Source organism: Pituophis catenifer, unplaced genomic scaffold, assembly GCF_029215685.1.
Source record: "Pituophis catenifer annectens isolate HBS135680 unplaced genomic scaffold, rPitCat1.0.hap2 SCAF_2, whole genome shotgun sequence".
In the NCBI taxonomy this organism is placed as follows: domain Eukaryota; kingdom Metazoa; phylum Chordata; class Lepidosauria; order Squamata; family Colubridae; genus Pituophis; species Pituophis catenifer.
Window position 1 is genome coordinate 172532988 of NW_027256882.1, and position 72089 is coordinate 172605076.

General features: G+C 41.2%; 2 protein-coding genes across 2 annotated transcripts in view; both read left to right on the forward strand.

Moving 5' to 3' along the window:
• The first annotated feature begins 890 nt into the window (after positions 1–890).
• CFP (complement factor properdin) lies at positions 891–38839 on the forward strand. The gene is made up of 10 exons (XM_070935071.1): positions 891–969; positions 10235–10385; positions 12091–12257; positions 20538–20708; positions 22168–22365; positions 23004–23177; positions 23980–24174; positions 32657–32768; positions 37783–37922; positions 38651–38839. The coding sequence occupies exons 1-10, from the start codon at positions 891–893 to the stop codon at positions 38653–38655; spliced, it is 1392 nt and encodes a 463-aa protein (XP_070791172.1). The 3' UTR covers positions 38656–38839.
• Positions 38840–70698: 31859 nt separating this feature from the next.
• Positions 70699–72089, forward strand: part of SYN1 (synapsin I) — a 113119-nt gene continuing 111728 nt past the window's right edge. The window contains exon 1 of the mRNA XM_070935073.1: positions 70699–71063. Within this exon, the coding sequence (XP_070791174.1) occupies positions 70699–71063 (365 nt within the window). The remainder of the gene's footprint in view (positions 71064–72089) is intronic.

Consider the following 72089-nt stretch of genomic DNA (forward strand, 5'->3'; position numbering starts at 1 on the left):
CCCACTTCTATATGCCTATTCAGCATTATACTTTTTCTTTTTTTGTAATTTTTTTGGAGAAAAAGATCAAGCTGCACTTTTCTTTCCCAAAATACAAAACATGGACAATATTAAAAATGCTGAGGTAAATGTATTTCCCTTTGTATGTCACTGTAAGACAGTTCATCAGGAGGTTAAATTTCTGTTAGTTGACAAAGTCTAAGCAAGTCAGGAATGTAAAACCTTTCCTGTCCATATTTAAGGGTTGGCGGATTTCTGTCAATGGCAGAGCGGAAGCTTCTGGATGGAAAGTTCAGAAAATACAGTGTGAAATGGGTCAGTGACTTTTATCTTTCTATTGTTAACGGATTCTTCTCTCTGGAAGGAAAAGATGGAAGAAGCAATGGGAAAATACAGAAGGGTCTCACATGGAGGACAATGACATTCTGATGTTCTGTAAAATGTTATGAAGGAGGCGGAATGATGGTATAATTGAGGCCTCCTATGGAAGCCCTGCGTTATGGGGCATCTAAAGATCAGCTAGATTAATTACAGCAGAATTTGGGGTTGATCAGAGTAGAAGTTACATCAGGTGCATCCTTCTCTTGGTGGATTATTTCCTGTTACTGCATTTTAGAATATTGATGATCTTAAATACCGTGCATTCACTGTTTTTCTGTGGACACACACACATCAGAACTCCCTTCCAATATCCCTGCACACTGTCCATTGTCCCTGGCCAGGACTGGCCCTGCCCCTTGCTTACAGAGGCTTCTCAAAAGAGAGATGTTAAAATCTTAGGATGTCCCACCTACCAGGGTGGAGTCACTCACAATCTTGGGACTTCCCCTGTTGTTCATTTAAAAGCCTTTCCGTTTTTCTTATGCTTCTTCCTGGAGTCAAAAGTCATCATGGAGACCCTGTGGCAGAAGAGTATGCAGTTCCTCGTGATAGTATGCTGGCTTTTCGTGAGCCTGGAATCCCCTGCAGGTAAAAGGGGAGAGGGAAGAGAGGTCAGGGAAAGTTTTTTTATGCATGCACCTGTCCCTTTAACATCACAGTAAGAAATTAAGCCCCTTATTAGGACTTATTGGAAAACCCTATTGTTTTCCATCCTTGGGGGAAAGCTTTATATCCATGTACCAACTAAGAGAAGCACAGGAACAAATCCAAGTTTTAAAAAGTGGCAGTCTCAGTGACACTTTGCATTGGTTACTAGTTTTCCGTTGCCACAGCAGAATTGGTGTACTTTAGATTAGTTCCATTGAAGGCAGTTCAGCCAGGGTTTTCTCCTATTCAATTTCTGCCCTGTTAAACAGAGGGGAAAAGAAAGAAAAGAAGAAAAGAAAAGAAAGGAAAAGAGAAAAAGAAAAAAAGAAAGATTTATGGGAATCCTTGGTGCTTGATGTTCTCTGAGCTTGGTTGTTGTCTTAAAGACCTTTCATTACCAAACTAGGTAACATCATCAGTGCTAATGATATTGTGTTGCTTGTTAACTAGTTTGGGTAATGAAACGTCTGCAAGAAAACCACCAAGCTCAGAGAGCACCAAGGACCCCATATTTCAACCCTGAGCTACAAATATCCTCCTTTAAAGATTTGTGTATTTATTTATGTCCCACCTTTATTAAGTTTATATATAACACAGCAAACGTACCTAATATTCCTCCCTCGTCTTATTTTCTCCACAACAATAACCATCCTATGAGGTAGACCGGGCTGAGAGTGCTTGGCCCAAAGTCACCCAGCCAGCTTTTATGGCTAAAGCAGGATTGGAACTCATGTCTCCTGGTTTCTAGCCTGATGCCTTAACACTAAACCAAACTGGCTCTCTATACTGCTCCATTCAAAGTAGAATGCTTTTTGGAGAGTAACTTAAACCTGCAGAAATGAAACGGCTGAAAACTATAGTGCAAAATATTTCCATGGAACTTGAGATATCACCTCCAATGTGTTTCCCACGGATATATTGATTCTTTTTAAGTCTCTTGTTAAGAAATTGGATTAATACCTGGTTTCAGAAATTGGATTAATACCTGACTGCTGTCCAAGCAAAATCAATGCAAAATCTCTTTAGAAGTACTGATAGTTATTTAAATATCTATTTTTGGGGTAAAAAAATCTATAAAACAATCATAACAGTTGTTTTATACTGCTGTATCTGCTCAGGCACCGAAACTGAAATAATAAGACAAATTATTCAAATTATTCTGAATTATTATTTGAAATATCTAGAATTGTAGCCAAACTTTGTAATATAGCAATGGCAGTCAGATTTTCTGTACTTGGATCAATTGCCCAGGGATACTTAACTCATCCATAAATAATATTTTTAACAAACACGTATGTTATGCACTTTTTTTTTGCTTTTTAAATTTTTTTGTGTGTTTGGTCCCTGATCATGTATTTTATGATCATATATTTTATGATCAATATTTTAATAAGCTAAGATAAACATATATGGAAGAGAGTTTAGAGAACATTAAGAAAGGCTTCTGTCTGTGAATGGAAACTCTCTTATATAATGTTTTTTTTTAATATGGTTTTTATTAAAAGATTTTGGAAAAGAGAGGTTAGAAACTAATAGACACTAATGTAAAATAAGAACAAGAAAGGAAAAAGAAATAAAAGAGAAAGCTAAAAAGTGTAAGAAACGGGAAAAGGAAAAGAAAAATAAAAAAGGAAAAGCTACAAGGTTTCTGATTTTGTAGCAGTTATAAATACAATCCTTACCGCTTTCTATAGAGGGACGATTGTATCATATTGTATTTCTGGTTGGTTGGGAAACATTACTGCTTTGGATGGGAAGGCTTTGCAAAGAGTGGTGAGGGGGGCAGAAAAGATTATTGGAAGTTCACTTCCTTCTCTCAGGACATGGCATATAAGCGCTGCTTGACCATTGTGTTGTCCGTAGTGTTGTCAGGGACTGTACACATCCTCTCTGTGATCAGTTTTCATTGTTGCCTTCTGGGATATCTGAGATGCTTTGTGATGCTTTGTGATATCCAAAGCAGAACAACTAGATTCTATAACAGTTTTGTTCCATATAGTATTAACCTTGTTAACTCTCAAGACTCTTTCTTCCACTATGTATTCAAAATGGACTGTGATTTTAGTATAGATTTTGGTGTCATTTTTGTATTACTTGGCATTTGTGGTGGTGTTGCTGTTATTATATTATTATTGTTATCTTGGGATGGTGACATTGCTCGGTAGGTGGCATTTCTTCTTTCAAGAGTGGAGCATTGGAATTTCATTTTAATGTGTTGTGTATACTGGTAAATAGCAATAAACCTTCTTTTTATCTTATCTTAATTGTATATTTACCTCTTACTCTGTGCTTACAAATTACTTTCTTCTTTCTATCCTATTTAATCATTAAAATATAAACCATTAGGTCATTTTTTCCGACATTAAGTATGCTTCCTAATTCCTCACAGTCAATATTCTTTGGCTGATGGGATCCAGAGCATGCCCATCCTACTGACCAAATTGGAGGGGGAGAAACATTTAGGAGATGTTCCCTGAGGGGCCATGAAAGGCTTTAAAGAAGACAACCAGCACCTTGAATTGCAAATCAGAAACACATTGGCAACTAATCCAACTCAAAAAACCATAGTGTTATGTGTGCCAAGTAGGGGTGAAATGCTCCCAGTTTGGAGCATTTACCATCTGATCCGGTAGCTATGGTGGCGAGTTGTTCGGAGAACCAGTAGCAAACATCCCTGCCCCTCCCCCATGCCCAGCTGAGCCAAGCAATCATCAGAGGCTTTTTAAAATTATTTTTAAAAGCATTTTTTCTACAACCTCTTCGGCAGAAAAATGCTTTTAAAAATAAAAAAAAAGCCTCTGATGATCCTGCGACTCAGCTGGGATCGTCAGAGGCTTTTAAAAGAAAAAAAAGCCTCTGTCGATCAGGCAACTCAGCTGGGATCATCAGAGGCTTTTAAAAGCATTTTTTTTTTATACCTCTTTGACTGAAGAGGTGGTAGAAAAAATGATTTTAAAAGTTAAAAAAAAAAAAAGTTGTCCACGCTCACCTAGTCACATTACCCCCCCACCAAGCCTTGCTCACAGAACCGGTAGTAACGAATTTTACATTTCACCACTGGTGCCAAGTATTTACTACCCATACACCTGCATTTTGTCCCAGTTGGAGTTTCCAAATGCTCTTCAAGGGCAGCCCCACATAGAGCATGTTGTAGTAATCTAGACGGCAAATCACGAGGGCATGAGTCACAGCAAAACCAGTAATGGGAACAACTGGCCTGCAACCAAAAGATGTGCAAAAGCCCTCTTAGTCGTGGCTGCTACTTGCTCTTCCAGTAGAAGCTGTGAGTCCAAAAGGACCCTCAGATTGTTCACCAATGCTATGCCATCAAGGAGCAAAGGTGGAAAAACCTGGACACTGGAAGACATAATTACCCTAAACCACACAGTCTTGTTTGGGTTAATCCAAAGCCCATTGTACCCCATCCAGGCCCCATCCAGCCTCCAGACACTGAGACAGGACAGCTGCAGCATCACTCAGGCAGCCTGGGATGGCAATATAAAGTTGACTATGATCAGCATAACGATCTCTTTAAACCATCAACTCACCTCATCCAGCAATCTCATGTAGGTTTTAAATAAGAAAGAGGACTGAGCCCTGCGACACCCCACAAAGTAGGAGCTGTGGTCTGGGCATACCCCTCCCCCATCAACAGCAGCTGGAATTGACACCAGAGGAAAGAGGAAAACTAGCACAACATTGTGTCACTCACCACTTGGTCACCACGCTATAAAAAAGATGTTGAGACTCTAGAAAGAGTGCAGAGAAGAGCAACCAAGACAGTTAGGGGACTGGAGACTAAAATGTATGATGAACGGTTGTTGCAGGAACTGGGCATGGCTAGTCTAGTGAAGAGACGGACCAGGGGAGACATGATAGCAGTGCTCCAATATTTGAGAGGCCGCCACAGAGAGGAGGGGGTCAAACTATTTTCCAAAGTACCAGAAGGCCAGACAAGGAATAATGGATGGAAACTGATCAAGGAGAGATTCAATCTAGAAATAAGGAGAAATTTTCTGACAGAACAATCAACCAATGGAACAGCTTGCCTTCAGAAGTTGTGGGCGCTTCATCACTGGAGGCTTTCAAGAAGAGACTGGACTGCCATCTGTCAAAAATGGTATAAGGTCTGCTTGGGCAGGGGGTTGGACTAGATGACCTACAAAGTCCCTTCCAACTCTGTTAATCTGTTAATCTATTAACATCTGTTAACACTTTTAACCCCAAACTCCCAAAACTGCTTCAGAAGGATACCATGATCAATGGTACTGAAGGCTACTGAGAGGTCAAGAAGAGCAAGGATAGGTGCATTACCTGTATCCTGCTCTCACCAGAGATCTTCCAAAAGCATGATCGATGTTGTCTCAATCCATACCCTGAATCCTGTTTATTTCATTCAAAATAACCTGCATTTTTCTTGACTTTTCTAAATTCACTGCCATGTTATTCAAACTAACCTCTAATAAAAGCTTTACTTTCATTCCAAACCTTTCCTAAATCAGTACAATTTACATAAACTATTTTTGACAAATTCTTTTAATTACTTTTCACAGTCATCCACAATTGCTTCTTTCTATACCAATATTTCATTTAGTCTCCATCTAAAAGAATTAGATTTTCTTACATAAACCAAACTCACAGGATTATGATCTGAAAAACTCTTTGGTAACATCTCTGTTTTTGAAACCTTAGTAGCCAAATCGTTTGATGTCCAAATTATGTTCAAATTATTGAAGAAGATTTACGTCTCTCAGGAAAGTACATATTCTCTCTTAAACTGCCATTTTTCTGCCTTCATATATCAATCAGCTCTAAAATTATCCATCGAATAATAATTTTAAAAAAACTTTTGAAAATTTGCCTAGAGTAACCTTAGTATTTTTCTCAGAATTTTTGTCCAGTTGTGGGAAATTGCTCCACTCCAATTCAAACATTTATATAATGTAAGGTTGAACTGTGGGATTTCATGTTAATTGGAAAGGGTCAGTTCAACATCAGCTAATATAATTGGTAGAAGTCTGGCAATTCACTCTGCTGTGCTCTCAAAATTTATCTATTTTAAAGGTTAGTTAAAGGTTATTTAATCTAATTATATATTGGGTAATTTATTATTTATTATTCCTTGGGTTTACAGTATATGAGGAGCGGCATGATGGCTCAGTGGTTAAAATGCTGGGCTTGTTGGCTGGAAAGCCAGCAGCTCGGGTTTGAGACCGAGTGCCATGTGACGGGGTGAATTCCGTTATTTGCCACAGCTCCTGCTCACCTATTTGTTCGAAAGCAAGCAAATGCGAGTAGATAAATAGGTACCACTTTTATGGGGAGAGTGACCGCAGAGACTTCTTTGGAGGCCTCTGGCTCATGGCTTTGAAATGGAGAGTCCGCACAGACTCCTTTCTTTTCCTTTCCTTACTGAGAGGCACATGACATGGATTTTGTAACTTGCTGACTAACATAGTTACTATGTATTTTAATTTGATTTATTTTCTCTCTTTTAGAATGATTTCCAGATTGATTAGCTTTTAACATTCCTAAACTGATAAACAGGCTGGAGACTAGCTCCAAATAAGAAAAAGTTTGTTAGTACAAATTGGGGTTTATCTCTTTTGTGAACGCCAAACAATCTTTTCCCTTACAATTTACGCCCCTTCTTGAGGCCTGTCAGACCTCATTTTAACAAACGTGTGATATTATGGGATGCAAATATGTAACATGTTTAACTACATCATGGGTATCAAACTCGTCACGTCTTGTTGCTGTCGTGTGACATTTCATGTTGTTTTTCCCATTTGCGGAGCTGGGATGGGTGTGGCCTGTGCGTGACTCATCCGGCCCATGGGCCGCCAGTTTGACACCCCTGTAACTTATGTAACTGATTTCCTATGCAAAGGGGAGGTTACTTTTATCCTATCCAATCAACTTTCCTCTTGCATTTCCTTTGTTGTATTAATTATAAAAAGGAATGTAACATGGGGCTCGAGGTTCTCCTTTTTCATAGGGAGATCCCACTTTAACAGGAGACCCCCCAAAATGCTTTTAAATGATCTTCCAACTCGGTTGCTCATTGGGAAGGTGAACTGAGGCAGAATCTAGGGCCAGATTTGGCTGTCAGTACCACTGGAGCCAACAGAAATTACTCCTGTAAATAAATAGTACAATACATTCTGAAGTTCTTAGGAATATTTATATTTTTAATTCCAGTTTTGGCATATAGCCTTCTGGCAAACAAATCATAAGTAGTTAATGTAAGGATATGATAATGGTAACAATAACAATCCAAACCCAATCTGTTACTTGAACATTATTTGTACAGTAGCAGAAAATCTGATTAACAGGAACTAAAAAGATGAGTGGGTGTGTTGTGTTGACAATGAATTATAAACTTCTGAGAATATAAAAACCTGGTGTAAAAGTATAAACTTCCTGCTTTTGATTCAGAAATATATTTTTCCCCGTGCTGCTTTTTTATTGAATGCAAGCTCTCCTCTTTATTGTCTGTTGTTATCAGGCAACTGTCAACAACATAGAATTAGGATTTATAAATGGCACTCTAGAGCTAGCTTCCATAAATCCCACCATGAGGTCTTTACCATCAGAAATAAAATAAAGAATGATGGCATTTTTATGTTTACTACAGCAGAAGGTTTCATAGATCAATGTCCACTTCCTTAGGCACATGAAATGTTACCCTTGCTCAGCTGGTAAGAGGAAGGGGAACAATAGATACAATGCAGAGGCATGTAAAAAGTGCAGTCGGTGAGCATTCATTAAAATTGAAACATCTTAGCCAGTGGTGGGATTCAAATTTTTCTACTACCGGTTCTGTGGGCGTGGCATGGTGGGCGTGGCATGGCATGGCTTGGTGGGCGTGGCATGGCATGGCTTGGTGGGCGTGGCAGGGGAAGAATACTGTAAAATCTCCATTCCCTCCCCACTTCAGGAGAAGGTTACTGCAAAATCCCTATTTCTTCCAGATCAGCTGGGACTCGGGAGGCAGAGAATAGATGGGGGTGGGGCCAGTCAGAGGTGGTATTTACTGGTTCTCTGAACTTCTCAAAATTTCCACCACCAGTTCTCCAGAACTGGTCAGAACCTGCTGAATACCACCTCTGATAATAGCTATCAAATGACTGATCACTGAAGGAATGAGGGCAACTACGATTCTGTTAAAAAGACCATAATCTGACTCAAGCAGGTAGAGAAGGAAAGATAGAGGACAAGGAGCAGAGCAAAACTGATCCATTTAAAAAGAAAGACCCAAATGGAGTAATTTGGGGTGGTTGAATCTAGCCATCATTTAAATTCTCCAAAGTACTCAGGGGTGCTGCTATCTTAGTAACTTGTGGGAAATTTTAAAAAGTGAGTTCAGCAATTTGAGGGGATGGTGATAATTTGAGGGCAGGGAGCAGTAATGGTAGACCTTCTCTCCAGACGTTGCTCCTAGACCCCTCTTCCAGCTGCTCTTTTTGTTTGGAAAACAGAACTGGTTCTTCCCTTCCAGTACCTCACATGGCAGATTTTCTGCCCTTAGGTCAGCTTTACCATCCCATCTCCAGAATAGACAGAAAATTCAACAGCCAGTCAAGCTGGCTCCCAAATGAGAAGGTTTTTTTATATCATCTTCTGCAACTATATATATTGAGCTGCTATGAGCTGCTGGTACAGTTCTACAGAGGAATTATTGAGTCTGTCATCTGCACCTCTATAACTGTCTGGTTTGGTTCTGCAACCCAACAAGACAGACACAGACTTCAAAAACAATTACTACCAACCTGACTTCCATTGAGGACCTGTATGCTGCTCGAGTCAAAAAGAGGGCTGTGAAAATATTTACAGACCCCTCGCATCTGGACATAAATTCTTTCAACTCCTACCCTCAAAACGATGCTATAGAGCACTGTACACCAAGACAACTAGACACAAGAACAGTTTTTTCCTGAATGCCATCACTCTGCTAAACAAATATTTCCCTCAATACTGTCAAACTATTCACATTAGGCTGCATTACTATTACTATTAGTCTTCTCATCGTTCCTATCACCCATCTCCTCCCACTTATGACCACATGACTGTAACTTTGTTGCTTGTATCCTTACAATTTATATTGATATTGATTGTTTCCTATATGATTTGATTGCTTATTTGTACCCTATGACTATCACTAAGTGTTGTACCTTATGATTCTTGACGAATGTATCTTGTCTTTTTATATACACTGAGAGCATATGCACCAAAGACAAATTTCTTGTGTGTCCAATCACACTTGGCCAATAAAGAATTCTATTCACACTGGCGCGAACCTGTAATCCAGCTACTCCGGAGGCTCCAGGGCTGGCGGATCGCTTGAGCTCAGGAGTTTTGGGCTGCAGTGCGCTATGCCAATTGGGTGTCTGCACTAAGTTCAGCATCAATATGGTGATCCCCAGGGAGCCGAGGGCCACCAGGTTGCCTAAGGAGGGGTGAATCAGCCCAGGTCGGAGACGGAGCAGGTCTATTCTATTCTATTGAATCTACTCCTTCATTCATAACAAACCTGACTTTTCTGTTTGATGAAACAAAATGTGCGGCCTTGGGTTATTTTCCACATTAACAATCTGGATGTCTATGGAGAATTAGATCCAATCTGGGTTAGTCAATGGGACCAGAGATTTAGTCTTCTGAGCTTTCGGACTTGTCCTGGAGCCCTGAGAGAGAAGTTCCCTGAGGAGGATGGACTCTAGCACAAGTCCAAAAGCTCGGAAGAGAAAACCTCTGGTCCCATTGACTAACCCAGATTAGATCCATGCAATATTCGTAGGACATGAATATTTGCCTTCCTTCGCCTATGGAGAGCATTCAGATGGGACTTGTTCCCTTTCATTTTTTATATGTCTTATTTTATTTGTGTCCTAGGTAAATGGCTTTTTAAAAATGCAGACATTTGAACAAAACTGACATTATTGATTTTGAATACCTACTCAACTAAGAGACTAATTGCTATTATGGACAAATAAATGCTCATGTTGAGTATAGTTATGAAAGGTAGAAAATGGAAACGAAACAATCACTTTAAGAAAGAAGCATCTTCTCAGCTTTCTGATTTTTATTTTGCTGTCTTTTCCTTGGTTCTTAAATCTTCCTCTGGACCGTTCTGGTGTGGATAAAAATGTCTACCTCTGGGAAGTGGCTCTCTGATCTCAGAACTAAACTGGGCTTCCTTTTTCAGAGGCTGAGAATATTCTATGCTATAAAACCTTTGATGCAGTCTCAGGGACTTGCAGTAACTTGTTGGGAGGTGGTGTTTCCCAGGAAGACTGCTGCCTAAACCATGAATATGGTTTCCAGCGGACGGAGCATGGGCCCTGCCAGTCCTGTCGGTAAGTGAAACACCAACAGTTCTAATTAACTGCATATTTATCATGTGCTGCACAAGTGGTCCTAAGCTTACTTTCTTCTAACCCTCCAAATATTACCCATTGGTGGAGTGCTGGGCATCTTTCCTTAGGGTTGCTTATCCCATCTCCCCTATAGGAAGAGAGGCTATAGGATAGTCGCATGCACTATGCATACAGCACCATGCAGTTCTCATCTGCTATCTCCAAGCAGGGCTAAATAAGTTCCTGCCTAAACATTCTGAAGCTTCTATTGGTCAGTGACAACAATATTCCACCACATGTCCCATTGACAGAAGTATTTAATTTATGCCCAGGCTTCCTGTTTATACTTGACCCACCACTAAGGACAGGGGTGGGTTCTACTTACCTTTACTACCGGTTTGCATCGTACCTGTGCGCGCATGCGCAGATCACTTATGATGATGTCCAAGTCAGTGGGCGGAGCCTCCCGCCGGTTTTACTACCGGTTCTATAGAACTGGTCCGAACCGGGGGTAACCCACCACTGACTAAGGACAACTTATTTAAGAGCCCTGGTGGCGCAGTGTTAGAATGCAGTATTGCTGGCTAACTCTACCTACAGTCTAGAGTTCAATCTTGACAGAGCTCAAGGTTGACTCAGCCTTCCATTTTTCCAAGGTTGGTAAAATGAGGACCCAGATTGTTGGGGGGCAATATGCTGACAATGTAAACCACCTAGAGTATGCTGTAAAGCACTATAGGCTGGTATATAAGTCTAATTGCTATTGCTATTATTTCAATAAAAATGAGTATAAAACATAAGGACATTGATGCAGTTAGAATCAAAACCTAAATTAAAACCAGTTATTAAAATTAATTAAAATGGTTAATTTTAAACATTGATCTGTGTCCATGAATTATGCTAAGCCAGGGTTTTTAAACAATGGTTTATTGAAGCCATTATGAGCCACAAGTAGCTGTAAACCCAGGCTGTATAAGACATAATCTACATTCCGATAGATTTTTTAGTTAATGTATTTTTGTACTTATAACTTCCAGATTTTTTTCCCATTCTCTCTGCCTGTAGTTTTATCTAGCATTTATCTGGATTTGGTTAAGTGACCAATGCATAGCTTTCTTTACATCTGAGTATAGAGAATCGCCTAGAGAAACAAAACGTTCTGTTTTAATTTCACATTATTCCTTCTAAAGAAATGTAACAGCAGATTTAAGCTAAATGTTTTTCTTGTTCATTGAATCAACATTCTGGCAATCAGCTCCTCCCCCCCTCCCCCATTATGGAGGATTGTGGAATTATGGAACACATATATGAACATACTGTTACATACAATTCCTAGTTAAATTACAGAATATGTCATGATGACAAAAAATTTGGGCAACTTTTTGACAGATTAATAATGGTTAAGTCTACCCTGAGTAAAAGCATGCTCATATCTTGCTCTCCTTGGAGGCATCTGGATGGCAGCTACTATGGGATCAAAATGCTGGGGAAAAATGGGCCTTTCCTCTAACCTAACATGGTTCTTGTTGGCTTGTCTTTGGATCCCACTACTGAAGCTCCTTAAGTGTTTCCTTTGTTGTTGGGAAACAGGATGCTGGGCTAGATGGACCCTTGATCTGATCTAATGGAATCCTTCATGGCTGGATTTTACATTATGGGGAAACCCTGATCCAAGTCAGTTATCTTTGCTCTGCTTTTCCTTTAGCGAAGCTGAGTGGGGTGAATGGACCTCATGGAGTTCATGCTCGGTCTCCTGCACTGAAGGTGTCCAGCGGCGCAAGCGCATATGTTATGGCTACCATGGAGGGGCATGTCCACCCGGTACACAGAAGTGGGAGATGAAATCCTGCCTTCTGAAAGAATGTTGCCCTGGTAAGCAATTTTCTCTCCTCTTGATCTTTACTTAAGCTTGAAGCTACAAATGAGCCAGGGTCATTTCTTTATCCTTGCATGACCTTGAATTTTGAGATTTTGTAGTCTTCCGAAGCAGGATTCTAAATTAGCTGGCGGTGTTATCTGTCCTACCCACCCACCCCCGCCATTTTAAGTGATATTTCGAGAATTTCCCCTCCCAAAGCACCACCTAAATACTTATTCATTTATGCCATCTTGCTTTTCCTCATTAAAAAAAAAAAAACAACAGAAGTTGTGGGGGAGATGTGTTTGTGACATCCCAAGTGTTAAGTTTGTCAGCACCAATCGCAATCAACTTTTAATGCCATGTTCCAGAATGTTTCCTTTTTCTTTTTGTAGAATGTACCCTGGAGAGAAAAAGGTACATGTGAATTGGACTTCATGAGAGTCTTTCCAAATTTAGGCGCTAGAGGGCTTTTGGTCTCTCGCCCACTTCTAGTGGCAATGGCATCCTATCTGCCTAAAATTAGAATCTCGCAGTAGCTGCAATTTTACACCCATGTATCTGGCAGCTATTCCTACTGAGCAAAACACAAGCTTATTTCTGAGTAACTGGACTGTTGCAATATTTTCAGGATCAGACTCAATAAAGATAATAGAAGTTAGAGATTTAAATATATTTTTCTTTAATCATAATAGGCATTCTATATTCGCTGAATATTCAAGATAGAAGCAAGTAAAATGGGGAGGATGGCTCCTTATATATACAAGGGGTGGAGCCAGGAATGGGAGTGGTAATTTATGAATACATTAAAGTCCAAAGAATAAGTTAACCCCTGATGTTCCATATATACATTATTTACACATTAGAGAATAAGGCATTTACATCTGACAAATCCCCCTCTAAATGCCGGTTCGTTATACAACACCAGTTACATTCAGATTCAGGACAATATAATACATATAATTTAGAAGTTAAATATTTGTGTTGTTTAGAAGGTAAGGGTTTTGTTAATATGTCAGCTAATTGTTCAGAAGTATCACAATGTATTGCTTTGATGAATCCGTCTTGAGATAGTTGTCTCACGTGCTTAAATTTTATATCAATATGCCTGGACCTTTGTCCAATTGCATCGGATCTAGATATTTCAATGGCCGCTTTATTGTCTTCATGCATAATAAATGGTAAAGTAGGTTTCTTCCAAACATCTGTGATCAAATCATTGAACCATACAAGGTTATTTGCAGCTTTAGACAAGCAAACATATTCCGCTTCTGTGGTAGAAGTGGCTACCAGTTCTTGTTTACCAGTATACCAGTAAACTGGACAATCGTTCAATAGAAAAACATAACCAGAGGTACTCTTTCTGCATGATGTATCACCAGCCCAATCTGCATCAGCATAACAAGTAATTTTTGGTTCTTTGTCATTATTGGGTTCCAATATTAAACAAAAATCTAATGTACTTTTCAGATATCTTAAAATTCTTTTGACAGCTTCCCAATGATACAAGGTTGGTCTGCTAACATATCTTGACAATAAATTGAGAGGTAATGCAATATCTGGCCTAGTCCAATTAGATATATAAAGGAGTGAACCTATAACTGATCTGTAAAATGTGTTGTCTTTAAACTCAGGGGAAGATTCATCAATGTTTCTGAGAAAATCAGTTTGCATAGGTGTGTCACATGTTTTGGCATTATTTAAGTTACATTTGTTTAGGAGTTCAATGATTTTATCTTTCTGAGTAAGTTTGAATCCCCTTTTTGTTTTGTTAATTTGTACACCAAGGTATTTGTTCACTCTACCTAGTGATTTTAATGAGAAGTGTTCGTTTAACTTATTTACAAAGATTTCCCTGCTCTCTTTATGCTTTCCAATATATAAAATATCATCAACATAAATTAATACAAATTCAATATGATCATTACTCTTTTTTACAAAGAAACAGTTATCAGCAGTGGTGGCGTTGAAATCCATGGTCTTAAGTACTTTTACCAAACAATCGTACCATCTTTTGCCAGATTGCTTCAATCCGTACAGACTCTTATTTAATAACCAAATTTCGTTCTTATTAGTGTATTGACTGTGTGGTGCTCTTACATATATTTCCTTATCTAATTTTGCGTGTAAGTATGCAGTCTGTATGTCATATTGAAACACGTCCAGATTGAGTGCAGATGCTACTACAAGAGCTGTTTTGACACTCTCTGTTCTCACTGTTGGTGAATATGTGTCAGTATAGTCTTCTGGATATTTTTGTGCATAACCTTGTGCAACTAGTCTGGCCTTGTATAAGGTATTACCTCCTTCTAAATTCTTAATTTTATAAATCCACCTGGTACCTATAATTGTTTTATCCTTAGGTGCGATCGCAGGTGTGAATACATTTAATCCTTGTAAACTTTCCATCTCTTTTTCCATAGCTAGTTCCCATTTTTCTCTTTCTTCACGGGGAAGTTTCAATACTTCCTCATATGTATTAGGTGTTATTTGTTCTTCATCCATATGCATTATGTAATCTTTGTATTTATTTGGTATTTGGTTTCTATTGTTTCTAATATTTCTTTCAGGTTTGCTATGGTTGTCATGCAAATATCTAGCTTCCTTTTTTGTTAATGTGTCTGTCTTTATTTTATGCTGACTATTTGTCCAAGTTTTGGTTTTGTTCTTACTTTTGTTAATACTTTGATTTTCTGTTGTTCCTTCCTCGCAAGATATATTATCTTTGCTTTTATTAGGAAATATTTCATTAAGGTGCAATTTAGACCAATTGGCCTGCTCATGGAACACAGCTGTTCTGGATACTATAAATTTGTTATTATTATCAATGAATCTGTACCCTTTGGTTCCAGTTTCGTATCCCATGAATCTTAATCTCCTGGATACGTTTTCTCCCTTTCTCCTCAATTGTTTAGGTATGTGTACGTCTGCAGTAACTCCAAATATGTGCATGTGTGCTAATTTGGGTTTTCTATTGTACATCACCTCATATGGTGTCTTATTCACAATACTGGACCATGTCCTATTTTGAGTGTAATTTGAATAATGTAAGGCTTCTGACCAAAATTGTTTGCCTAAACCAGCATCCTCTAATGTGCATCTAATCATGGTTTGTAGTGTGGAATTCTTTCTCTCTGCAATCCCATTTTGAAATGCAGAAAATGGATTGGACGTGAAATGTAGCATCCCTCTATCCTTTAACCATTGGGAGAATTCTTTAGACATGAATTCACATCCCCTATCTGTCATAATTTGTTTTATTTTGATATTATGTTGTGTTTCTATGCGTTTGTAGAATTCCTTAAATTTCTGAAAGGTTTCATCCTTGTGCTTTAATGTGTAAACAAAACCATAGCGACTGTAATCATCCACTATTGTTAGGAAGTAACGTTTTCTATAGGTAATTGATGGAGTTAATGGACCAACTAAGTCCATATGTACCAAATCAAAAATATTGTTGGTTGATCTGTTAGATTTTTTTGGTCTGGGACTGGTTTTTAGTTTGGTGGATTTACATACTGAGCATTCCAAATAATTTTCACAATTTTTTATTTTGACACCTTCTGCGTGTTCAGTCATTTTTTGTACTACAGGAAAGCTTGCATGTCCTAACTTCCTATGTAAGATGTGAGCACACTCATCATGAATTGGTTTACCTATTTTTGGTTTCTTCTCATTGTGTGTATTTTTGTTATCATGAGTTATTTTACATTCATCATTGTCACTGTTACTGACATTTTCATCATCTGCTTCAATACAATCTTCCATATTTGAATCAATGTTATGTAACCATCTTTCTTTGGTTATCAGATAGGGTAGACCCCCTTTTATCATCACAGTGCCTACATTTGTTTTGTTCTTTTCTATAGTTGCTTTCCCCTTTGAGAAAACTATATTGATGTCAGATTCTCTGCTTAGTTTTATAGCACTCAGTATGTTGTGAGGTATTTCTGGGATTAATAATACCCCCTCTATTTTCCCTAAACCAGGCAAGGTCACATTTCCTCTGCCTAATACTTGAACCTTTTCTTGATTAGCTACCTTTATCACAAACTTATCTTCTGTAAATGAAGATAATATACTTTTGTTGTTAGTGGTGTGATTTGTTGCACCAGAATCAATAAGCCAATTATTGTTCTCATCTTGTTGTGTTCTGATGCTGTCTTGTTTATTTAGCCCATTTAGTGACCCAGATTTTCTCTCTTTTGAATTTTCTCTACCCCCTCTACTTTCTCTGTAATTTGGTGGACTTCTATATTTGTGTCTATCTGTGGAAGATTGTCTGTAATTGTATTTGCTCCTATATTCTGGCCTATGTCTCTCCCTTGGGACTTTGGGACAGTCTCTTCTACTGTGTTCCCTGGATCCACAATTGTGGCATCTAAAGGCCTCATTATATTTATCTTGAAAGACTACTTTCCTAAAGGATTTGTGTTCTGTTTGGTTACTGGAACGATTTTTTCTTGAATTGTCTTCTGCTATCAATTTGTTAGATAGACTTTCTATTGATAAATATCCCAAATTAATGGTATCTAAGTGTGACATAAAGCTATCCCATGATGGATCAAGTGAATTGATAATAACACTTTTCATTGTTTGATCTGAAATCACTTCCCCCCTCAATTGCAGCTCAGCTCTTATTTTGTTTAGATTTATCAAATGCTCACTTATAGAAACCCCTGGTTTCACTCTAGAAGAAAAGAAATCCTTAGACATTCTTGTGGTTGTGGCTACGCTATCGCTGTGAAATAGATTAAACATGCATTGAATTATTTCTGATACAGTTAGGTTTGGTTTGATGCTATGATACATTGCAGGAGACACGCTAGAAATTATTATGAAAAATGCTCTATGATGTAAACAATCTATTTTTAAAGTCCAAGGTCTTCTTGGAGGACTAGTTATAAAGAATAGTAAATTTTCTTTCATAAAAATAACCTGAAGCTGTTGGTACCACTCTTGTAAATTAATGCCATCAACTCTAAGTTTTGGGAAGTCACTGGGTAAATTCCCCATATTATTTTGTCCATTACTTACAACCTGAGGCAGTCCGTGGTCTCTCAAGTGCAGGAAATTACAGAACGGCATTGGGATGCTTGTAACGAGTCTGCGCGGTTCTCTGGCCAGTTCAAGTCTTTCGGGGCTGTCTACGTAGTTTTGCACATGCGCGTTGCTCATTTCTTCTTTGGCGCCGTTGTGGAAGGTTCTCTCCATTTCAGCTCTCTCGATCCGCTCCTCTTCAGATGAGTCGGTCTCTGGCTCGGTTTTTGGGGCTTTGGTGATGGCGACGGTTCTTCTCTTTCTCTTGTGTGTGCTGGCACTCGATTCTGTCTGCGGTGTAGGACGGAATCGGCATGGCTCTCTGGGCTCGGGTGTCGTCGTTTTCGAAGTCAGGATGGGAGCGTGCAGGTCTTGAGTTGTCGGTTTGATTTCTTGCTTCTTTGTTGATGTCTTGGAAATTTTCAATCTTGGCCCAAAAGCAGCAAAAAGCGTTTTCATTGCTGACTTTACTTGAGACTTTGTTAAATCGTCTTCACTTTCTGATTTTGGTTCATCTGAAGAGTTTGAGACTTCTTTTTCACTTTCTTCGTCTGATAGCGTTTTTCGCGCCAGAAATTTTGAATTGAGCGTTTTGATTGGCTCTGCTTCACTCTCTTTTGAAGTTCGTTGAAACCAAGATGGCTGCCATTCAAAATTTCGCGCGATGTCACATCTTTTCTTTTTTACAACTATTTTCTCAGTAGTCATTTCACTCACAGTTTTTTGATCTTTGGGTTTTTCTTTAATGACGTTTTTCTCTCTCGCTGCTCCGCTGTTTCTCAGCATCTCCTGGAGGTCCGCGATGAGGCTCTCATCATTCTTTTGGCTTTTTAGTATTTTTAATATCTCTGACCTGAGTTCGTTATTTTCTATCTCGATTTCTTCCTGGTCGTTATTTTCACTCATCAGTTCTTCTTCTTCAGTGGTGTATTCTTCGGATTCTCTCGAAATCGCATTAGTGGATTCGTTGATCGTCTCTTGATCAGTTTCTATTTCTTTGCTGTAGGCCCTGGTGTTGGGCCTATCTTTCTTGGACATTTTTAATTACTTATTGAGTCAATTAACCATCCTCTGCTACCAGCTTGTTGCAATATTTTCAGGATCAGACTCAATAAAGATAATAGAAGTTAGAGATTTAAATATATTTTTCTTTAATCATAATAGGCATTCTATATTCGCTGAATATTCAAGATAGAAGCAAGTAAAATGGGGAGGATGGCTCCTTATATATACAAGGGGTGGAGCCAGGAATGGGAGTGGTAATTTATGAATACATTAAAGTCCAAAGAATAAGTTAACCCCTGATGTTCCATATATACATTATTTACACATTAGAGAATAAGGCATTTACATCTGACATGGACTAGACACAGTTGGGTGAAGCTTCAGGCAGAGCAACATCTCATCTTATTCATTTGAAATACAGGTGATTAATCCTCAGTTAAGGATGGAAATTATAACTGACAACTCTGTTGCCAAGCAAGGTGATTGTAAAGCATAACATCAGGTGACTGTGCCAAAATTACAATGGTCATTGTGGCGGTTTTGGTTGCCATTGTTAAATGAATTGCACGTAGTCGTTAGGCATGACATCGTGCGATTGCCTTTTGTGACCTCCTGCCAGCTTCCCTGCTGATTTTTGCTTTGCTTGTGGGAAGCCAGCAGAGAAGGTCACAAATGACAATCACATGACTGCTGGGATGTTGCAACTATTTGCAGTTATGAACCAGCTGCAAGCACTAGAACCATGATTAGGGGGTCACCATGATGGTTGCATCTATGAGAACTGGTTGTAAGTCTTCTCATTCAGCACCGTTGTAAGTTCAAACAATCCCTGAACAAGTAGTTGTTAAATGAGGACTACCTGTATAAGCTGAGAACATTTTAGTTACATCCATAAACAATAAAACTTAGACTTACATATCACCTTCATTGTGCTTTAAAGCACTCTCCGGGCAGTTTACAACATCAACATATTGCCCCCAACAATCTAGGTCTTCATTTTACTGTCCTTGGAAGGATGGAAGGCTGAGTCAACCTTGAGCCCAGTCTGGATTGAACTCCAGGCTGTGGACAGAGTTAACCTGCAATACTGCATTCTAACCACTGCACCACTAGGGCTCCCTAAGAGATAATCAATGTCTGAGGCATCCACTTTGGGAGAGTATGTAGATAATGTGGATAATACTGGTTTTGACAGAATGTCTATAGTTTATGAAATAAGGTTATTAATGAACTAGAAAGAAGAAAAACACCACAAGCATTCTCAGTCTTCAAGTCTTCAGCAATTATTTTGATGGGCAGAAAATCATGAGACAAGTGTTGGCTTGGGTGGTAAAGATAGCAGGCTAAATTGTTTTTAAAGAGAGTTACAATAGACAATTGAAAGCAAGCAAACAACCTTTTTGTTTCCGTTTTTCAAAATTGTCCATTGTTTTCCTTTAATGCCTGTAATCAGAAAATTTAAAGACAGATTTCTTTGTTTGATGATTTGCACAGGACATCGGTGATTCTGTGTGGAACAATGATCCCATGTGTCTGCATTTTTTTGGCACAGCTCTAGAAAATTTATTTATTTTTATTTTATTTATTAATTATATTTATATACCGCCCTTCTCCCGAAGGACTCAGGGCGGTGAACAGCCAAGATCAAATACATAAATATAAAAATTAAAAACAATTTAAAACCAGATTAAATACTTTGGCCCATAATTAAAAACATCCCATTAAAATCCAATTTAAAATTTAAAACCGTTAAAATTAGGCTAGCCTGGTTTGCTGGAATAACAAAGTCTTCAGGGCACGGCGGAAGGTGCACAAGTCCGGGATCCCCCGTATCTCCGGGGGCAGCTCGTTCCAGAGGGCAGGAGCCCCCACTGAGAAGGCTCTCCCCCAGGGGGTCACCAGTCGACATTGTCTGACCGACGGCACCCTGAGGAGCCCCGCCTTGTGGGAGCGTACTGGCCGGTGGGAGGCTGTTAGTAGCAGAAGGCAGTCTTGTAAGTACCCAGGTCCTAAGCCATGGCTAATAATGGCTAATAAACCCACAGATTACCATTTCCTACGTGATAATTTGTTTTGATACTTTCACTTCCTCATGTGTGTACGTTTTTTGGAATCCCCCCCCAACAGGAAATGGGACTTTGCAATTTAGTAATTCCCCTGGTTGGATGTGGATTGCTTTGTATTATGTCTAAGGGCTGATGAGTCTCCACCATGCCTGAACCTTGATGTCAAATGTTCTTTCCTTGCAGTGATGGGTGGATGGTCAGAATGGAGTGCCTGGAAACCTTGCTCAGTGACCTGTCGGACTGGGACCCAGTTAAGGGAACGAACTTGCACCAATCCAAACCCTGTCTGTGGAGGCACTTGCACAGGAGTCGGCAAAGAAACCAGGCCATGCGATACTAACCAGATTTGCCCAAGTAAGTTGGGATAGAGAGGCAGTTTGGTGTAGTAGTTTAGGCATATGTTGGAAACTGGAAGACCGTAGGTTCTAGGCCTGCCTTAGTTCCAAAGCCATCTAGGTGGCCCTGAGCCAGTCTTGTTCTCTCAGCCCTAGGAAGCAGATAATGGCAAACCACTTCTGAAATCTTGTCAAGAAAACTGTAGGGACTTGGCGTGCATGTACAAATACCCACCCATCCACACTTACAATTTGGGGTAATTAAATACTTGAAGAACAATCTGGAGTGAAAAGTAGCGTGATGGAGAAAAGAGAAATGTTTACTAAAGATTGTATTTCAATCTCTAATTTAGGGTGGGCAATCCAGTCTGCATATGGCTTCCCTGAAGGTCCCTTCTCAAATGTTACTGGATTTGGACTGGAGGGCAACCAGCCCTGATTGAGGGCAGTTTCACTGACTTCCATTCACCATTAGATAGGAAAAGGTCAAATAACAACTTCTTAATTATGCAAAATACCAGTGAGTTTTACTAGCAGATTAATACAGAATGGTTTTATTTGAAGTTGTTGACAAAAGCCAAATTCCTCTTTAGGATTGTAAGGTAAGAAACAACCAATAAACTTTATTTAGGGCCAAAAGACCTAAAAGCAATAAGGAGATTGTTGGCAATTCCATAAGGAAGCTATGACAGTTTTCTGGCCTGGCTCACAATCTCAGGATTTTCAGCAGAATTTCCTTCCAACCACGAATAGCAATTTTTGTTTCGTTAATTTTTAAAAAGTTTTCACACTTCCTTTGCTATGGAAAGAAAGAAAGAAAGAAAGAAAGAAAGAAAGAAAGAAAGAAAGAAAGAAAGAAAGAAAGAAAGAAAGAAAGACTTTGAGAATGGGGAGATAAAAGGCAATAAGAAGAGAGAGAAAAGACCTAATTGATATATTAAGGCATGTAAGTTGTTTTGTCTTCCCAGGATTATAATGTAGAGATACAGTACCGAACATTTATGTATTAAGGTATTGCAAAGAAGCAAGGAAGTATGTATGTTTATTGTTTTTTTTTTTTTTGTGTGTGTTATCTTTTTATGATGTGTTGTTTCTATGCTTTTTAACGAAAAATGTAAATAAAGATTATTTAAAAAAAAAAAAGGAGAGAGAGAAAAGTTATGAGTGTAGTAAGATAGCAACTTCAACTTCTGTAACTTCAGCTCTCAGGATTTTGCAAAATGAGTGTGACCTTTTTGGGAGTAACCAGCTGGGGAAATCTGAATTAAAGGAAATCTCAGTGGTAGATCAGTTTGATCAGATCAGGCAGATAGAGAGGAAGAGATATATTGAGGCCTGATAGCAAGAAGAAAGGATTAACTCAAGATAGCAGAAAGAAGTATGATTGATATGAATTGTATCCCTGGTCTCTTCCGCAAGTTTTTGACCCAGCATCTTCTGATTTTCATTCTTCTTTCATGTTTTTCTTTTCAATGCAGCTCATGGAAACTGGGGCAGCTGGGGAGCTTGGCAGCATTGCTCCCATAATTGCGTTGTAGAAGGCTCAGCTTCACAGCCTCAGCAACAACGATCCCGTCTGTGTAACAATCCTCCACCTTCTTTCAGTCCTCCAGGCAGGCCATGTCCAGGAGCAAGCCAGGAATCCCAAAGCTGCACAGGACTGCCCTTCTGCCCACGTAAGAGAAGGAAACCACACTTTCAGTCATCCCTAACCAGCAGGGTGTAGAAGGCAACTTAGCACTCCTAGGAAGATGCTCTTTCCCTTTATAGCTGGCCATAGGACAACCCTCTCAACAAAGCAGAAGACCAGAGGCTGTGCTTCTTGGGGTCTTAGGCCAGCTAGTTCGAGGTGAATAGACCCGATTGGCCCATTCAGATTTGCTCGTATTTTGAAACACGCTCATTGGTCATCTTGATTTGGTTTGAGGAGAGCTGCGCTCCAGGACATCTGGAAAGTGCCAGGTTCAAGAAAGCGAGTCCTGATTACTTTTTAGGAGCAGGAAAGATATAATATGCTTTTATGGTGTTTCTCTGAACAAGTATGGAGGCCAGGAAGTGATAAGGACCTGCCTCAGGGATGAAATTCAGCTGGTTCTATTTGTCTCGGGCGAACCGGTAGCGGTGGCTGCGGGAGGCTCCGCCCACCCACACAGACGTCATGACGTCAGTTTTTTGCAATGATTTTAAGCCTCCGCGCATGCGCAGAAGGCTTTGCGACACACGCACATTTGCGAACTGGTAGGGGAGGTAAGTGAATTTCACCCCTGACCTGCCTCTTCTCTCTTCTGACTCCACCCACTTTTTTCTCCCACAGGGGATGGCAACTGGGGCAACTGGAAACCATCGCAACCCTGCAGTGTGACCTGTGGGGTCGGCCAAGTCTTGCAGAAGCGTCTATGTGATAACCCTTCACCAAAGCATGGAGGGAAGCCTTGCCTTGGGGAGGACATACGTAGACAACCCTGCACCATCAAGGTGCCCTGCCCAGGTAACGGGGAAAACAAAGAAGGTAAAAGAATAGAGAGAACCTGTGAGAGACTAATCCACAACCTGAACACAGAGAGTTGCTTCTAAGGTAGCTGAATCCAATGAGGTCCACGCCCCCCCCCCCCACACACCCCAGTTATGCATCTGTTCTGTTCTAGAAAGCTTTAACCAAGTTGGCATTTGCATAAATTGGAATCTATATTAGATGTGATTTCTGCTCAACTAAGGGATGGGGTAACACTGAGAAACAGGACTGGGTTTAATGGAATCTCTTGAGTCAGGCCCATATTTTATGCCTAGTCGTTAGTACTTCTCGGCTAGCAACATCAGGTGTCTTCAGCAGAGCCTTGATAGTACAGTGGTTACGCACCCTGTTATTAACACAGCTGCCTGCAATTTACTGCTGGTTCGAATCTCTCCAAGGCTCAAGGTTGACTCAGCCTTCCATCCTTTCTAAGGTAGGTGAAATGAGGACCCAGTTTGTGGGGGCAATAAGCTGACTTTGTATAAATATACAAAAGTATGAAGGCTATTGCTTAACGCATTGTAAGCCGCCCTGAGTCTCCGGAGAAGGGCGGCATATAAATCAAATTAAAAAAAAAAAAAAAGAGGTGTCTTCGCCCTTCTGGGTACACTGCTAGAGATAGGATCCAGATATATGGGGAAGGATGATTTTGTTCCTGTAAAACTGTGGGTGGCTTTGGGCTTAGATTCTTCTCTCTCAGAGAATCTGGCTGGAGAACTGTCCCCTGGCCTCAACCCTTTTCTGCACTGACCAGATCTTTTTTATACATTTCCCACAGTGGATGGTCATTGGGCTGAATGGTCACCTTGGAAGAATTGCAGCCGTTACCAAATGGATATTACTATTGAGTGTGAGGAAATCCCTGCCTCTCAGATAAGAAATAGGAAGTGTGTTGGAAGGCGCAATGGGGGCAAGCCTTGTGTGGGACTCGGCAGAGAATCCAGGACCTGCTACAATTTCCAAGGATGCAGTGGTGAGTATTGGGAATCAGAAAAAAGGTACAAAGAGCTTCCATGTCCCAAAGCAGTCTTCCAGGGGTGAAATCCAGCAAGTTCTGACAGGTTCTGGAGAACCGGTAGCGGAAATTTTGAGTAGTTCGACGAACCGGCAGATACCACCTCTGGCTGGTCCCAGAGTTGGGTGGGAATGGAGATTTTGAAGTATCCTTCCCTAGCCATGCCCACCAAGCCACGCCCACAGAACCGGTAGTAAAAAAAATTTGATTTCACCACTGCAGTCTTCCCCAATCTGGTAGGCTCCAGGTGCCTGGCAATTACTAGTCTCCTTTTGTCCAAAGAGCTCACTGTCTGGGAATTGAATTCCAGCACATCTGGAGAAGCCAGAAGGTGGCTGTTTTTTTCTTACACAATCCTGAGAAAGTTCTAAGAAGTAACAGGGATTCCACTGAAACGTGTTTTGAATATTAAGATCCTCCTAAGTGAGGGGCACATGACATGGATTTTGTAATTTGTTAACTAACACAGTTATTTTGTATTTTAATTTGACTTATTTTCTATGTTCAGGCTCATTGCAGATTGGAACGTAGGAAAATGTTTATCCTATCTTTGTATGGATTCATTCATTAGATAGCTTTTAATATTCCTAAACTAAAAAGATAATTTACAGAAGGATGTCTGGATGCTGTCTTCTGATAAGAAAAATGTCAGATGTAAATGCCTTATTCTCTAATGTGTAAATAATGTATATATATGGAACATCAGGGGTTAACTTATTCTTTGGACTTTAATGTATTCATAATTTACCACTCCCATTCCTGGCTCCACCCCTTGTATATAAAAGGAGCCATCCTCCCCATTTTCCTTGCTTCTATCTTGAATATTCAGCGAATATAGAATGCCTATTATGATTAAAGAGAAATATATTTAAATCTTTAACTTCTATTATCTTTATTGAGTCTGATCCTGAAAATATTGCAACAAGCTGGTAGCAGAGGATGGTTAATTGACTCAATAAGTAATTAAAAATGTCCAAGAAAGATAGGCCCAACACCAGGGCCTACAGCAAAGAAATAGAAACTGATCAAGAGATGATCAACGAATACACTAATGCGATTTCGAGAGAATCCGAAGAATACACCACTGAAGAAGAAGAACTGATGAGTGAAAATAACGACCAGGAAGAAATCGAGATAGAAAATAACGAACTCAGGTCAGAGATATTAAAAATACTAAAAAGCCAAAAGAATGATGAAAGCCTCATCGCGGACCTCCAGGAGATGCTGAGGAACAGCGGAGCAGCGAGAGAGAAAAACATCATTAAAGAAAAACCCAAAGATCAAAAAACTGTGAGTGAAATGACTACTGAGAAAATAGTTGTAAAAAAGAAAAGATGTGACCCCGCGCGAAATTTTGAATGGCAGCCATCTTGGTTTCAACGAACTTCAAAAGAGAGTGAAGCAGAGCCAATCAAAACGCTCAGTTCAAAATTTCTGGCGCGAAAAACGCTATCAGACGAAGAAAGTGAAAAAGAAGTCTCAAACTCTTCAGATGAACCAAAATCAGAAAGTGAAGACGATTTAACAAAGTCTCAAGTAAAGTCAGCAATGAAAACACTTTTTGCTGCTTTTGGGCCAAGATTAAAAATTTCCAAGACATCAACGAAGAAGCAAAAAATCAAACCGACAACTCAAGACCTGCACGCTCCCATCCTGACTTCGAAAACGACGACACCCGAGCCCAGAGAGCCATGCCGGTTCCGTCCTACACCGCAGACAGAATCGAGTGCCAGCGCACACAAGAGAAAGAGAAGAACCGCCGCCATCACCAAAACCCCAAAAACCGAGCCAGAGACCGACTCATCTGAAGACGAGCGGATCGAGAGAGCTGAAATGGAGAGAACCTTCCACAACGGCGCCAAAGAAGAAATGAGCAACGCGCATGTGCAAAACTACGTAGACGGCCCCGAAAGACTTGAACTGGCCAGAGAACCGCGCAGACTCGTTACAAGCATCCCAATGCCGTTCTGTAATTTCCTGCACTTGAGAGACCACGGACTGCCTCAGGTTGTAAGTAATGGACAAAATAATGTGGGGAACTTACCCAGTGACTTCCCAAAACTTAGAGTTGATGGCATTAATTTACAAGAGTAGTACCAACAGCTTCAGGTTATTTTTATGAAAGAAAATTTACTATTCTTTATAACTAGTCCTCCAAGAAGACCTTGGACTTTAAAAATAGATTGTTTACATCATAGAGCATTTTTCATAATAATTTCTAGCGTGTCTCCTGCAATGTATCATAGCATCAAACCAAACCTAACTGTATCAGAAATAATTCAATGCATGTTTAATCTATTTCACAGCGATAGCGTAGCCACAACCACAAGAATGTCTAAGGATTTCTTTTCTTCTAGAGTGAAACCAGGGGTTTCTATAAGTGAACATTTGATAAATCTAAACAAAATAAGAGCTGAGCTGCAATTGAGGGGGGAAGTGATTTCAGATCAAACTATGAAAAGTGTTATTATCAATTCGCTTGATCCATCATGGGATAGCTTTATGTCACACTTAGATACCATTAATTTGGGATATTTATCAATAGAAAGTCTATCTAACAAATTGATAGCAGAAGACAATTCAAGAAAAAATCGTTCCAGTAACCAAACAGAACACAAATCTTTTAGGAAAGTAGTCTTTCAAGATAAATATAATGAGGCCTTTAGGTGCCACAATTGTGGATCCAGGGAACACAGTAGAAGAGACTGTCCCAAAGTCCCAAGGGAGAGACATAGGCCAGAATATAGGAGCAAATACAATTACAGACAATCTTCCACAGATAGACACAAATATAGAAGTCCACCAAATTACAGAGAAAGTAGAGGGGGTAGAGAAAATTCAAAAGAGAGAAAATCTGGGTCACTAAATGGGCTAAATAAACAAGACAGCACCAAAACACAACAAGATGAGAACAATAATTGGCTTATTGATTCTGGTGCAACAAATCACACCACTAACAACAAAAGTATATTATCTTCATTTACAGAAGATAAGTTTGTGATAAAGGTAGCTAATCAAGAAAAGGTTCAAGTATTAGGCAGAGGAAATGTGACCTTGCCTGGTTTAGGGAAAATAGAGGGGGTATTATTAATACCAGAAATACCTCACAACATACTAAGTGCCATAAAACTAAGCAGAGAATCTGACATCAATATAGTTTTCTCAAAGGGGAAAGCAACAATAGAAAAGAACAAAACAAATGTAGGCACTGTGATGATAAAAGGGGGTCTACCCTATCTGATAACCAAAGAAAGATGGTTACATAACATTGATTCAAATATGGAAGATTGTATTGAAGCAGATGATGAAAATGTCAGTAACTGTGACAATGATGAATGTAAAATAACTCATGATAACAAAATTACACACAATGAGAAGAAACCAAAAATAGGTAAACCAATTCATGATGAGTGTGCTCACATCTTACATAGGAAGTTAGGACATGCAAGCTTTCCTGTAGTGCAAAAAATGACTGAACACGCAGAAGGTGTAAAAATAAAAAATTGTGAAAATTATTTAGAATGCTCAGTATGTAAATCCACCAAACTAAAAACCAGTCCCAGACCAAAAAAATCTAACAGATCAACTAACAATATTTTTGATTTGGTACATATGGACTTAGTTGGTCCATTAACTCCATCAATTACCTATAGAAAACGTTACTTCCTAACAATAGTGGATGATTACAGTCGCTATGGTTTTGTTTACACATTAAAGCACAAGGATGAAACCTTTCAGAAATTTAAGGAATTCTACAAACGCATAGAAACACAACATAATATCAGAATAAAACAAATTATGACAGATAGGGGATGTGAATTCATGTCTAAAGAATTCTCCCAATGGTTAAAGGATAGAGGGATGCTACATTTCACGTCCAATCCATTTTCTGCATTTCAAAATGGGATTGCAGAGAGAAAGAACTCCACACTACAAACCATGATTAGATGCACATTAGAGGATGCTGGTTTAGGCAAACAATTTTGGTCAGAAGCCTTACATTATTCAAATTACACTCAAAATAGAACATGGTCCAGTATTGTGAATAAGACACCATATGAGGTGATGTACAATAGAAAACCTAAATTAGCACACATGCACATATTTGGAGTTACTGCAGACGTGCACATACCTAAACAATTGAGGAGAAAGGGAGAAAACGTATCCAGGAGATTAAGATTCATGGGATACGAAACTGGAACCAAAGGGTACAGATTCATTGATAATAATAACAAATTTATAGTATCCAGAACAGCTGTGTTTCATGAGCAGGCCAATTGGTCTAAGTTGCACCTTAATGAAATTTTTCCTAATAAAAGCAAAGATAATATATCTTGCGAGGAAGGAACAACAGAAAATCAAAATATTAACAAAAGTAAGAACAAAACCAAAACTTGGACAAATAGTCAGCATAAAATAAAGACAGACACATTAACAAAAAAGGAAGCCAGATATTTGCATGACAACCATAGCAAACCTGAAAGAAATATTAGAAATAATAGAAACCAAATACCAAATAAATACAAAGATTATATTATGCATATGGATGGAGAACAAATAACACCTAATACATATGAGGAAGTATTGAAACTTCCCCGTGAAGAAAGAGAAAAATGGGAACTAGCTATGGAAAAAGAAATGGAAAGTTTACAAGGATTAAATGTATTCACACCTGCGATCGCACCTAAGGATAAAACAATTATAGGTACCAGGTGGATTTATAAAATTAAGAATTTAGAAGGAGGTAATACCTTATACAAGGCCAGACTAGTTGCACAAGGTTATGCACAAAAATATCCAGAAGACTATACTGACACATATTCACCCACAGTGAGAACAGAGAGTGTCAAAACAGCTCTTGTAGTAGCATCTGCACTCAATCTAGACGTGTTTCAATATGACATACAGACTGCATACTTACATGCAAAATTAGATAAGGAAATATATGTAAGAGCACCACACAGTCAATACACTAATAAGAACGAAATTTGGTTATTAAATAAAAGTCTGTACGGATTGAAGCAATCTGGCAAAAGATGGTACGATTGTTTGGTAAAAGTACTTAAAACCATGGATTTCAACGCCACCACTGCTGACAACTGTTTCTTTGTAAAAAAGAGTAATGATCATATTGAATTTGTATTAATTTATGTGGATGATATTTTATATATTGGAAAGCATAAAGAAAGCAGGGAAATCTTTGTAAATAAGTTAAACGAACACTTCTCATTAAAATCACTAGGTAGAGTGAATAAATACCTTGGTGTACAAATTAACAAAACTAAAAGGGGATTCAAACTTACTCAAAAAGATAAAATCATTGAACTCCTAAACAAATGTAACTTAAATAATGCCAAAACATGTGACACACCTATGCAAACTGATTTTCTTAGAAACAATGATGAATCTTCCCCTGAGTTTAAAGACAACACATTTTACAGATCAGTTATAGGTTCACTCCTTTATATATCTAATTGGACTAGGCCAGATATTGCATTACCTCTCAATTTATTGTCAAGATATGTTAGCAAACCAACCTTGTATCATTGGGAAGCTGTCAAAAGAATTTTAAGATATCTGAAAAGTACATTAGATTTTTGTTTAATATTGGAACCCAATAATGACAAAGAACCAAAAATTACTTGTTATGCTGATGCAGATTGGGCTGGTGATACATCATGCAGAAAGAGTACCTCTGGTTATGTTTTTCTATTGAACGATTGTCCAGTTTACTGGTATACTGGTAAACAAGAACTGGTAGCCACTTCTACCACAGAAGCGGAATATGTTTGCTTGTCTAAAGCTGCAAATAACCTTGTATGGTTCAATGATTTGATCACAGATGTTTGGAAGAAACCTACTTTACCATTTATTATGCATGAAGACAATAAAGCGGCCATTGAAATATCTAGATCCGATGCAATTGGACAAAGGTCCAGGCATATTGATATAAAATTTAAGCACGTGAGACAACTATCTCAAGACGGATTCATCAGAGCAATACATTGTGATACTTCTGAACAATTAGCTGACATATTAACAAAACCCTTACCTTCTAAACAACACAAATATTTAACTTCTAAATTATATGTATTATATTGTCCTGAATCTGAATGTAACTGGTGTTGTATAACGAACCGGCATTTAGAGGGGGATTTGTCAGATGTAAATGCCTTATTCTCTAATGTGTAAATAATGTATATATATGGAACATCAGGGGTTAACTTATTCTTTGGACTTTAATGTATTCATAATTTACCACTCCCATTCCTGGCTCCACCCCTTGTATATAAAAGGAGCCATCCTCCCCATTTTCCTTGCTTCTATCTTGAATATTCAGCGAATATAGAATGCCTATTATGATTAAAGAGAAATATATTTAAATCTTTAACTTCTATTATCTTTATTGAGTCTGATCCTGAAAATATTGCAACAAAAAAGTTTCTTATTGTCAACCAATATCTGGTTATCTAAATTCAAACAAGCTTTGTGGTTGATTTACTGTGCAAGGAGGGGTTACTGTTATCTTGTCCAACCAACTTTCCTCTTTCGCTTTTCTTTGTTATGTTAACTATAAAAAGGAATGTAACATGGGGATCAAGGTTCTCTCTCTCCTTTTTCATAGTGAGATCCAACTTTAGCAGGGTACCCCAATAAACTGCTTTTAAATGACCTTCTGATTCTGTTGCTTATTGGGAAGTTAAACCGAGGCAGAACCTAGAGCCAAATTTGGCTACCATGAGTCCAGGTAGAATTTATCTTTTTTTATCTTTTTGTGAGCATATCAATTATCTGCTGAAAAAGTTCAGGGCTCCAGCAGTTTGATGCACATGGTGAGATCAAAAGTGCAGTAAAGGGAAAGCAAGAACTTTACAGAAGTAGGGATTAATTTTGAAGGGCTCTTTCTGCATGTTTGCAGCAGAAAATAACTGTAAGCAGCACTCACTGATTGGTCTCTATAAAATCATCTAGAAAACATTCTACCTGAAGAATTTTGCATTTAATATGGCATCAGAAAAATATTATTGTATTCATTTTTAAGTGACAAATGAACCGTTTCCTCGGTAAATCACACAATGCTTTTAAAACAGAAAAATGTGGATAAGGGAGAAGATTGCTCACCAAGCTAGTATTGTATTCAGTTAACTGCTCCTTTTGTTATTCATAACGCAAATCAGAGGTGGGTTTCAGCAGGTTCTGACCAGTTCTGGAGAACCGGCAGCGGAAATTTTGAATAGTTCAGAGAACCGATAGTAAAAATTCTGACTGGCCCCCATCTATTCTCTGCCTCCCGAGTCCCAGCTGATTGAGAGGAAATGGGAATTTTACAGTAACCTTCCCCTGGATTGGGGACGGAATGGAGATTTTACAGTATCCTTCCCCTGCCATGCCCACCAAGCCATGCCACGCCCATCAAGCCATGCCCACAGAACTGGGAGTAAAAATTTTTGAAACCTACCACTGACACAAACCTGGGAGCAAACTCTGCTCACCTCATGACTGACTGACTTTCCATGACTTCTCTTTTTATACTTCCCTGTTCCAAAATCCCTACCTCATCCATTCACAAATGTAGGGGGATTGTGCCACCCTAATGCTGTATATGTGTTTGGCATATAGTTTCATCCTATTATAATAAAATAGGATCAATATCCTATTTCCCCTATCAGGCCTCTAAGGCGTTCTTTTTAGGCCCCTTCTAATTTCACAAGTAATTTGTGGTTGAGGGATAGCAACTTGCTTAAAGTCTTTGAGTGGCTGTGTTTACATGATACCCTTAGCTAGCTTACTTACAAACCTAGGAGAATCATTCAATAAGCTTTGTTAGTGTTAAACTGAGTTAAGATTTTTATGGGAGGCTTATTTTATCAGACAAACATAACTCATTTGGTTGATTAATGGAAAGCCAAAAGGTTGTTTAATATAGTACCCAAGTTACACATGTCTGAACGCTATGATAAGGCAGGGATTCCCACCAGTGGTGAAATCCAAATTTTTTTACTACTGGTTCTGTGGGCGTGGCTTGGTTGGTGTGGTGTGGCTTGGTGGGGGTGGCTTGGTGAGCATGGCAGGGGAAGGATACTGCAAAATCTCCATTCCCACCCTCTCCAGGGGAAGGATACTGCAAAATCCCCATTCCCACCCCACTCTGGGGCCAGCCAGAGGTGGTATTTACTGGTTCTTCAAACTACTCAAAATTTCTGCTACCGGTTCTTCGAACTGCTCAAAATGTCCACTACCGGTTCTTCGAATTGCTCAAAATTTCCGCTACCGGTTCTCCAGAACCTGTCAGAACCTGCTGGATTTCACCCCTGATTCCCACTCATGTCTTTCTGGGCCCAGCCTGAGATGTCAATCGTGGTCCTATATTAGATAAAGGGCAATGGTGAAGGCTGCCCCCGATGAAGTCTGCTGGTTTGATTGTTGTGTTTCTTCTCAGTGCCAGGAGCCTGGACAGTTTGGAGTCCTTGGGGTCTCTGTGAGCCAGCCTGTGGACCTGAACCTATAAGGTCTCGTAAGAGAGTCTGCGAGCCCATCTATCCTAATTATCCGTAAGTCTGAAATCTGGAAGGAAGGAGGGTTGAAATAAGAACAGTTTCAGTCAAAGGTTAGGACTGCACTACTGCTTCCAAACTTTGTGCTTGAAGTAGAAAAGAATGAAACTTTGATCTTGGGTTTTACCGATTAGATTGATAGATCCTTATAGAAATGGTTAGCTTATATTATTATGAAAAAACAAAAAGTTGTGATTTGATGTTAATGTCTTATTTTATTGCAATAGAGAGAGTCGGAAGTCAATGCTTCTTTTTCTTTTTCCTAACCCTTCCTCACTTCTCTTCCCCTTCTTCCTCCCCACTGCTTTCCTATTTACTTTCGTATTTTGTATCTTATTTTATCTTATAACTCAATAAAAATGTTAAACCAAAGGGGGGGGGGAAAGGTTAGGACTGAACTAAAACTTTTAATCTAGTTCTCAACTCTTGGATATTTGTTGCTACAACTTATTTATTTTATTTATTTTATTAGTCGCATTTTTATGCTGCCCAACTCCCCAGGGACTCTGGGCGGCTTACAACAGAGAATAAAACAGTGCGAACAATATCCCATACAAAAATTTAAAAGAAAACATTAAAACCCATACACTCCAATTCGTGGCTGGGTCTCGCAAGATCACCGTAGCGAGATCAATGGCCCCAGGCCTGCTGGAAGAGCCAGGTCTTCACCGCTTTCCGGAAGGCCAGTAGGGTGGGGGCAGTCCGGACTTCAGGGGGTAATTGGTTCCAGAGAGCTGGGGCAGCCACAGAGAAGGCCTCCCCCGCGGGCCCGCCAGCCGACATTGTTTAGCTGACGGGACCCGGAGGAGATCAACTCTGTGGGATCTTACCGGTCGCTGGGAGCTATGTGGTAGAAGGCGGTCTTGAAGATAGCCTGGCCCTAAGCCATGTAGGTCTTTAAAGGTAATAACCAACACCTTGAATTGCGCCCGGAGACAGATAGTCTACTTGTTTTTATGAAGTTAGTTCAGTAACGGCCATTCAACTGCACTTGCCATCTAGCAGAACTTAGAAGGAGTTCCTGCTCACACCCTCGTATGTATGAAGAGCATATTCTGACTGGGGATTTTCAGCATTCCTAAAAATTGCCCAAAGCAGCCTTTTCTCCTTTGGAACCTTTCCAAATGGTTGAAGACTGATGAGGATTGCAATTCTCAGGATTCCCAATGTGCTGGGAGGTGTCATCTTAGAGAAGGCCAGTAAAAAGAAACATTTTGGGTGGGTTCTGGCTCTTCTGCCTTTTGCATCTCATTCTGAAATATCTTCTTTTAGTTTCAAAGGAACAAGGGAAGCCATAGCCTGGGGCAGTGGTGAAATCTGAAGCGGTTTACCACCGGCTAGCCGGCTGCACGTGCGCAGTACCCGCCAAACATGTGCTGCATGCGCATGCACAGTGCACACCAAACGCACACCATGTGCACATGCATGCACAGTACGCGCCAAACACATGCTTCACACAGAAAAAGGAGGCTTGGGAAGGTAAGCAGAACAGCGAGGGCGGGGGGAACAGCTGTGCCGCGTGATTTAGATTCACTAGAAAGCAGGATTTCCTGCTTTCTACGATTTTAAATCGTGCGGCACAGCTGATCGTCGGAAATACTGGCTCAGAGGAACCGGTAGCTTTTTTTTATTACTGGTTTTCTGAATGAGAAGAGTCAGTCAGACCGTCAGCCATTCTGGAGTCCTATTAGGAGTACCATGTCTTGATCTAATCAATAAAAAGCAAATCCCGACCAATTAAAAAGGATTGTAGGTGTGACAACCAAGCTCTATCCTGCGTCTCTCATTGTTCTGCCCCAGCTACGGATCCCAAAGAACGCAGCACACACAAAGTCCGTTCAAACCTTAGTTTACTAAATAAACCAGTCTTTTACAACAACGGCTGTTAATTAACTGCATTAACAGCCGCCAAAAATTCAAAGAATAGTAACTGAAAGCTTACTATGGTTGGCAGAATACCCAGAAGCAATTTGCAGGAAGCTGATAAGATAAGCAAGACAAGACAGGAAGGTATGTGAACGAAGTTGTTCCCTGCAAATTGCTTCAGTCGGAGTGCCAGCTGCACAGGCTGCTGGCGCACCACACCAGCCTCCTCGCTGTCGGAATCAGCTACTAGCTGCACAGGCCGTGTACGGGCCACAACACTGATATATATATATATATATATATATGATGAGGAACAGGTTAAGGAAAGCAATTCTTGCTGGTGGAAGAAGCATCAACTTGTTGCTCTCTTAAACAACTTAGCCTCAACGGCAATCAGTTCCTGTGATAAATGATTCACCGTTTCTGGGTAAAGAGCAATTTCTGCAATTGCTCTTGGCATCTCTCAGTTTCTATTGCTCCCTGTCCATTTCTCACCTTCTCATTTATTGGCTTGCTTCTTTCCCAGAAAAGACATTGACTGGGGATGCTCTGAGCTGGCTTTCCATACTTTGAGGCAGGGCTTGGAGTGATTTGGCTTACTCTGTGATTTCTTTTCTTCTTCTTTCTTTCTTTTTTTTTAATGTGTTGCCTTTCTATCTGTTTGGTCTTCTTGCTTTCTCCCACAGCTTTCTTTTCAGGGAAGTGCCTCGCGCTCCTTGATGTCACAGGAACAGTAGCATCTGAGCCCTGATGCTCAGAGCACAAAAAAGGAAACCAATACAAAACAATGGCAAATTTCCTGCTCGAGCCGGAAACCATTTTTGTGCCCCACAGCCAGCTCTGTCATGAGTCCCAATGAAATAGCTGCTGCTAGAAGGTGGGGAGGAGCAGTAAATTGTTGGAAAGCAGGAGTAGTTCTGACATGTGGCCTACCTCTGGCTCAGGAGAAGACAATAGCCCATGGCAAGACAAAATGTCAACTGCTCATTTAATTGGATCCTGTAAATGGAGATAGAGTGCTTCTGTGTGCCATCTTATTCTGCCCCAGGCAGCCAGTGGGAGGGTTATGTGTGGTTTTCATGTGAGGGGTGGGCTGTCTAGCGTATCCAGTTAAGACTGCCAAGAATGACATTCAAGTTTGGGGTGTGTGTGTGTGTGGGGGGGGAAGAGGGTCTTTAACTTTGTCCCCATTAAATTTATTTATTTATTTATTTATTTATTTATTTATTTATTTATTTATTTATTTATTTATTTATTTATTTATTTATTTATTTATTTATTTATTTATTTATTTATTTATTTATTTATTTATTGGTTCGATTTATATGCTGTCTTCTCCGGAGACTCAGGGTGGCTTACAATGCATTAAGCAATAGCCTTCATACTTTTTGTATATACCTGCTTAGTAGGGCTTTCAGCCCACCCTAAGTGGTGTTCTTTTTTATACAAAGTCACCTTATTGCACCCACAATCCGAGTCCTCATTTAACCTACCTCGAAAGGATGGAAGGCTGAGTCAATCTTGAGCCTGGTGAGATTTGAACTTGCAGTAAATCCTGTCGGGAGGCAAGATTAGGGCCCTTCTATTTTCTCAATAATGTTGATCAAATTATTTTTTCCTTGCTCTTAGCAGTTTCTTCTGTTACTAGTGGAGACAGTAAATTTGAATCACTGGAGGAAGTTAAGTCCTTGCAGGGAAAGACCATAGTAATCTCTGCACTACAACCTATAGCAGGGGTGTCAACCTCACGGTGTCACGGCGATGTCACGTGATGTATCTGGACTTTCTCCCCCTTTGCTAAACCGGCCGTGGGCATGGCCAGCGTGTGACACATTCAGCCTGTGGGCCAGGAGCTAAACAGCCCAGATCTATAGCATCTTTTAGAGCAGTGGTCTCCAACCTTTTGGGCACCAGGAACCGGTTCCGTGAAGAGAGGTTTTTCCACAGACCGGAGATGGTGTGGTTTTGTGTGCTGCCTGCATCCCATGGATGGGGCTTCGCTTGTTTGCACTGCCCGGTTTCTGGTGGTCTGCAGACCAGGGGTTGGGGACCCCTGTTTTAGAGTCATCCAACCATTGTCTTGTCAAAATAACAGTAACACAATAGCAATAGCACTTATACTTATATACAGCCCTCTCTAAGTGATTTACAGAGTCAGCGTATTGCCTCCAACAATCTGGGTCCTATTTTACCGACCTCGGAAGGATGGAAGGCTGAGTCAACCTTGAGGCAGTGAGACCTGAACTGCCAAACTGCTGGTAGCTGGCAATCAGCAGAAGTAGCCTGCAGTACTGCATTCTATCTACTGAGCCACCGTGGCTCTTACAAACAGGCTTTATTTAATTAATTTATTTATTTATTTATGTAATTTATATGCTGCCCTTCTCCTGAAGGACTCAGGGCGGCTTACAAAGAAAACATTCAACAATTTGAAAATTACATAAAAATTAAAATCCAATTAAAATTAATTAAAATTATTTGATAAAAGAGCCATGTCTTCAGTTCGCGGCGGAAGGAGAGGAGGTCGGGGGCTGTCCTAAACCCGGTGGGCAGACCGTTCCAGAGGGTTGGCGCTCCCACAGAGAATGCTCTCCCCCTGGGGGCCGCCAGCCGACATTGTCTGGTTGACGGCACCCTGAGGAGGCCCGTTCTGTGGGAGCGCTGGGAGGATGGCAGGTGGTGATCCAGCAAGTACCCCGGGCCTAAGCCATGTATATAGCTGGCTTGGTGATATTACAAAGGCATTATAAGTTGCTAGTGCATGAATGATGCTTTTATGTTCTGTTCCTTAGCATCACCCTATTCCCAATATCCAATAAAACTTTTTAAGTGACTGGTTGGGATTCCAACTCTTTTTGAAAGAGGGCGTTCAAAGAAAGCCAACTAAGGGATTTTTGCCCGAGCAGCATATTCTCTGTGGCAGGGGTGAAAGGAGAGAGGGCCAAGAATGATTGGATCATGGTAATGGGAAATTAAAGAGGTGATGGGTAAGGTCTCTGAGTGTCGTATAAAACCTGGATATTACTGGTACTCATATCTATCCTAGACAAATAAGATCGGAGCACAAGGAAAAGAAAACGTACCATTCAATCTTTCTGGGATGTTGGCTCTGATTCTCTATTTTTTTTCCTCTTTTGGGTTGCAGAAAGATGATGGTAGGAGAGGATGGGAAGGAAAAAAATATAAGTTTTTGGGGAATTCCCAAACCTCAATGTAAGCGTCTGGATGGACAAGACTTGGAAGTGGTGGAAGAAACACGATGCCAAAATGTGCCTCCTTGTGAAGGTGAGGAGGTCACAGTGAGATTCCCTTGGGAAAAAAAATATATATCAAAGCTTCGCATGTCTACTCATCTCAGGAGGCAGGGGGCAAATGGCACTTCTAATTCTGGGCTATCTTGGGAAGCATCATGGACAAATCTGCCAGGGACTATCCTGTATTTAGGAATGTTTTGAAGCTGCTGGCATTTATCTGTGGTCATAGAGAGAATGCAGGTGTCAAGTACTAGACATATTCCAAGTATCCCAAGGCCAATTTTTCTGCAAAAAACTGGAGGGAGGCAGAGGGAGGATTCAATTATGTACACAAGAATGCTCCTGTTCTCCACTGGTTTGGAAATTTGTAATCCTAAAGGTTATGCCTCTCAGATCCTTGTGGGCTCTCTGCCCAGATTCCATTTTTCAATACAACTTCGGTGGCTGGTTAGTGATGAATGTAAAGGAAGCATTTTGTGGGGAGAGTCTTTATTCCTGCATCAAAGGCTAAATCCTATTAAAGAATAGGGAGCAGATTGGAATCTGCTTGTGGAGTTCTGCATGAATTGCTCTAGAGCAGCAAGGATTTGATTCCTGGTTATTTAACAAAGGAATTCCCCAAGTCAGTGTAAAGCTGCTAGGATAGAAGACATTTAGGAAAACGGTTGTTTTTAATGTCTGAATTCAAATGTGGCACTGAATATTCAAAGTAGGACTGGACTTCCTGTTTACTCCAATTTCTTTTTTACTTTCTTGTAGACTGATTCTGCAGAACTGGAGGCTATAAATTGCTGTACTGGAAATTCCTGCGAACCATAATATATGCGGCTGTGAGAAATGCTGACTTTGCTTCCTATGATTTTTGCACCCATCATCTACTGCTTCCTTAATGATTAAATTATCATAGAGTAATAAATTACATTGGACTTTTGTCTTTTCTATATACAGTAAAGGAGAAAAAAAAATGAACATGTTCTGTGTTGTCTTCCTGTTTTTCAAATGCTATAAGGCATACTTGATTTTAAATATTTTTTTTAGCATTGCATCTATATTTACAGTTTAAGGGGTATAGTTCAGTGGGTGTTAAGCCAATGATCCCTCATTTAAGAGTTCCACAAGAGTTAAAGATACACTTTAGCAAAGGAATCAACTTGGCATTCAAATGTTTTACTTGTAGATACAATGAAAAATGCAGTGAACATATAGATGTGCTGAAAAATAGATTAGTCAGTTTGCTTTAAAGCCATAAACACTTGTAAAACAAAAATCCATTTTAAAGATTTCATTATTAAATTAATGGCATTGTCAGCTACCACCTCATGCTGGCTTGTGCTTCACTGCTACGAAGTGACAGATTGCTATGAACTGCTATGAACTGACAGACAGAGACACTATAAAAAAGATGTTGAGACTATAGAAAGAGTGCAGAGAAGAGCAACCAAAATGATTAGGGGATTGGAGGCTAAAACATGATGAACAGTTGTTGCAGGAACTTGGCATGGCTATTCTAGTGAAGAGAAGGACCAGGGGAGACATGATAGCAGTGTTCCAATATTTGAGAGGCTGCCACAGAGAGGAGGGGGTCAAGCTATTTTCCAAAGTACCTGAAGGCCAGACAAGGAATAATGGATGGAAACTGAACAAGGCAAGATTCAACCAGGAAATAAGGAGAAATTTTCTGACAGTGAGAACCAACTAACCAATGGAACAGAAGTTGCCTTCAGACATTGTGGGAGCTTCATCACTGGAAGCTTTCAAGAAGAGACTGGACTGCCATCTATCAAAAATGGTGTAGGGTCTGCTTGGGCGGGGGGTTGGATTAGATGACCTTCCAACTCTGTTAATCGGTATCTATCTGCCATGAACTATGGGGAGGGAGAATGAAGGGGAAGCGAAAGTAAGTGCTGTTTCTCCTTAAGACGGGGGTCCCCAACCTGTGGTCCACGGCCCACTACTGGACCGTGGGCTAATCGCCAGTGGGCTGTGTGAGGGGCCAGCTGGTGTGCACGCACAGGGCCCCACTCACGCGAGTATAGTCATAGGCCCCTTGCGCAAGCCTCGTGGGCGCTCACGGCCTCACTTGCACAAACATCACCGCGAACATCACGGGCGCTCACATACGCTTGTCCCTTTCACAAAATCACCTGCTCTTTCCCCCCTCCCCTTGCTCTGGGTCACCAACCTGGAAAGATTGGGGAACTCTGCCTTAAGACACTGCCTTAAGACACTTGGACTGACTGTCACAAAAATATCTTGCCTGAATCTGATTGGTGATACTGGGGTGGGCAATGGGAGACAAAAGTTGAATTTAGGGATTTTGACAGCCAATTCTCAGTTCTTTAATCAACTATACCTTTCTCAAAAAATGGAGCCAAGGATCATTTCTGTTTAGAGGTTTAAGTTGTGGCAAGTCTCACACTCTCGGTTTATTCCTCCTGGAGATGTCAGTTAATAATCTATTTGAGGTGTGTGTGTGAACATACTTCGCCTTTTTCCACATATTATTGAACCTCCATGCAATCCTGAAGCCTGATTGGCAGCAGACAGAAATGGCATAAAATGTTGTTTTATAAAATATAATAAAAATGGAGTGGTATTGAATTGAAACTAAGAATAAATGGTGATAAAATTGTAAGGTAAACACTTAACAAGAGGTTAGAATATTGTAAAAATTATTTTGATATGACTTGTATAAGATATAACGTAAAGAAGAATAAAGATATGTTTAGAATTGTTATGCAGATGTAAAAATGTCTGAAAGTGAATTTGAAACTAATTTTGGATAGATATAATGGATTTATATAGATGAAAATGTTAAATTTGAGGTAAAATTGGTTTTTTCTTAAGTTTTGAATTTCTTTTTTATCTTCTCTTTTTTTTTTCTTTTTTTGTTTATTTATAAAAGATGTAATGGAAATTGTGAATTGAGCTTGTGAAAGGAATGTAAGCGTGGTAACCATCTATGACCGGATCGAGATTTTTGCTCTTGAAAGTTATGTTTTTATGTTTAAATTTGAAAAAATAAATAAAAAATATTTACCAAAAATAAAAATAAAAATGGCAGGGATCTGAAGTGGTAGAATGCAGTGCATTGCTTTAGACTGGATGGATGCTGAAAAAAAATTTGGCCAGCTAAAGAAATAATCCAAAATAGCTCCATGAGAAATAATTTAAGAACTTTTTTCTCTCCCCTGTTAGTTTTTTTTTTTATGATTATTTGTAGAGTTTGATAAGAAGCATCAAGAAAATGGTATTCTGTCTTCACAGCAACCTGCCATCCCGTTACACAGTTAAATACTACTTTATTGACATTCATGAATTACAAATAGGAGAGGTGTAGGTAGGTACAGAGACGCAGAGAAGCTAATCTCCATTTTCTAGGCTGTGGGCGTTCCTCATATGATTCTTCCAGTGTCAGTGGTTACTTGAGGTTTCTGCTTTTCCAGGCATTGCTAGGTCAACCACTGTTTCCTCTTTCCTGTATTTCTTTGCAAGTCATTGTGTGTTACAAAGATTTCCCCGTTTGTGTTCTGGAGAAAATAAGATTACACTTGCCAAGTGTAACATATGAGAACAATTTGAGCTTGCAGTACTTTTTCTACTTCATTACAGGTAGCCCTCGACTTATGACTCCAATTGAGCCCAACATTTATGTTGCCAAGTGAGAAATTTGTTAAGTGAGCTAACAAATTTTACGACCTTTCTTGCCACATTTGTTCAGGGAATCACTGCAGTAACACCGTTGTTAAGTGAATCTGGCTTCCCCATTGACTTTGCTTGTCAGAAGGTTGCAAAAGGGGATGGCGTGACCCTGGGACACTGCAACCAACATAAATATGAACCAGTTGTTGAGCGTCCGAATGTAAATCACATGACCGTAAGAATGTTGCAAAATGTGTGAAAAATGGTCATAAGTCACTTTTTTCAGTGCCGTTGTCAATTTGAACAGTCAGTAAATGAACTGTCGTAAGTTGAGGACTATCTGTACTATTAGCCCGCATATATCTCTTATGCATACACTGACCCCATTCACACTCTTTGATAGAGGATTGCTATAACAGGTAGGATCTACAAGAAAATCCACTAGGTTCTGGACAGCCATGCCACTTCTTTTTCTAGGAAGTCCCTTTTCATTTCCTCCAGTTTTCCGTTCCCCTCTTGCTGATGTTCCTGCATCATGACTGGGTTCAGTTATTATTGGGCTAGATTTGTCTTCTCTTCCTTAGACTGAGGTTCTTCTAAATTCCCTTCTTCTGCTTGGAGAATGTCATTTTCACTCCCAAAGGATTCTGAGATGATTATTGATCTAGGTAAGAGATTTCTCAAGCTTGACAACTTTAATGTTGTCTGGGGAAATGTGGAGGTTCAACTCCACACATCTTAAAGCTGAAAAACACTGGTACAGACCAGGGATGATGTCCAGCAGGTTCTGACAGGTTCTGGAGAACCAGTAGCGGAAATTTTGAGCAGTTCGGAGAACTGGCAAATACCACCTCTGGCTGGCCCCAGAGTGGGGTGGGAATGGAGATTTGCAATATCCTTCCCCCAGGAGTGGGGAGGGAATGGAGATTTTGCAATATCCTTCCCCTGCCACGCCCACCAAGCCGCACCCACCAAGCCACACCATGCCCACCAGAACCAGTAGTAAAAAAATTTGGATTTCACCACTGGTACAGACGGTAACTAAATGGACCTTACTATATAAAGGCAATACCCAAGTACCACATGGCAAGGACAAAGAATATCACGTCTTGCCTATTGTGAGACACACAGCTGGTTTTTACTGGAAATGAAATGCTGAACTAGAAGACTCTTCAGCCATGCAGATTAGCAAGAAATTATCTATTTGGAGTGGAGCTTTCACATATATGGATTTAAAGTCAGGAATGCAGCTACCACCAAAATGGAGATCACTAAGCCAGATTTAGGGTGTAGGAACAGAGTAGGCTACCAAGATACAAAAAAAAAAAAGGGAAGAGGCGAGCATGATTTTGGGGCCCAGTCCTAGGAAGGACAGGCTGCTACAGGGGTATAAGAGGACTTCCCCAGGTCAACGACAATGCATATGCTATACAAAAGCTAGGTTAGAGATTCCCATCTGCCTCTTTGATTGTCTGCCTGGGAGATGCTTCTCTACTGAACGATGCTGAGATGCTGGTGGTCCATGGACAAAGCCTTTGAGAGCGGGGAAAATTGGAGGTCACATTGTTCTGCTTTGCTGGGGAGAGCTAGGGAGAAAGGGAAGTAGGTTAGTTAGGAAACATATACTTCTGGTTTCATTTGTCTAAGATTACATCTAGCCGAGGTCAACGTGATGCTTCCAGATGTTTTCTGAAGTTCCGTTATCAAGTTATGAATAGTTGTACCCATTCTGGCCAATGATGAGGAATGCATTATGTATTGCAGTGTCAGTGGGAAGGTCATGGTTCCACATCCCCTTTTCTAAATGACCTTTTTCCCCCCTTCCTTCCTCTTCTGATCTCTAAAAACAGATTGGAAGGGGTTGTTCCTGGTCCTTTAATATGGAGAAAGACACAGCAGTTAAAGGAAGTTCAGTTGAGGGATGATTGAGGACCCAGATTATTGGGGGCAATAAATTGACTCTAAACCGCTTAGAGAGGGCTGTAAAGCACTGTAAAGCGGTATATAAGTCTAAGTGCTATTGCTAGTGCTATTCTGACCTAAGTGACCTTGATTTGTTGTCTAACCAGAGGTGGGTTTCAGCAGGTTCTGACCAGTTCTGGAGAACCGGTAGCAGAAATTTTGAGTAGTTCGGAGAACCGGTAATAAAAATTCTGATTGGCCCCACCTCCATCTATTCTCTGCCTCTCAAGTCCCAGCTGATTGGGGAGGGAATGGAGATTTTACAGTATCCTTTCCCTGCCACGCCCACCAAGCCACGCCCACCAAGCCACGCCACGCCCACAGAACCGGTAGTAAAAAAATTTGAAACCCACCACTGTGGCTAACCCTAGAAGCTACATAGAAACTTACGGAGTGGAGTTTGCACTGCGTTCGTGAATCTATCAAAGAGATCTTTGGTAGATACTCGTCTCTGAACAATCAAGAAATTTCCAAGGAAAAAACAACCCTGATAGGGCAAGATACAAATCCCTCTCCCTTCTAGCACTGAAGATGCTACCTAGTCTGGTAACAAAATGTCTATAAACAAACAACCAAGTTCTGAGAGCAGCAAGGATTTCACAATAAGAAAAGTGAACTTGATGGATACAGATAGTCCTCGACTTACAACCACAACCGAGGCCAAAACGTCCGCTGCTAAGCAACACAATTAAAGTGAGTTTTGCCCCATTTTATGACCTTGCTTGCCACAGTTGTAAAGTGAATCACTGCAGTTGTTAAGTTAGTAACACGGATGTTATGTGAATCTGGCTTGCCTATTGACTTTGCTTCTCAGAAGGATGCAAAAGATGTTCGTATGACCCCGGGACACTGCAACCGTCATAAACACATGTCAGATGCCACGTGTCTGAATTTCGATCACGTGACCATGGGGATGCTGCAAGAGTCGTAAGGGTGAAAAAATGGCCATAAGTCACTTTTTTCAATGCCATTGTGACTCTGAATGGTCACTAAACGAATGGCTGTAAGTCAGGGACTACCAGTATATGCAAAAACTGTAATCTAGGCAAAAGGTAAGTGGTTTACAGAGTCAGCAATATATTGACTCTGTAAACCACTTAGAGAGTGCTATAAAACGCTATGAAGTGGTCTATAAGTCTTAAGTGTTATTGCTATTGCTAAAAGGGGCTGAATTTTTTTTTTTTCCAGTTCAGAACAAGAGATAACTTTTGGAAGTCATGCAAATAACAGACACCTCCCCAAGGGGGAAATGCTCCTGGTTTGGACCGGTTCGGTTAAACCGGTAGCGATGACGGCCGATGGTTCGGAGAACCGGTAATGATGGCAGCTTGAGGCTCCGCCCATCTGCCCGGTCGTCATTACTTCCTGGTTTTAATCAGGAAGGAAGTAACCTGTTTTTTACCCTCTGTGCATGCACAGAGGGTTGATGTGCCCTTGTGACGCGGTGCGTGCACTTCCAAACGGTAGGGAAGGTAAGAAGATTTCATCCCTGCACCTCCCTAATTCATTGAACTATAAGAAAGAGGAGATGTATATAGGTAGTCCTCTTTAAACAACCATTCTTTCAGCGAGTGTTCAAAGTCACAGTAATGCTAAAGAAAGGGGGGGGGGCTTATGAAAGTCCTTGTAATTGGAGCCCTCGCAGCATCTCTGCTGTCTAGTGATCGCAATTCAAGTGCTTGGCAACCAAAATGCCCCAGCCATCCCACCAGATGGCTCTATCTATCTATCTAGGCCCATCGCAAGGGGGAACTCTGAGCCGGTAAAGGAGAAATGTTCTTGGAAGGTTAGCGAAGGGCTCAAAGAAAGGGAAAGGGAGTGCGAGTGGGGAAACATGAAGACTTACTGGGGAGTTGGGGCTTGGTGGCGCCTCTGGGCAGCTCCGACGTGGGGCGCAGGTGATGACCGACGGTCGCATCTGAAAGATGGAGTCAGAGAAAGAAGTGAGGAAGGGAAGGGAAGGGAAAAGGAGAGGAGAGGAGAGGAGAGGAGAGGAGAGGAGAAGAGAAAAAAAGGGCACTGAGCCGACTTACCTGCTGCAGCTGGGCGACTGTGAGGACGGGCTCCGAGACGGGCTCCTTTGGGGGGCATTTTTGTGCGCAGGAGGGCAGAAGCCCATGGGAATCCCTGCAAGTGGCAGTGCTGGAGGTGGAGACGCAGGACACGGCAATGGGGGCAACGGGGACAGATGCAGGAGGTGCCACCTGGTCCCGAGAGCTGAAGAGGAAGAGAGAGACACACACAAAACCTGTTATCCATCGGCAGGAAGGTTTTCTAGCCTTCACAGAGCTGGATTCATTGCATCTTTCCTATAGGACACTCCCCCCCCCACCCCCCGGCATGGAATCCAAACCCAGAGGAAGGATGATGTGCAGAATGTCATGTCCCTGCCAGGGTCTAACACCAAGGAGGCCTCATCTTGCAGCATAACATTGCTTATAAAAGAGAAGCCTTTCCTGTTGTTGCTATTGGGCATCACACTTCCTTATGAAGATAAAACATTTGGTCAAGTGCAGGGGTTAAATGCTACCAGTTCGGGGCAGTTCACCTGAACTGGTAGTGAAAATGCTACTGGTTCACCCGAACTGGTAGTAAAAAAAATGCTTTAAAAAGTAAATAAAAAAAGTTCCGACGATCGCGCAGCACAGCTGATCCTCAGAACTTTTTAAAAACTTTTTTTTTTTAGCATTTTTTTTTACTACCCGTTCGGGCAATAGGTAGTAAAAAAATGCAAAAAAAAAAAAAGTTTAAAAAGGTTCAGACAATCAGCTGTGACACAATCAGCTATGCTGCGCAATCGTGGGAACTGTTTTTTTCTTTAACTTTTTTTTTTTTTACTACCTATTGCCCGAACTGGTATTTTTGTGTAAAATGTGATAGTTTGTTTTTAAGGTCTCTGTGACTCTGTGAGGCTCCTGCTTGTTGCAGGGGCCATTTTGTGTGAAGTCCAGTTGCTTTTGCTTTGTGTGTGACTCAGTTGTGCAGCTTTTGTGTTATTTTTGTGTAAAGTGTGATAGTTGGGTTTCCCCAGTCACATGACCACCAAGCCGCACCCACCCAGTCACATGACCACCAAGCCACGGCCACAGAACCGGTAGGGAAAATTTTTGAATTTCACCACTGGTCTAGTGGTTAAAGAACCAGGCTAGAAACCAGAAGATCATTAGTTCTAGTCCTGCCTGCCCTAGGCATGAAAGCCAGCGGGGTGACTTTGGGCCAGTTCCTTTCTCTCAGCCCAGCCCAACTCACAGGGTTGTTGTTATGGAGAAAATAGGAGGAGGAAGGAGCATTAGGTATGCTTACTGCAATGTGGGTGTCAGTTTATTATTTCAGACACAAGATCGGTTTGGTTGCATTTGTGCACCAGAAAAGGAAAATGGGGTCAGGAGACCTCGGATTATAGCTCGGTGTTTCGATCCGGCAGCCTGTTAAAATGGATGCTACCTTTTAAAACAGAGATGGGGGGGAGGGTGATATTCAAAACAGAAAGGCCTATTTCCTCTCTTTGCACCCCCACCTCCTTCCAGTAATGGCCTGATCTTTGTACCAGGAATGATTTATATATATATATTTGGAATGTATCTTCTAGAACAGGAAGAGAGGCCTGTAGGGTACCGGATGCAGACTTCTGCATTGTGTGTGTGTGGCTTTCGCATCAGATTTTGCACTTGGTGTGGTGGGGACCTCAGCCCGAAAGGTAACGGGGCGGGGGAGCTAAGTCCAAAAAAGAGGAGTGGACCAGGAGAAATATTAAATTTGATTTAATTAAAATTAAATCCATTGATTTCATTGGGAATGATCACTCTGAATATATTTAATCATGTTCTTTTTGGGTCACCTTAAGAAAGGGATCCGTTCTTGGCAACTTTTAAATAGGCTGTGGAATTTCAAGGTGTGCTCTTCTACCTTAAGATAAGATAAGCCCCTTAGTCTATGAATCAGTTCCCAGAATAGTTTTCTAGCTTAAAAACATGGCTCATATCCAACCTGTCGGTCTCTTTTAGTTTCCCCTCTCCATTAATATAAGACAAACAGAAGTGAAATGAATCTAAGATAGCCTACATATTTTAATCTTTTATATTATTCATGAGAAATTGAAGTTAAGAGATTAATGACTCACCCTGTGCAACCGGATTTAAAATTCACAGTGTGCCATTTAAACTGGAATGTTATTAAACTGGAAACATTTGCCTCCAGACAACGGCTATATATCAATTGGACGTTAGAATTTTAAACTTTTGAAAGGGAAAATAATGCCAGGTTTGCTAAAGTGGGACCTTTTGCAAAGAAAACGTTCAACCCAGTTCTGTGTTTTCTGAAATAGAGAAAGGATGCGTGGATTTGGTCCCTCTGTTTGGAGACATGGTTGCAGAGGAATTTATTCAGGGGCACTTCAGTATCTTACCAGCTATAGCAGTGATGGCTAACGTTTTTGCCATCGTGTGCCAAAAGCGGGGGGAGCGCGGGGTGTCACGTGTGCGTGTGCCTACACCCATAATTCTATGCACCCCCCCCCGGAGGCCCTCTGGAGGCTGGAAAGTGGGACTGGAAGTCAGCAAATGGGCTGTTTCCAGCCTCCGGAGGGCCTCCGAGGGAGTGGGGAAGGCCGTTTTTGCCCTCCCCAGGCTCCTAGAGAGGCTCTGGAGCCTGGGGAGAGCAAAAAACAGGCCTTCCCCCAATCCCCCACGCTCTCTGGAGGCAGGAAACAGCTTGTTTCCCTACTTCTGGTGGGCCCAGAAGGCCCAAAAATCAGCTGGCCAGTATACGCATGCTCGCCAGAGCTGAGTTCACGTGCCCACTGATATGGCTCCGTGCGCCACCTGTGGCACGCATGCCATAGGTTCGCCATCATGAAGCTATAGAATGAAAGAGAGGGTGAAGGAATTTCTAGCTAACAGCTGGAAGTCAACTATTCTAAGACTTCTCCAGAAATTCTGCTTTTCAGATAAGAAAAGACTAATACAAAGCCAGGTCTGGAGTCACTGCCTAAAGAAAGAAGCCGCTTAAAACAGGAGTGTCTCTTTGAGAAAGGAGAAGAAAATGAAATCAGATTAGCGGAAACCCACTATCTTAAAGAGCCAGGAGCATCAGGGAATGACAAAGCCGTATATTGGCAGGTTGTGAAGTGACTGGCATAAAAGGGAGTACAGGTAGTCCTCGACTTACAATAGTTTGTTTAGTGACCATTTGAAGTTACAACGGCACTGAAAAAAGTGATTTATCACCATTTTTCACCCTTATGACTGTTGCAGCTTCTACGTGTTCATATGATTTACATTCGGATGCTTAACAACTAACTCACATTTATTATTTAACTCACAGTTGCAGTGTCCTGGAATCATAGTGATCCCCTTTTGGGACCGTCTGACAAGCAGAGTCCATGGGGAAACCAGATTCACGTAACAACTCGGTTATTTATTTAACCACTGCAGTGATTCACTTAACAAATGTGGCAAAATAAATCGTAAAATGAGGCAAAACTCACTTAACAAATTTGTCACTTAGCAACAGCAATTTTGGGCTCAATTGAGGTTCTATCTCTATGTGTCTTCATCAGTGGTGGGTTTCTACCAGTTCGCCCTGTATCCGTGAACCGGTAGCAGCGGTGGCGGCAGGAGGCTCCGTCCACCCGCTCGGACGTCATCACAAACAGTCTGTGCTACGCGTGCGCAGTCACAGTTGCAAACCAGTAGCAAAGGTAAGTGGAACCCATCACTGGTCTTCATGTAAGAGGATGAGAGTTCCCCAGCGTTAATGCTACTATAGGTGGAAAAAAATTCTAAGTGATAGGAAATAAATCCAGAATAAAACTGTGTCCCCAATAGGAGATTTCAACTTTTGGGTGTAAAGCTGAGCTGTAAGCCAGGACATTTTTAGCCTAAATCTTGTACTGTTCTTGCGAACTCCAATAGCGAACTCTCAAAATAGGTATGCTTCTTTATGGATTTTCCCCTCAATGGTGTTTCTTTGTTTCTCACCCCCCTCTCTTATAATAAAAGGCATATGTTTCATCAAGTCCCTCCTCTTTGTCCTTTCTATGCAATATAGAGATGATACCATTGAGCTACCTTGCAGGGTTGTTATACGCAGAAAGTAGAACAGAACCTCAAAACCTGTCATTCTTCAATGCTAAGATTGTCCCTGGGGCGGATTTTCTCCTAGGGTTACACTGCCCTCTACTGAGCACTCAGTATACTCACTCAGCTGCAATAGGCCGGCATGACAATCGCCTGACTTTGGATGCTTTCTGTCCCTCAGGGATTCTTCTCACATCCAGGTTGGCCTTCCGCTTGATCGGACAGGTGGGCAGACGGTAGGCTGGGAGGCGGTGGAACCTCTGCTCGTTCTCAAAGGAAGAGTGGCCTGGCAAGAGGGAAATAGGTTGGCAGCTGAGAAAAGTGGAGAAATCTTGGTGTGGGTGTATTTATGTATGTGGGGATACCATTGTATTTCAGTTCTAGGAAAGGCTGCAAGCAAGGGCTAAATTGGAACTTTTGGGCAGTGTTTTTAAACATTCAGTTGATGTTACGAATGTCATCCATTGTTTGAAAAGACCATGTTAGGCATTGATATATTAAGGCCTTAAAAATAGCCCACTTGGTTAAAGATTTGTGAGTTCATTCAGATAGTTTTATTCAGTTATTATTTTTATTTTGTATTTTACCATGTTAATAAACAAAATTATATATACATATACACACACATCTATCTATCTATCTATCTATCTATCTATCTATCTATCTATCTATCTATCTATCTATCACAGGAATAAAAGCTTTTCTGCAACTCCATCTTATTGTCCTTCATTATTTTTTGTTCTGGTAAGAAAAAGTAATAGGAAAACAATGGGAAAACAGGTTCATGTGGACCTTGAGAAATTTGAGGCAGGCAGCTGCATCGAAAAAGCTTCCTCCTAAAACATTTGATTTTCCAAGCAGCACCGGAGAATGAAATGGTGTCAAAAATAACAAATGGATATCATTTCATTTCAGTTCCTGTCAAAGGAAATTAGGTACTTCTGGCATTTATTGCTTTTGACATTAGGTGTTGAACTGGGTGTGCGGGGAAACAAAAAATGTCAGCTCCTGCCATGCAAGGAGCTATTCCTAATGTACCACCTGTCTCTGTTCCCAAAGGTCCTATTATTTCTGGAATAGACATTTCATTAAACTGTCATAGATTGTCTCTCCCCCCCCCCTTACTTTGTTGAGGCTATATAGCCAATCTAGGATGATTACCATCACCTTTACTAAGTTTCCCGACAATGTTGTAAGGGCTGGACTTATATGAGGGTAGCTCAAATCAACACCAGACTGAATCAGGGGTCCCCGTTTTCATCCTGAGTAACCCAATGCTTTCACCCTGTTTTAAAAGTTCCCTGAAAAACACAGCCAAAACAAGTGTAAAGTTTTTTCATGGCATGCATTTATCTTTAACTCAGGCCAGACCTTCTCAATATTTCCCGTCAGCTTAAACTCAGCTCCAGTTCCAGCTGTGAACTAGAAATTCTATCCTTTCCAGAGATCAAATTTAATTTAATTTAATTAATCATATTTCTATGCCGCCCAACTCCCAAGGGACTCAAATCATGTCTTTGATTCGTGTAGCATTAGGCAAGCCATATTTTCAGCTTTTCTGCCCTGCTCCCGGTATCTAGCGAGAATAATACTAAAGTATGGTGTGCGATGGCAGGGGTCCCCAACTCCCGAGCCATGGCCCACTACTGGGCTATGACCTATTTGGAACCAGGTTTGCGCGAGAGGTGGGCTGGCGTGCACACTCATGCACGCCAGCCCATCGCACGAGTGGAACTATGTGTGCATAAACACCAGCCTGCTGCTTGCATGCCCAGTTTCCCTCTCTCCCCCAGCTGGCCCACCAAGCTGCGAAGATTGGGGACCACTGGCTATAGTATGGCATGGCATGGTATAGTATGGTATGGTATGGTAAAAAATTACTATGTTATGACTATATGGGCATGTCCATGTAATTTTTTTTGACTATAATATTTAAATGATTCACTATTGCTTTCATCCACAATGTTGGTTTTTTTTTTGATTTCCCAGTCTAGTCTATAATTTTGGGATTACCTTTTGGTCTCTGATCCAAATAACAACCAATTCCAAGCTCGGTTAGCTTTCAGGGATCAGCCAAGATCAGCTACCATGTTTCCCTGAAAATAAGACCTTGTCTTATTTTTTTTTTTTTGAACCCTGAAATAAGCGCTTGGCCTTATTGCCATGCGCTCAAAAGCCCGATTGGGCTTATTATCAGGGAATGTCTTATTTTGGGGGAAACAGGGTAGATACTTTTCTCTGCTATAGGCAATATTGTCAGACTTACTACAATAATGCATTGGGGGAAAATGCCATAATTGCCCTAGTCCTTCCTTGTTTGTTTGGACATGGTCCACTGATTTAACTCTTGGTTTGTTCAGGCAGGTAGGTTCCTCACCTGCATGCTAAGGAGATCTAATGCATTTCTTGGCAGGCTGAGGCATACACTTTCCCCGAATCCCTAAATTGGCCCTCCGGGAAGATGTTTAAGCTGAACTTTTCTGCCCTTATTAAAATAGGTGGCATAATCGCTGTGACGAATGGCTCCTGTTCAGACAAGTTTGGTATGGCATTTGACACACATTTATAAGAGGCGCATCAGGACTTGCATTTTTACGTGTGGGATTTGCTAATTAGCAGTGAACTTTGGCCTATTTGTAGGCCAGGTTTCCTTTGTTTCAAAGAACTGGGTGCCTGGGTTGGCGGAAATTTGGAGAGAGAAAAAGAGTAATTTTGGAAGAGCCCTTTGGAGCCGCAGAGGCTGAAGTCCACAAACAAAACATTATGTCCTGCGAGATCTGGCTAGATGGCTCAGTGGCTAAGATGCTGACCTTGTCGATCAGAAAGGTCGGCAGTTCGGTGGTTCGAATCCCTAGTATAGGTGTCCTGCGTGAGCAGGGGGTTGGACTAGATGACCTCCAATGTCCCTTCCAACTCTGTTACTGTTATCTTCACTTGGGGGCACTTGCTTAGGCATGTCTCAAATGGTGGGATTCTTCAATACTTGTTTTCCCTTCTACAGATGCTAAATCCGAGTGGTTTCATTTCCGCAGCGAGAACCCCCCAAAACCATTATTTTCATTAAGGGTATATAACAGTGGTGGGATTCAAGTAATTTAACAACCGGTTCTCTGCCCTAATGATTTCTTCCAACAACCAGTTTGCCAAACTGCTCAGAAAGTTAACAACCGGTTCTCCCGAATTGGTGCGAACTGGCTGAATCCCACCACTGGTATATAAGAACCAAAGCAACATCAAAGAAAGACAACCTTGAATTTAAAATTATTAACACCTTCTCAACCCTTATCAAAAGGAAGTTTACTCAACCCCCCCCCCCCCATTCATCTGTTTTCATGGTCATATCTTAACAGAATTCTTCCAATTTAAAAATAAATTCCTGAGGGAAAATACCTCTTCCTTTCTGCTAAATATAGCATTACATGTTCTCGCCCGAAGATTCAAATGTTAGCCGTACACAAAGTAACCCATGAGACTGACTAGAACTGCAGGGTGACAAAGAAGCTGGAGATCTAAAAGTAAACACGATGAGGTTGAAAATAAATCAATGTGAATGAAAGCAAACATATTCACATTTGGATTAGGCGTTTTGAGGCGGTTGCATCTCCCACGATGATTGTTTCGGCTTAGAGGGTGAAAAAAACCTTGACCTAATTGGAGTGGGATGGAGAGTGGGTTTGGCTGCTTTATGGAAGGGGACAGGTTTTGGTGGCAATGGATGGTATTTTAAGGTAGGATAGCACTTGGTCCTGTGGAGGACCAAGGGTGCTAGAAACGCAGAGTGTTGGTCGAAGAAGGCCTGCTGGAGCCTCATGAATGAATTTTCATGCCCTGGGGGAGATTGTCAAGCTATATTGTGCAGGAGTAACACCAGCTGTTCTTCCAATTCAAACTGGACTTTCCTGATCTGATTGATCCTCAGAATCTGGATCATCCAGATTCAACGAAATGCGCGCGCGTGCCACACACACACACACACACACACACTTGAATCATTCCATCCCACTGCCCTCTGGGAATTATTGCTTAGTGCATTGTAAGCCGCCCTGAGTCTCCGGAGAAGGGCGGCATATAAATCAAATTAAAAAAAAAAATAATTAAGGAGAAGGCTGAGCATTGGAATGGACAGATTCGGATGGCTCTTACTTTTCCATTAATAAAAGTCTCTGCCCCCCGCCCCCCCCAATAGCGACGTTTGACTCCTGAGCAGATGCCAGTTCCACCCTGAACTATTCATTTAAAGCCTGAAAATTGCCAAGCATCATAGAAGAAGGTGCGGTGGGGTGGGGGGAAGGTTTTCAAATACTCACCTTCCAAGATATAGACTTTGAATCCACTGCTGATCCCTGTGGTGTAATGAAAATCAGCCAAGGCCATCACTGCTGGGGGAAGGGACTGTCCACACAGGATGGATGCTGACCCCAGACAATTGCAAGAATATTAACTCTGCTGCAGAATGGGGGGTTACCAAGGAGGTGGCCCCCAGAATCTAAATGTTTCAGGCCTTCTTATGCTCACGAAGCAGGGACTTGGGGAATTTCAGCCCTAAATCCTTCTTTCTTTCTCTTTCTTTTTCCCCTCCTACCCTTCCTGCTTTGAAAGCGTCCCCTTTCTCCAGACAAGCGAGGGGATCACCAACTACCTGGACCCTGCAGGTTGTTCTTTCACAGAAGTCACACACCCTTGTACCGCGTGCCACTTCCCTTCATGAACTTCTGGAGTGTGCCTCTGAAGGGGCGGGGCTTCAGTTGGCCAGCCACAACAGGCCCGACACACGCCTCTCCGAGCCTGTTAGCCCCCTCTGGGCAAGTGCGTGTGCCTGGATTGTGTCACTCCCTTGCAGTGTGTGTGTGTGTCTATATGTGTGTGTGTGTGTGTGTGTGTGTGTGTGTGTGTGTGTGTGTGTATTTGTACAGGGTGGGGCTGGAATGGAAGTAAAAGGGAGAGGCAGGCATGGTGGGAGTCCAAAAGGAGTAGGAAATATTGGCTCTGCTAGGGAACATGTGTGATCAATTTCAGAGGAATGATCTGCATTTAGAGGTTCATTACTGACAGGAAGAGAGAGAAGAAAGGAACTGACAGAAGAGCTGTATTATTTGGGGGAAGATTTGCTAATCTAGTATTGGTGGTGCTGACGATAACTATTTTATTTTATTTTATTTTATTTTATTTTATTTTATTTTATTTTATTTTATTTTATTTTATTTTATTTTATTTTATTTTATTTTATTTTATTTTATTTTATTCATTGCTTTACCATACATCAATAATCCAGTAAAACAAAATATAATGGAATAATTTTGCAGCCACTTCATTTCATTTTTATATTGCTTTCTTTATATTAATTTATGAATGACAAATAGAAAGATTGCGCTCTTCTGAAGAATTCAAGAATCATTAATCAACTAATCAAATGGACTGGTTCATATGATTATTTCAAATACTAAGCTACATTTTGAATTGTGTGTGTGTGGGGGGGCTCCTTTACTTGCCTTCCCCAAAGACCCTGAAAAGACGGATGGAAAGAAAGAAGCATGTTGGTTGGAAAGAAAGGAGAGAATTATTATTCAGGATTTGCACAGGCAGGAGAATTTCAAGGGGCTTACAGAGTGGGAGAAAGTTGTGAAGATTGTCAGTTTGACATGGGATACATTCTGGAAAGCTTTCTGGCACAAGCTAGTTTCTCTTTAAAGTGACATGAAATCTAGATAATAAGCAAACATTCATGCATCTTCAGTTGGATTGGGCAACAAGCAATGTGTGTGTTTATGTGTGCACGCATCCTCGCATCTGTATGCATGTGGTTATGCAAGTTCAATTATTTTTAAAGTCAAGGGATGTGGAAGAGTTTGGAATAAGAAGTAGACAGAGGTTCTTATGGGGATAAAGGATGCTTGGAGAAACTGCCCAAATTGATTCTGGAGAAGCTCGGATATGCACTCTATTTTAAAGAAAACTTTCCCAATCTGATGCCTTCCAAATGTGTTAGACTTTAACCAATTCAATAATTCTCTAGATGGGATTGTAGCTTGCCATGCTAACTGAGTATCCTGGGATCTTAAATCCGGTACATGTGAAGGGCATAAGGTTGAAAAATCCTATTTTAGAATTTAACACTGCTTCAGATGCGGGAGCTTACATCTTTCCCAGCAAATCCTGATGGGCAGCAAAGCAGCGTGTCTATTAGGCTTGTCAAGGATTCGCTTTTCCACAGCACTTTATCCCTTTGTCTGAAAGGCTGCCTAGTTCAGCTGAAAGGCAGAGAATCCTAAAAAGATGCCTCGAATTTGCTCATCCAAAATGAACATCTGGTTTGCTGACTGAACAAGAACACAGCCCGGATAAAGAGGTGGAAAAAATGATTGCCATGTCTGCAGAGGGGTGGAGTAACTCAGACACTAGAAGATAAAACTCCATTTCACAAGAATTTGATTGGTTAGAGAAATGGAGTGAAAATAGCAGCATGAATTTTAACAGTGACAAATGCCGGTTCTTTAGTGAGAAAGCAAAATCTTGTGTACTCTGTGTGTGTGTATATCTGTGTTTGTGTCTGTGGAACACTTTCTGGTTTTATAATGGCACTTGTGAAAAAAAAATCTCAAAGCAAACGGGATGTTGTCCTCTTCACAACTGCTTACATAATTCACATTTTCCTGTGGTTCCTGGAAAGAATGGATTTAAGTCTGAGGGATGCTTCCTGAACATTCCCCTACTTGTACCCTTTGAAACACCATTTCCTCTTCAGATCCAGATTGTTGACTAGCCCAATTAATTACAAGCTTAGTATGAGTTAGCAGTGTGATTTGGCTACAGATGAAGCCAATGCAAGAATTCAGACGGCATCAGGCAGTACATATTTTCATTTTATTCTGTTTGTGTACAGTCTGGTTTGGTGCCTTACAGAAGTGACCAGGGGACGAGAAATGAAGTGAAGAAAGATTGAGGGAGCTGGATATGCTACGCCTTGAGCAGACAGGACTGAGAGGGGAATAGAAAGCATTCTTTACATAGTTGAAAGCAAAGGATGTCACAGAGAAGAAAATTAAGACCTGTTCTCTCTTGCTCCAGAGGGGAGGACATGGAATAAGACATTTCAATTAGAAGACGGCCTAACATTGTGAATAGGTCCGCCGTGGAATTAATTACCCAGGGGGGTGGTCGGCTCGCCTTCTTGGGATGTGTTCAAACAAGGACTAGACAGCCATTGTCCAGGGTGGGGTGGGGCTTTAATTTGGAGCTGGGGGAGGGAAAATTGATGGCCTTTCCCAACAATGAGGCTCTGGCTATAAGCTGGTTGGTCTTTCCCATTTTGATGTGATAGCCTGCGTTTCTATCCATTACATAATATACTTATTTCCAGATTTGTTTTTACACTTATGAAATTCCTATTTTATATAAACTGCATAAGATTTTTTGAGATGGGGAAATTCTTTTAAGCAGATACCTTGTTATCTCTATTTTGAGTTTAAGGGGCTGAGAGCCTGCAGCCAGCCTAAGGCTATCCACCGATAAATTTTAATTGAGCTAGCCCTGCTTTGGAGTTTAATCTCCCTATGTAAATGGGAAGAAATGGTTGCTCTGGATGGGGGATGATATTTATGCAAAGTCCCATGATAACTAGCCATGAAACTCAGGGATTGGTAGAAGGATCTGGCGTCTCCTGGATTAAAACGGAGAGGCGGGGCCCACGAGTCCTGGCGTGAGGGAGCCACGAGCCAAGCAGCTGGGGGCGCGTGTCAGGGCCGGCTCCCTGCACACCCCAAAGCAGTCGAGCCGCATTCCAATGGCCTTCCCCACCCAACCCACCCAACCACCCGAGGGAAGGAATATCCATCAAGGCGGGCAGGTCTTGGTTGGTGCACCGAGATCTGCCTCACCCAGTGCCTGGCACGCCTCATCCTGTCTCAGCATTTTGTAGGCAAGGAGGGGAAGCTGTGAGTGAAGGCTAGCCTGGGCTTTTACGTGGGCTCAATAAAGGGCTGCCAGGGTGCTGCAAATTGAATCTCAGCTTCGAAAGGCTGAATAAGAAGAAAAACCTGGGACTTGCCCAAATTGGCTCCCTCATTCAAGCGGCTCTATTTTTCTTCAGTCCCCCTGCAGCTACTTCCAAACCAGCCTTCTCCAACTTGTTGCTCTTGACTTCTAGTTCCATAATCCTCCAATCAGGTTGGGACTAGGAGTCCACCTGAGAGTGCAGAATCTGGAAAATTCAAGTTAAGAGGGCAAAATAAGACCCAGAAATGGCCAGCAATGAAGGACACTCGCTTACATGACTGACCAGAGTTGCCAATCTCTTGTTTGCTGGATGCAGCTCTTCTGCCATCATATAGAGTTGACAATGTTTAAGTGGTGACCAACCAAGGCCTACCCAAATGGAGCCCTGTCCTGAACCACTCCAGTTATTTTTAAAGGAGAGGATAAGGTTGTTTTTGCTTTCTATGTCCAAATGCCTCGGTGGTTCAGCGGACTAAAGTGCTGTTAAGTGCTAGCACTTAGCTGCCAGCTGCCTGCAATTAGTGCAAGTTTGAATCTCACCAGGCTCAAGGTTGACTCAGCCTTCCATCCTTTCGAGGTAGGTAAATTGAGGACCCGGATTGTTGGGCAAAAAGTATGCAGGCTATTGCTATAATGCATTATAAGCTGCCCTGAGTCTATGGAGAAGGGTGGCATATAAATTGGACAAATAAATAAATAAATAAATAAATAAATAAATAAATAAATAAATAAATAAATAAATAAATAAATAAATAAATAAATAAATAAATAAATAAATGTGTGCCTGCCTACAATCACCAGGAAGGTAATATATAAATGTGGTTATGCAGTTAAATCTCAGGGATTAAAGCATCATTTTGTATTCCAAATCTCCAGGATAAAACCTAGCACTTAGTTATGAGACGTGAGCCTTCTTTGAATAGATTCAGTGCATTTAGGGATGGCCACTTACTGGCAGTGGATTGTGGAGATAGCCTTGAGGAATGAATGCAAGAACTGCTTAGTAAACGTCAGTTGAACCCTGGGAAGGAAAAGTGTTGAGAAAGAAATTCAATTTCACTTTGATATACAGATAGTCCTCAATTTATGACCACAACTGAGCCCAAAATTTCTGTTGTTAAGTGAGACCTTTGTTAAATGAGTTTTCCCCCCCTCCCGTTTCACGACCTTTCTTGCCATTATTGTTAAGTGAATCACTGCAGTTGATAAGTTACTAACCCAGTTGTTAAGTGAAGGTGGCTTCCCCATTGACTTTGCTTGTCAAAAGGTTGCAAAAAATGATCACATGACCTTGGGGCACAGCAATGGTCATAAATGTGAACCGGTTGCCTGAATTTTGATCACATGATCATGGGGATGCTACAAAGGTTGTAACTGTGAACAATGGTCAAGTCCAGAGGTGGGTTTCAGCAGGTTCTGACCAGTTCTGGAGAACTGGTAGCAGAAATTTTGAGTAATTCGGAGAACCGGTAAATACTACCTCTGACTGACCCCACCCCCATCTATTCTCAGCCTCCTGAGCCCCAGCTGATCGGGAGGAAATGGCGATTTTGCAGTAACCTTCCCCTGGACTGGGGAGGGAATGGAGATTTTACAGTATCCTTCCCCTGCCACGCCCACCAAGCCATGCCACACCCTCCAAGCCACACCCACAGAACCGGTAATAAAATTTTTTGAATCCCATCACTGATCAAGTCACTTTTTTTCAGCAGCATTGTAACTTTGAACGGTCACTAAATTAACTGTTGTAAGTAGAGGACTACCTGTACTCTACAATGAGGGGGCAGAGGGAAATCGATAGGCTTTTGAGATTCTGTTATAATACTCTACAACAATAGAGTTGCGGTAGTCCTTGCATTGTCTTTTCCCTCACCTGGCCTATCTCAAAGAGCTAAAACTTCCCTTCCCCCAACTGTAATTGTCCAGGAACACTAAACAGGGTAGCAGAAGAATATAAGGCATTTCTTCTCCATTCCTGTCTGTGCACTGGAGGAACTGATTTGAGTCATTCCAATTTTTAAATCTCTGTGCTATGAATAATTATCTGTATTGTATGAATGTAAGCAGACTTTTCTTTCCTGCTTGATCATCCCCCCCGCCCCCCCATCTAATACACTCTGTACGTGTTGGGATTTTAGTTCCCAGGATACCCAGCCAGCATAGCTAATGTTTGAGGATGATAGAATGGTACTAGTAGAGTTTTCTTCAATGGGAAACTCTACTCCAGTTTCAGCACTGGAAGATTTCTCCTGGAGCAATCACCTTTGGTTAATTCACTTTTTAAGGGGTTTCTCTGTCTATCATCTCCCATTTATTGCTCTCCAGAGTTTTCCTCGGCTCTCTGCTTTTCTTTGAACAGCATAAAAATTAAACTTTGTGTAAAAAAAAAATAGTAGCAGTACTTCTAGAGCTTAGCATAACTTTCCTGTTCTTCCTCTGCATTTGATCAAAAGGCAGGTAAGATAATAACAAGAATGTGTGAGAGGATGTGCCATTTGAAGTATTTTGTAATGAGGAACACACAGTAAAGTGTTCCATGTGTCACAACTCCACAACAGCTCCTTGAATGTGCTATCCTAGGAATGTATTTTTCAGGTCTTACTATGTTGGAAAGGAATATATTGTAATGAGAGCTCAGGAAGTATTTCTACAAAGGGTAGTGCTGTTTGGCAGGAAGAAGAAGGCAGCCTGACAAACAGCATTACCAAGCTGATTAAGATGGAAGTGGTTGTGTATATGAAATCAGAAGCAGAGTTTCACATTCAGCATTTCAACCAAAACTGATCCTCACAGCCACAGTCTAAGGCGGAAAGAAGGAGAATCTTTGATTTCTTGATTGCAGTCAAGAATCTTGATTGTAGTCAAGATCACACACTTCAGCATTTCAGGACAGGATGTGGCATGATTCCATCTCAGAATCGGAAAGCAGAATGTTGGTTCGAATTCTTGAGTCTAAAAAGGTTTCAAGATGATTTCTCACCTCTGCATATAATGTACATGAGTGACGCAGATATGAATGAGAAAAGAGAGTTGATTTAGGTATAACGCTAAGTGGTTGTTTGGATGCTTAGGCATCAGAACAACAGAACACAGAACAACAGACGTGGCAGGGATCTTGGAAGACTTCTAGTCCAACCACTTGTTCAGGCAGGAAATCCTATATCAATTCAGACAAATGGTTGTCCAATGTCTTCTTAAAAACTTTCAGAGTTGGAGCACCCAACTTCGGGAAGCAAATCGTTCCACTGATTAATTGTTGCAACTATCAGCATTCCAAATAATGCACCCATTGAAAGCAGAACTCCAAGGCAGGTAGATTCCTCAAATAACAGTTTGTTGGATACACCATATTGTCACAACTAGCGAAAACCAACTCTGAAAGCTCCTGCGGTTTTCACCTAATTAAAAAAATGAAAGTTCCCCATTTCCTCCTCCCCATGCATCAGTCACATTGTTCAATAAAAGTGCCGGCCAGTTGCACGGTTACTCTTCTCCTCCTCTTCCCTGCCACCTGTTGAAATGTCCTTGGTTCCCACAGGAAAACTTCTTGTTTTGACTACAAAACCCCAGCTAACTATTTTCTCCTCTCCTTCTCTCGTGGCAACCCTGAAGCTGTAAAGATGGCCTCAGCCAGGTTCGCTTCAGGGTTGACAATCAGGAAATTTCTCCTTAGTTCTAGGTTGCTTCTCTCCTTGATTAGTTTCCATCCATTGCTTCTTGTCCTGCCTTCAGATGCTTTGGAGAATAGCCTGACTCTCTCTTCTTTGTGGCAGCCTCTCAAATATTGGAACAATGCTATCATGTCACCCCTAGTTCTTCTTTTCATTAAACTAGTGTCAGCACTTCAAGCTGCATTTACTCTAGTGCTGACATAAGAAGGAGAAGCAGAGGCATCTGGAAAGGGACATTTGACTTTTCACCTACTTATTTTCCCTGGAGATAATATCCCCTAGGAGATGGGATGGGAGGGGGGAAATTCCTTTGAGCTGGAGCAGTAGATTAGGGGTAGAGTGACTTGGAAGATGGCCAATGAGTGCAGAGGAGTGGGGAACGGAAAGGGAGGGTTTTGGGTCTGGAAGTCAGTGCTGGCTGCGATGGAGTCGGAGTTAGAATGTCGTGCTTAATAAATGGAAGTTTTTCATCAAAGACTTTGTTTGAAATGCAATTTATTTGAGATGACCTCGAAACCTGACAACTAGATTCCGATATACTACATTTTGCAATTTCTTTTTTCATAAATATAGTCCATATTTAGTTACTACATTAGGTTTTGTCTTTCCTGGAAGATCTTATAGATGCTCATTCCCATTTTATTCTCACAACAACCTTGTGAGATAGGTTGGGGGATAATGTCTGGTCCATTATCGTTCAGTGTGTGTCATGGGTGAGGAGGCAACGGAATGCCAGGTCTAGCATTCTAATCCCTCCTCCACCACAGAGCCTCTCAGTTCTCCCTTTAAAGAAATTTGTATTGTCTCCTCCTCCATCTGAAGTCTTCCTACATCAAGTGGAAAATTTCCCCCCTTACCTTCATCTACAAGTGCTGCCTGGAGGCAGCTGCATTTTTGCTCACCAGCTGGTGCCTCTGAAACACCTGGTGAGGCCTCCATCCGTCTGGGCCAAGAGTTCATGCCGGGCCTGTCAGAACCTGTTGAAAGTGTCTTCCAGGGGTCTGTGTTTAGGCCTGCTTAGGTTTAGCCAGGTGGAGCTACAGATGAAAGCTACAAAAGAACTACAGAAAGGCTGTGTGGTGCGAGAAGAAGTCTTAGTACCCTACAAGATCTGGTTTGCTTTGGGCATATTATAATGTGTTTTTTCTGCCACCCAAGATTATATCTCTCTGGCAAATGGTCTTGGCTTGGGGGGCTGTGCCAGGCTTTGCATAATGTGATGGCAGTTCAGTCCAAAACAGGGTGGGGCTTGGAGAATAAAGAGTGGAAATGCATGTCTTAAGGCCCCATGCGGATCTTGACCCTCTGTCCAATATTTTATAAAAATGCCCCCACCCCACAACTGAAAATGTGGGGCCCAGCCTTTCTGAAGAAATCTGGGGGACCGAACCCTCCCTGCTCCCCCCCCTGATTTTTGCATTTCTGACTTGGTAGCCCTATCAATGTTCTCTTTGCAGATGTAAACTTTTTTTTTAATTTTTAAAACACTGCTTAAAAGTAATATGTGAACCCAGTCAGATAATTCAATGAGTTTTACTTCTAAGTGTGCATAAAACTGCATTTTAAGCCTGCTTAAAATACAATCCAAGAATCAATTAATGGGAAAGAAACTTTCTGGAATTTTGTGGGACTTTCTTTAGGGTATAAGTGTTGTCCTTTAAAAAAAAAACTGGGAAAATAAAACGAATGGCTTGCTCACATATCCTGACAAGGAGCCAACTGAGCAATATAATTATTGATATACATTTCTACATAGTTCTTTGCCTTAAATTGAGTCCATCTAGCAATTAAAGCAATCTCAAATTACTATATTGCGTACAGACATTCTTCTGCAACATGTAATGCAGGGCAAACCTGTGGAGTGTATTTGTATTCATTCATGAATTCATTTTTCTGGGCGTGTGGAATAAAACCTCCCCGCAAGGGCCAAGTTTGCAAAGCATGTTGAATTTCAAAAAGCCTACCCATTAAAAGCATGAGCCAACATGCTGGCTGATCTGGTTTGCCTGGATGAAAAATGTGATGAGTCACATCAATGCCCATTCAAACCCTGTCTTTCTTGAATGATTATTTCTGGAGCTGGGATGAGTTGGTACTACATGTCAGGAAGGGGGCTGGAACCACTAGAGGGAATGTGCAGGGCAGGGTGGAGCACATTTGGCCTGAGGAGTGGAGGATTTTTGGATCCAACCTGCAGCCTTAATCCCACCAAGCACCCACATTTTGATACTGTGTGTCCTCTCCACTTGACCCCCCCCATGTCTTCCATGGAATATTCATGAGTTTTTAATTACACAATAATAACAAGGGATTTAATAAGAGAAAGTTCCCCATTTTAAATCTGGGCTGAGAAGAGCTGCTTGATTTGTTTTCAGAAAAACTTGGGGACCATTCAAGAAGATAGAATATTTGGAAAAAAGTGTATATTTTGGAATACCTTTGTTTGACCTTTTGAAGACAAGAGGGTCATACCTGATAGATTGCATACTCAGGTTCCCCGATGTGGTGCCTCCAGATGTGAAGTTGGGAGAAAATCAAGTTGGGAAAAGCTGCCTTTTGATATTTCATGTGGTTTCCCCAAAATGATTTTCCCAGCGGTCAAATATGGAGCTCCCAGAATTCCTGGAAACCGAAGCCCCGATACGTCTGGAGAGGATTGTTTTGGTGAAGGGCTGGTGCAAAAATAGAGAAGATTTTGCCCTGTCCTTTGTTCAATCAGATGAAATTAGGACATCAGCGACATCTAGTGTCATCCATAAATAAGATTCAGCTTCTGTTTATTATTAGGTTGTTGATGGAAAATGTGCTTGCCAGCTTTTCTCATCTGTCCCTTGGGTAACAGAAGTCACCGGGAGCTTTTATCTAGCCACTGCTTTTTTCTTGTTTCCTTTCATCTGCCCCTTTCTCTCTCATGCCTTGAAAAGGAAAGGAGGCTTAGAGAACGGGATTTCCAGTTTCTTTCAGAATGGTTGCCATGGTGATGCCTGAACAGACAATACTCCCTCCCGTCTCCATTCCGCGCACTCATCCACCCGGCCCACTGCAGTCTCAGCAGCCTGTATGTTTGTTAAGGCGCCTGTCCTCTGAAGCCATCGGATTAGAAAATATGAGCGGTCCCACAAAAAGAAGGAGAGCACCTTGTGTGAATAACACCATTTCTGCAGTGGTTGAGCAATTTGCATATCTGTACAGATTTTTTTTTTTTTATATTCAGGAGCATACATAGAGATGCACCGTCATGCATACAAAGGCATGGCTAGATGGCAAATGATGCTCAGCAGTTCAGATTTATTTAACTGAGACTACATTTCCATTTGAAATGCCCAAAGCAGCTGGGAATAAAATGAAATCAAACGCATAATACAAAACTAAAGCAGATCTCTGTATGGATCCATTTTTCCCATTCCTTGGAACAATTTTGCTAATTGTTGCAATGATGTCTCTTTGTGGCTTAATAAACATGTTTCATGCCAGATGTTTTGCATGAATTGCCTTGACTTGTCATAAAGTCATACAGACACCTCCACAGACCACATCACAGACAATGCTCTGTACAAATATGAAAAAAAAAAAATCTAGACATACCTATAGGAACTCCCCGCTCTTCATGTCCCCTCCCTCTTAAACCAATCCAATCAGTTCAGTAACTGTTCAGTAATCAGTTCTCTAACAGCATGATGAGGTGTAATTTAAAATACAGCCAGGGCTGGCAGACATGCAACCAGCTGTGGGTGTTATTAACACCTAAAGAACTCCTGGCAGGTCTGGCATTGAGACATGCAATTACCACTTAGTATGGAGGGAGGAGACAAAGCAAGAACAGGAGACTATTCCCACAGGGCCTGTGGGCGAGGCAATTGAATTTACTGTCAACATCCACTTTTTAAAAACACAAAACCACAGCGGGTTCAGATTATTTGGAGCTTCAGCTTTCCAAACCCTGAGCTTTGGGAAAATATCCTATCAGATTCCCTACCATGAATGTAACGCTGAATTATTGTTTTTACGAAAGGGACCCACCTCCCAACAATGATCCCTAAAGTCATTTTGTAAGCCATCCAAAAAAAGAATAATGCTTGGAGTCTCTTTGTTTTTTCAGTATCTGGTGTAAGCAGCAGGAGTTGTTCCCTGGTTGTAACCTGGGAGTAGAAGTTGGTGTGAAATGCATCTTTAGTTTGAGGAATATGGAGCACCATCTTCATAACCTCCAAGCAGCTTAAAGGTAAAGGTTCCCCTCACACATATGTGCTAGTCGTTCCTGACTCTAGGGGGTGGTGCTCATCTCCGTTTCAAAGCTGAAGAGCCAGCGCTGTCTGAAGACATCTCCGTGGTCATGTGGCTGGCATGACTAAATGCCAAAGGTGCACAGAACGCTGTTACCTTCCCACCAAAGGTGGTCCCTATTTTTCTACTCGCATTTTTTACGTGCTTTCGAACTGCTAGGTTGGCAGAAGCTGGGACAAGCAACGGGAGCTCACCCCGTTATGTGGCACTAGGGATTCGAACTGCTGAACTGCCGACCTTTCGATCAACAAGCTCAGCGTCTTAGCCACAGCCTGCTTATTAAGGAGCAAGCAAATTGCAAAGAATAATTCTTCTGAATTAGCATGGGAGCCTCAAGGCAAATGTGGAAATGAGATTAAAATTATTTTGACTAGAATAATGTATAGGTATTTTTGGTGATATCTAGCCCGCATCATCACCACCATTTTTCTTACAGCAAATATTTTTGAGGATGACATAGACAGAGTAGCTTTATAGACTCTGATATTATCTATAGCTACATAACCTAAATGAATTCAAATGGAGTCAGAACACTCAACGCTCCCATTTTCTCTCATACTTCATGTATTAGAAAAAGTAGAAATCAGAAAGATGCAGAAATGGGATCTTATTAATTAATCAAATGTATATCTCACAAAAGTGATTATTTGCAGTGTACAGCAATCCAATAAAACAGTAAAAAAAAAACCTCAATCATTACCTAAAGTCATGATATAATAATTATTTAAAAAAGCATTAAGAACTATAAGATCAGAGCAAAAATGGGAAAAGAGAATAATAGATGAAGGGATGTTGATGATAACAGACCCATATCACAAGGTCACCTGTTCTCTAGGAATTCCAGGCTTCCTGGCATAACCAGGTTTGAGGGATCTTTGAAAGCTCAGGAGTGATGAGGCTGGGGAGAGAAATTCCACAATGTGGACACAATATCAGGCAAGGCCCATTGCCCAAGGCCTGCTAAATATAGTTTCCTAAACAACAGAATCCATAACATGCCCATTCTGTTGGAACTGCTGGGATGGGCAAAGTGGGAAGAGGCGGCCCCTCAAACAAACTGACACTATGCCATGTAGGGCTTTAAAGGTCAATACCAGCTTGAAGTGAACATGGTAACAAACTGGTAACTAATGCAGCTTGCTTAGCACAGATGTGATGTGCATTCTGTCAGAAATATACATAACTGCTGGCAATGCTGTATTTTGCAAACAGCTGAAGCTTCTGGATACCCTTCAAGAGCAGCCCCATATAGACTGAATTGCAATAGTCCAACTGGAGGTGACTAAGGCATAACCCTTGGTTCATGAAGAAGCGTAATTATTAGTTTGCTAATGTGTCCTTTTGCAAAGATTAACACTCTGAATTTGCAGAGTATAAACTCAGTGGTGAAATCCAAATTTTTTTACTACCGGTTCTGTGGGCATGGCTTGGTGGACGTGGTGTGGCTTGATGGGTGTGGCTTGGTGGGCATGGCAGGGGAAGGATACTGCAAAATCTCCATTCCCACCCCACTCCAGGGGAAGGATACTGCAAAATCCCCATTCCCTCCCCACTCCTGAGGAAAGGATATTGCAAAATCTCCATTCTCACCCCACTCTGGGGCCAGCCAGAGGTGGTATTTGCCGGTTCTCCGAACTGCTCAAAGTTTCCGCTACTGGTTTTCCAGAACCTGTCAGAACCTGCTGGATTTCACCCCTGATTCTAACTTAATAACTATGAATTTTTCGTCTGCATTAATTCCCATATTGCTGCTTACTTAGTGAAATGAATATATATGAACAAAAGGAATGCAGTAGACTGAAGTTTATACAGGGGTGAAATCCAGCAGGTTCTGACAGGTTCTGGAGAACCGGTAGTGGAAATTTTGAGCAGTTTGGGGAACCAACAAATACCACCTCTGGTTGGCCCCAGAGTGGGGTGAGAATGGAGATTTTGCAATATCCTTTCCTCAGGAGTGGGGAGGGAATGGGGATTTTGCAGTATCCTTCCCCTGGAGTGGAATGGGAATGGCGATGTTGCAGTATCCTTCCCCTGCCACGCCCATCAAGTCACACCATGTCCACTAAGCCATGTCCACAGAACCAGTAGTAAAAAAAATTGGATTTCACCACTGGTTCGAATGGTTACATAAATGGTAATTTGTTTCTTGATCTGTCTAGCTACCTTATCAGATGGTGTTTGGAAAACTAGAAAGAGTATTTTAGAACAAGGTAGTCAACCAGTAACCCCACCAGGCACTGCCAACTTACCATTCCTGTAATGGAACTGTGGTGGCGCAGTGGTTAGAATGCAGTACGGACAAAGATACTAACATTTTCAGCACCATGGACAGCACTCCAACAATCTTGTATCTTGACCAGCTGCCTCAATTACTGTGCCATTAAAATGTTATAATGCAGCTTAAACTTTATGAATCAAATGAAAACCTATAGCTTTGTGTGTGTGTGTGTGTGTGTGTGTGTGTGTGTGTGTGTAAGTGAGTGAGTGAGAGAGAGAGAGAGAAAGAGAGAGAGGGAGGGAGGGAGGGAGGGAGGGAAAGAAGGAAAGATGGAGATAATATCAGAAGTGAGGAGGTTTATTTTATTTGCAGTTTCTGCCTTGGCTTACTACCTCAAATGTTCTGCTTTTTAATGATGTCTCTGCCATTTTCAAACTGCGACAATATTTTTTTACAGATATTGTCTGCTTCAGATTTAGATCTCTTTACCAGCAATATGAAGACAACCACAATGGATCAATACATTTCTTGAAACTTGGATGAAATATAAAAATAGGAAAAGTAAGGATAATAAAATGCCCAATCATTTGAAAGATATGAAGTTACCGAAGCAATAAGTCTAACATCACATATGATGCAGCTAAATTTGTTTTGCAAATATTAAAGCATGCAAATAAATTACTATAGAATTAGATATGCCTTAGCAAAGTATAAATATTATACCCAGATGGAATTATATTATGTATTGTGTTATTAACATATTAACATTGATGGGCATATCATTTTAAATCAGTTTATGTTATATTATTGTAAGGCAGTTTTGCTGTGCAACTCTTTTATTGTTCCAATATAAAATGCATTTGTGATAAGAAGCTAGCTTTAAAAAGCTTTTTAATATTTTAAAATATTTGCAATGGACAGACATCTGGCTTCAGGGATCTGGGTTGTTTACACTGATATATGAAGATTTAATAACTAGAACCAAGTGATTTAGCAGCAAACTGAATAAAGAATATGACATTTAGCCCATTTGTTTCCAACCCCAAAAACGAGTTCTATCTCTTCAAATAAAAAGTCACATCCAAATTTTCTCTTAGGTTATCTTAACTTCAGCAGTCAGATTTGTCTTACATTTAAAATAAAATGTATAGTGCTGCATAGCCAAACAAATAGAACAGAATTACACCTTCTGACCCACTGCAAATCAGTCAAAGAGCTTTCTTCTGCCTATCTCTTAAAGCACAATAAAAATGTTGGAAGCAGTAGTGAATTACTTTTTGTTGCTGCCGCCTATGTAATTTAAATCATCTTTTTATGTAAAAAGAAAAACAGTACATCTTGGGTTTTTTTAAAAAAATCTTCAGTTTATGAGGAAAGAGAAAGCATGTGTAAATTTATTTATGCAACTATAAGCAACAACAACAAAAAAGAAAGCTAAGGCACATGCTTTAATTTCTGCAGCACAGAAATTGTCTTCTCTTTTATAGAGTGGGTCTGTATATAGCTCAGCTCTCATACTTTCTCTTAGTCTTATAGTGTAAATGATGACTCCTTATTCCTACTTTGTCCATCTTTTCTGCTTGGGTCCATTCTGGAAAATTACTGGCTGCTGCAGCTGCCTAATGCATATATCTGCACCATTTTGAAATTTGAAAGATCAAAAGAAGAAACTCTTCCTTTTTGCTCATGTTACTTTGCATGCTTCATGCACTACACGAATACATAAATAATGGACATGGAACCCAACATTTTAAAAATTTAAAATACTACTGACATTCATTATCTTCTTTTTCAGTTTTTTTTTGGGTAAAGGTATTGGCAACCAGGCTTCATTGGTTAGGATCTTGGTGTTTGGGGAGACTGTTCCTTGAGCCTCTGAATGTGGTAGGATGAAGTCGAAGCTATTGATTTTCCTGAAGATGCTTCCTCTCTGAGGGCACCTGATTTTGAGATTTGCACGCATTTGAACCAACCTTTCCTATGGAATGCAAAGCAGCATTGGGAACAGATTTCCAATTTGTCTCATGATACCATGAACCTTTGGAAATCACAATGACAGCATCAGCATTATGGGCATTGCCATGACACGCACCGTCTCCAGAGGGGAACATAGCATCATAAGCATCACCTTCTCTCCTTGTATTCTGCATCTGTGCTGTCGGGTACCAGGCTATACCATTCTCACCTGCTGGGGAGGGGGGGAAGGATGGGAGATAAGTGTTGACTTCCCCCCTGATTTTACTGGTTAATGGTGTATCCCTACATTAGCTTTGCAAGGAGAGAGGTTGCTCCCATTGCTGCCAAGAGGGTCCAGAGGCGGACCCAATTGACTAGATAGAGCTGGTTGCTGAGGATTGCAGAAGACTCCAGGATTTGCGAGGAGCCGTGTCAGGCTGTTTTTTTCCCCCCTCCTATAAATACTCCCCCACTCCTTCTCTCCAAAGCGCAGGGGCAGAAGGAATCCCTTTCCCCGTAGAAGCTCCCCGCAGGAGGCAAGCAGGAGGGGAGAAAAACAGCGCTTTGAAAGGAAGCTAGTTAGAAAGATTCCCATCTGCGAATTCCATCTTCCTTCACAGCGAATGTCCTCCTTCTCCTTTTGAAACAGATCCCCGATAGGCGAGCCGATCTCCTTTCTATCCCCACAACAAGCTGCTCCCGGGAAAGCAGTGCTAGAAACTTCGCCCGGCGATCGAAGCTTCCCCCCCCACCCCGACCCGACCCCCGAGAGATCCTCTTCCCAAGGCTGGCTGACCGGATCGCCTTTTCGGTGGTTCCTCTTTCTAGGGCAACTTGGCAAGCCTTTTCTCGAGGAGGGCTTCTGGTGGAGGTCGTTGGAATCCCCTCCAGTGATTATCCCGAGGAAGAGCCCCTCATCTTTCCCTCCAGAGGTACCCCAATATAGCGACCCCTCCTCATCTGTGGGACACCCAAAACCCTTGAGACTTCAAACCGCTCGTCGAGATGAATTACCTGCGCAGGCGACTCTCTGACAGCAACTTCATGGCCAACCTGCCCAACGGCTACATGACCGACCTCCAGCGCCCTCAGCCACCGCCGCCGCCGCCCAGCGCCACCTCTCCATCGCCGGGCAGCATCTCCCCAGCTGAAAGGCCACCGGCGGCCCCCAGCCCTGGAGCCGGAGCCGGTGGTGGTGGTGGCGGCGGCGGAGCCGGGGGTTTTTTTTCGTCGCTGTCCAACGCGGTGAAGCAGACGACCGCCGCGGCAGCAGCCACCTTCAGCGAGCAAGTCGGCGGGGTGGCTGGCTCTGCAACATCGTCGGGACGCAGCAAAGTACTACTGGTAGTCGATGAGCCAGGGACGGACTGGTAAGGTCCTGAGAAGGGGAGAAGGGCATCCATCCCATGCTTAGCCTGCCTTCCTTCCTTCCTTCCTTCCTTCCTTCCTTCCTTCCTTCCTTCCTTCCTTCCTTCCTTCCTTCCTTCCTTGTCATTTTTCCCATTCAGATTCAAATGAACTGTGAGTTATAGATGGGGGAAGGGGCAAATTGGGATTTCCAAATTACTACATATTGAACTTCTTCGCATAAAGAAAAGTAGGGGTAGTGTATGAGTGGGAGAAAGAAATGGGGAAATAGCCTCCTTTGTTTCACCCCTGATCCAGTTATAGGGTCTACTTAGGCTCTTTTTGATGAGGGCCTGTTTCCTCACTATTTACTTATATTTGCTTCTAGGATCACCCAGCGATGTTGAAGCAATATGCAACATATCCCCATTACTATTGTCTCAGCAAAATAATGGCTCAGTGGTGCTGGAAGAAGCAGTTAGTGAGAAAGGCTGTAAGTGGATGAGATGATGTAGTCTTATATCCTAGCTCACAATCCCTGGATATCCTTTAGTAGGATATCATCCATTGACATTCTTGCCTCCTTTTTCACTTTATCTTTCTGGACTTTCTCTCAGTTCTTTATTTGCTCCTTAATTTTTGTAGCCACCTGTAATTTCCTCCATAAGGGTATTCTTCTGCTGAAGCTATATATTGGCAGAGCTGGATTTCTGTCTGTTCCATGTCTGAGCAAAGATTAAGTATCTGTAATCTTTTGGCATGATGGAGAGAAATACAAAGAACAGGACAAGAGGGTGTTAGGGTGAGATCTATTGGAGATACACTTGGGTGTTGTACTAGAGTCTAGTCCCATTCAAGGGCCACTGCTGTTCAGTTAGTCCCAGTAAGGAAATGCACAGTGACAAGAAAGGGAGAGAACACTTCCTGTGAAATTTTTTTTGCAATGCAGTATTTACAAGATGTGAAAAAGGAAGTGCTGTTTCCAAGGGTGTGAAATAGCAGTTTGGGAATTCAGAGGGTTTCCAAAAATACCAACTTTTGTATCATAG

What these genes read in the sequence shown, in the direction of transcription:
- CFP (XM_070935071.1), top strand. Translation starts at nt 891, where the DNA reads ATGGAGACCCTGTGGCAGAAGAGTATGCAGTTCCTCGTGATAGTATGC. An exon ending in TACTAACCAGATTTGCCCAA is followed by an intron (nt 20,709 to 22,167) that starts GTAAGTTGGGAT and finishes TTTTCAATGCAG; the next exon opens with CTCATGGAAACTGGGGCAGC. An exon ending in CAATTTCCAAGGATGCAGTG is followed by an intron (nt 24,175 to 32,656) that starts GTGAGTATTGGG and finishes GTTTCTTCTCAG; the next exon opens with TGCCAGGAGCCTGGACAGTT.